Source organism: Melozone crissalis, unplaced genomic scaffold (assembly GCF_028551555.1).
Source record: "Melozone crissalis strain CALT ecotype California unplaced genomic scaffold, PUWL_Pcris_2 ptg000021l_1, whole genome shotgun sequence".
Taxonomy (NCBI): domain Eukaryota; kingdom Metazoa; phylum Chordata; class Aves; order Passeriformes; family Passerellidae; genus Melozone; species Melozone crissalis.
The window spans coordinates 4,127,528-4,199,616 of NW_026535799.1; the positions used below are offsets into that span (position 1 = coordinate 4,127,528).

Below are 72,089 nucleotides of genomic sequence, written 5' to 3' on the forward strand. Positions count from 1 at the left end.
GAATGAATCCCACTGAGGTCCATCCCGAAAACATGGTCCTCATGACTCCTTGGAGGAGAGAATTGGAGGCCAGATGGCACAAAAACCTCTCAGAAGCCTCACTGAGGAAAGGAAATTCCAAAGCACCTTAAAAACCATTATTACCTCAAAGTATTAATGAGTTCCACTGAGTGTCAATACAAAGCTCTCAAGGGACTCGTTAAAGCAGAGAACTGAGGCCATGATTGCACAAATCTCTCACGGAGTCTCTATCAAAAGGGAGACACCAAGTACCTTAAAATAACTGAAGTACCTTGAAGCATTAATGAGCCCCACTGAGGGTTGTTACTGACAAAGCCTCTCCATGGACTAATTACAGCAGATAATTGGAGGCCATGATTGCACAAAGCTCTCAGAGACTGCAAGGCCAAAGCAAAACCCAAAGTCCTTTGAAAAACCTGCAGTCCCTGCAGGGAGCATTCAGGAGCCCTCAGCACCATTGCTGAGCAAGGCTCCCCAGGGACTCCTTCCAGCAGATTCTTGAGGCCGCTGGGATGTGAGCTAGGGGAGGATGCTGAGGGCAGGACAAGGGGCTGACAGTGCCCAGCCTGGATGGGGCTGTGCCCGGAAGCCCCAGTGCCTCAGGACAAGGTGTCTCCTCACAGCCCTTGGTGGCACAGACCCTGCTGTGCCCGTGGGCAGCAAGACTTGGCTTCTCTTTGTCCCCAGCTGTCCTCAGTGCCTCCAGTTTTCTGCTCCGCCTGGGGCCTGGGGACACTTTCTCAGTCATGTCCCTCAGTGAGAGCCATTAAAAGTCAAAGAAACTTTGGAGTTGGATTCTGACTTGGAGTTCTGGAAAAGTTTCTTCAGCTCCCTCTCAGGGACTGATATTCAGGGCCTCAGCACAAAGCCCCAGAGGCTCATTATAGTCTTTGTGCTGTGTCTGTGCTGCTGAGCTGGGCTGGGCTCCTGGCCCAGAGGCAGCTCCTGGCAAGGACAGCACTGCAGAGAGACAGCTCTGCCCAGGAGCAGCTCCTGGGCACAGCCCAGCAGGGCTGGGGCACTGCCTGCAGCCACCCCAGGCACAGCACAGAGGCACAGAGAGCTTCAATCAGGCAGGGCTGGGAAGGGGCTGAGAAGTGCCTGGGGCAGAATCACTGCCAGCCTTGGCACAGGAACCTCTGGCTGCAGGACAATGCAGCTGCAGCTCCTGGAGTGATTTCCTACAGCTGGAACATCCCAATGCCTACAGACTCTGTGAGTACATCTCTGAGTATTTGTGATGCAGGGAGGTGAAATGCTCATGAAGCTCTGATATGCTGACGGCTTCTGTTCAGTCCCAGAATATTTCTAAGAGAAGGATTTTGATAAAAATGAGGACATTTCCTAAGACTTTGTCTTCAGATTCCTTATACTGGAGAATGACATGGAGGGGGGGATAAATATTAAAGGACGATTATGAATTTTGCAAGTGCCTGAGACATCTGAACTGTTCTTTTTAGTGATCAATAGGTTCACAGGAGATCCCTGATGTGCCTTCAGCCACTCTGCCTATGGTCAGCAGCACCATCACCCTTGCTGGAGTCATCAGGCTGAGTCTGAGCTGTTCTTTCTCCAAGCTGCAAACAGAACCTGCCCCCAGCCAGTGCCCTGCAAACAGGCAGGGTTCTGTAGGGCCAGGGAGAGTGCACAGAGATTTGGGGTCTGTGAGAGCTGGCAGGGACAGATCAGGCACAGGGAAACACCTGCAGGAGGAAAATCTCCAGCAAGCAGAGAGAAGATCAGGCAATGAGAGAAAACAAACCCCAGCAATGCTGTGGCAGGGCAAGTTGAGAGATGTCCACAGGAGCCCCTCCAGTGCAGCCCCTCCCTCTGAACAAGCCCTCTCCCTCCTGTGCCCCAGCCAAGCCTCTGCCTCAGGGCCAAGGCTCCGAGGTGTGCAGCCCCTCCTGTGCAGGCAGAGCTGCAGCAGAGCCATGGAGCAGCTCTGCAGCCCTGGGCCCAGTTCCCTCTGCAGAGCACAGGGCTGGGAGCAGCTGCCCAGCCCTGGGGGCTCTGGAGGGGGCACCGCTGGCTCAGGGTGATGCTGTCTCCAGTGCCCGGCTCTGGGCAATGCTGTCAGTGCAGCCAGGGAAAGAGCTTCATCTTCCTTCATCCAATGCCAGCATAAGGACACTTGGAAGTCCCTCTGAGATTTCAGTCCAGGCTGGGAGCTTCAACCCAGCATGCAAACCTGTCCTAGATCATCTCTGAGTGATAAGATCCATGGGGAAAGGCAGAGGTGTTGTGACACTGAAAATGCTGCTGGGTTGGTGAAATGAGCAATGTGAGTCCTTGGCTACAAATGTGGAGCTGGGCTGTGATGGATCCATCTGCTCTCAGCAGTGCCTGGGGGTTTTTAAGAGAAACGTGGGACTGTGAATATCCTCCACCTGAGAAAAGTGAAAGCCCAGAGGAACTGCAAACAGAATGAAGTGACAGATCATCTGCCCCCAGTCTCCACTCATTATCTTGCCTCAGGGAAATCACTCTGTTCTACCAGAGGGCAGCAGAAATGCTGAGGGTTTCTGATATCCAAGAATACCAGGAAGTACATGGAAAGAGCTTAAAGAGAAAACATCAGAACTCTTCAACACAAGAGCATGTCTCTGTGTGTTACAAAGGAGGGTGTATGGGAAATTGCTTTGATTTTGGTTACTGGTATCTCCTCTAACCCTTCACTGTCCCTTTCTCCATGAACAGGTGCCCAAGTGCAGCCACAGCAAATGTCCAACAGCAGCTCCATCAGCCACTTCCTCCTGTTGCCATTGGCAGGCACAGGGCAGCTGCAGCTCCTGCACTTCTGCCTCTTGCTGGGCATCTCCCTGGCTGCCCTCCTGGGCAACGGCCTCATCATCAGCACCGTAGCCTGCGGCCACCACCTGCACACGCCCATGTTCTTCTTCCTGCTCAATCTGGTCCTCACTGACCTGGGCTCCATCTGCACCACTGTCCCCAAAGCCATGCACAATACCCTCTGGGACACCAGGACCATCTCCTACTCTGAATGTGCTGCTCAGTTCTTTTTCTTTTTGTTCTTTATCACAGCAGAGCTTTCATTTCTGACCCTCATGTGGTCCGACAGCTCTGTGTCCATCTGCCAAGCCCTGCACCACAGGACCCTCTGCCCCCTGGGCAGCAGAGCTTGTGCCCACATGGCAGCAGCTGCCTGGGCCAGTGCCTTTCTCAGTGCTCTCATGCACACGGCCAATACATTTTCCCTGCCCCTATGTCATGGCAATGCCCTGGGCCAGTTCTTGTGTGAGATCCCCCAGATCCTCAAGCTCTCCTGCTCACACTCCAGCCTCAGGGAACTTGGGCTCATCGTGCTTAGTCTTTGGTATTTGGTTGTTTTGTGTTCATTGTTTTCTCCTATGTGCAGATCTTCAGGGTCATGCTGAGCAGGGACAGCACAAAGCCTTTTCCACCTGCCTCCCTCCCCTGGCTGTACCTCTGTTTATCAGTACTACAGTATTTGCCTGTTGTTGCAGGCTCCCAGCCAGGTAATAATTAGCATTGACTCCATGATTGCAGAAGGCTGATTCATCGCTTTATTCTACTACATTATATCATATCATACTGTACTTATTAAGAAACTCATCCCCTTTCAGACAGTCCAATACAGCTTTGATCTAATTGATCAATCAATCCAAACACCATGCAGTGGCCAGGCAGAGCTGTCAGCAAAGGAAGGGCCCAGCCAGGTGGGGCAGCCAGGGGATGCTGACAGCCTGCAGGGACAGAGGCACAGGGCAGGGACACTGTGGGACAGCCTGGGCTGCACAGGACACAGGGATGGGCAGCAGCTCCAAGACATTCCTGCCAGAGCCACCTTGGGCAGCACTTTGGCCATGGCTGCTGGCCCTGGGGCCAGGAGGGGACAAGTGACCCTTGCAGGCCTGGGGCCTCATTGCCTCCTTGTCCCTGCTCAGCAGCCTGGCAGGGGCCACCCCATGCTCCTGCCCCTGGCATTGCACATCCCCACATGCCAGTGCCCATCCCGAGAAGAGCCCTGAGCAAGGAGGGAGGGACAGGATCTGCCTGGCCAGGGGCTGGGGCTCAGGCCTTGGCCCTTTGCATTCCTCAAACACATCCAGGTTTGCTCAGCACCAGAGACACCTTTCCCTTGCTTGTCCCCACCTGTCATCACTGCCTCCAGTGTTCTGCTCTAGCTGGAACCTGGGGACACTTTCTCACTTGTGTCCCTCACAGAGATCTATTTAAAGTCCAAGAAACTTCAGTGTTTCAATAGAACTGAGTTCTTGAGGGTTTTGTGACATCACTGAGGGGGTTGTGAAATCACAGAGCTGGCTGTGACATCACAGAGCAGGATATGAGGCTATAGAGTAGAGTCTGCCACCATAGAAGGTGGCTCTGTGGCATCAGAGAGTGGGTTGTGACATCACCCAGTGGCTGTGTTACATCATAGAGCAGGCTGTGACATCAGAGAACAGATTGTGACATCACAGGGTGACTTTGTGTCATCAGTCTTCTGTGATGTCACAGCACTGCTGTATGACATCACAAGGTGACATAGAGTTGGCTCTGTGACACAGCAGGAGGCTGTGTGACATCACAGATATAGCTGTGCGACATCACGGGGACAGTGTGACATCACAGGGCTGTGTGACATCACAGGGCTGTGTGACATCACAGAGATGGTTATGTGACATCGCATGTGCTATGTGACATCACAGGGGGCAGTGTGACATCACAGAGATGGCTGTGTGACATCACATGGTCAGTGTGACATCACAGGGTCAGTGTGACATCACGGGGGCTGTGTGAGGTCCCTGGGGAGGTCACTCTGCCCCAGCCCCCCCCTCAGTTCCCCCCAGAGCAGTCCAACCCTGCTCATGCACAGCGGGGTCCCTGTCTCCCCGGGTCCCCCCAGCCCCGCAGCCTCCCCCAGAGGATGTTCCACGAGATCGACCCCAGAGCCTGACACGGGGACAGGGGGCCGGGGCCCTGGGGCTGGGACAGGGACCCCCTGCCAGCGTCCCCGTGTCCCCCAGGGCCAGAGCCTGGGCTAGGGCTCCTTCACCCTGCTACCAACAAGGCCTTGAGAGCGCTGAAAAAATCCCCAGCAAGGGAGCAGCAAAAATCACATTTAATATTAAGGGACAGCAGCACAGAGTTCCTTGCCAAGACTCACTCTGCTCCTGACTGGACACTTCAGGCACACCAGGGAAACAAAGCAACAACAAAACCAAACAGAGTCCAGGTAATCAAACCAGAAATGAACTGAGAACTGTCCCTGTGTGTGTGACACAAAGACAGTGAGGGCAAGGATAAAATGAATACAGCCTAAAAGCTTAACAGAGCTCAAACTTAACAGGACTTAACTTGTACCTTAATGTTAACTGATACCTTCAAGTTCACAATTTAGCAAAAGAGCAGAGTGTAACAGCATTTAACTTAACTTAAACCTATGACTTTGCAATTTAACAGAGGAAAAACACTTTACAATATTTAACTTAGCTTATAACTTATATTAAAGGTAACAACTTAGTAACTAAGAACTACTCTTAGCAGCATTTAACTTCACTTACAGCTTGTGATTTAACCTTACCTACAAGCCTGACTGGCTCAGCTATGCAAGGCACTCACACCCCTCAGAGAGCAGCATTTCTGCCACATTTCTGCAGCACAGGCACTCCTGTGTGCACACAGACACAAAGAGTCAGTGCAAGGCACCTGTGAGAAATTCCCCTGAGGGCAGGCAATGCTCCCTGAGGATCCTTTGGCATCTCCCCAGCAAAGGGCAAAGGACTGAGCCTGGAGGAGTGGGGGGATAGGCCCAGGCTCTGTGGTTGTTCAGGATCCCCGAGTGCAGCAAACGGGAGAGTTCCTGGCTGGGAGAGGCCCCACTCAGAGAGAGTCGCTGGCCCAGGAGAGCTCCAAGGGCTCCTTTTGGAGCAGGGCCCCAAGAGAGGGGCTTCAGTCCCAGCAATGGTTCATCCTGGCTGCACTTGGCATCAACAGCTTTCTTTGGCAGGGTGAGAACAGGGATCTTGTGCCACTGAGGGAACAAAAACAGTTCCCAGGGCTGCTGCTAAAGGAACCAGGAGCTGGTTGGGCATGAGCAGTGCCTGGAGCAGACAGTGTTTGTGATGAGCTGCAGAGGAGTTGAGCCCAGGGGCTGTTGGCCAACGCCGAGGCCCAAGGAGCATTTCTCAGCTGGCAGGGTGGCCTCAGAAGGGGAAGGCGGGATAATTCACCCTCTCAGTGAGCTCCCAGTCGCTCCCAGTATTTCCACATCCGTGCTCCAAGTGCTGCTCCTAGCCCTGATCTGTGGGGATGGGAATGTCCCGCTCCCTTGCTGGGGCAGGGTCACACCTGAGCCAGGTGTGCAGGGCAGGACCTTGCCCTGACCCCAAGCACTGTCCCAGCTGCAGGATCTGCTTCTCATTGGCCTCTTCCTCCTGCGGCCCCAGCCCAGCTCGGTGCTGAACAAAGGGGCTGGGCCGGGGCCATCCCCCAGCAGGGGCTGCTCACCCCCTCTGCCCCCTCCCCAAATTCCCTCTGGGGCAGCAGAGCTGGGGCAGGAGCCCTGTGGGGAGGGACAAGGGGGTGACACTGGCATGGGGGGATCACACAGGGCCCCGGGGAATCCCCCCTCACTCCCATGGTGCCAGGAACACAAACCCCTCCATGGAGCCCCTGTCCCCCAGCAGCACCTTGTGCGCAGGGTCTGGGGGCAGCTCTGGGGGTCACGACTGCCCTAAAACCCCCTCCCAGCCCCACAGCCACTCCAGCTCCATCAAACCACCCCACAGATCCCTGCTGTCCCCCACACCCCGAACCACTCTGTGCAATAGAAATGGCCCCAAGATCCATCAAAACTCTTTCCCACCTCTGCCAAGACCCACCCAAGTTCTCTCCAAGCCACACAGCCCTTCCACAACTCCCAAAACTCTCCCACAGACCCCTCCAGAGCCCCCTTAACCCCTTCCCAGCACCACAAATGGAGCCAAGAGCCACCAAAACTCCTTCCAATCCTCTCAGGATCCCCTAAACTCCTTCCCAGCCCCCCCGTGGCACTGACCAGGAGATGTTTGTGGACAGGAACATCCACAGCTGGGAGCAGCTCAGGCACTTCAGCAGTGTTTTAGGCACTTCCATCCCTTTGGGCTCTTCCCAGAGGCCTAAAGATGTTAGAGGGAGGACTGCAGAGGGGGATGAGGGATGCCAAGAGTGGGATTTTGGGGACTGGCTGCTCCTCTTGCCTGAGTCCATCTCTAGAATTCACCAGGTGTCTGATGTCCATAAAAACCTCCAGACCACCAGGATTCAGCCACCCTCAAAAAAACCCAAACCACCAAAATTCAGCAAAAAAACACCCACCAAGGAGTTCCCCTCTCTGGTCTCCCTACTTTGCAGTTCAGGGGCTCCCTCCTGTCTGGGCTCCTGCAGCCCCAGTGTGTATTGGTGTCCCCTCTCTCTGGGCTGCTGGGGCAACTCCAGAGGTTCCTTCCCTGGGCTCCCCAGGTGAGTCAGAGGGGCCCAGGGGTGCTGCCTGTGCGGGGTCCCTGTTTCAGCACCCAGGGTACCCAAGGGTGAAAAACGCCAATCACTTGTTTTTAAAATTTTAAAAGTTTAATAATAATAAAATGGTTATAAAAATAGTAATATAATTAGAGCATTAGTAATTTGGACAATTAGGATTTAGGACAATATGAGACAACAAAAACAAAGAGTAACAGACGTCCAGGTACCTTTTTCTGGGCAGCATAAGCCCAAAAGAGGACACACATTAACCGAGGATTAACCCTTAAAAACAATAACCTGTTGCATATTCACACACCTCATACATGATGCATAAATTCCATTCAAACACGGGATTGTGTCTGGTCAGTGTCAGCTTCTTCCTCTGAATCCTGATGGCATCTTCAAGCCTGAGGGAGGCAGGAAGCAGTTAGTTTCCTCTGGTAAGAGAGCAATAAATTCTCTTTCTCTGAAAGATTTAGGTGTCCTGTGGCTGCCATCTTGCTGCGAGTACCTCATTCCTTTCTTTAAAAAATACCTCACATACACAGTTTCTATTTTAACATTATGTTATAACCTAAACTATATTTAACACACTTAAAAAATCAATTAAAAAATCAATACAGCATAACATCCTAACATAACACATAATATTCGTTTTAATATTTGCAAAGAGCCAATCATAAAATATGCATTCTTCACACCATGGGTGTCCCTTGTCCATGGTGCCACCATCTCCGGGCTCCTGGGCTCCCCCTTATCGGGGTGTCCGACACCGCAGGCTGCAGAGGCTCCCCCAACTCCGGGGCCCCCTCTCCGCTGTGCCAGCCCCCAGCCTGCCGGGCCCGGGCCATTCCCCCGTGGCTCCAGGCTGATGCTGCAGCGCCTGCCCCGGGCAGCCCGACCCCCCCCAGGGAGGGTCCCCCGCACCCCTGGCCCAGCGCTGGGGCTCTGCCGGCACCAAACACCAGGACCCCCAAAATTCTGCCGGGCCAGAGCCACCGAGGGGCGCCCAGCCCTTGGCCTGCTATAGATACAGATTGCAATATTGGCTTTGTGCAAATGTTAACATGGATTTTAGATGGGTGCTGTTAAAATAACTTTGTTATAAAGATACAGTTTTCATTTCTGTTGTTAATTATAAGCTTAGACATAATAGTGATGTAGTTGATATAAGTGTGCTTGTGTTACAGTGCCTGCTTGGATGGGATAACATCCAATGAACATGGGATGAGGACACCTGGTACAGATGTGCCAGCTATCAGCACTCATCCTCTGAAGGCAGTGTGGGCAGCAGCCAAAACTGAAGATGATAAGAAAGGACCAAAACCACAACCAAGGAATACACATGCCCTAAAAAGGTGGAACTGAGGAGGACCCATGCTAAACAGCTCTTGGAATATTTTCTTTGGGAAAAAAGAAAATATTGGAATATTTTTTCTTTGGGAAAAAAAGTTTACTATGCATAAGTGTCACAGATATCTTTTATGGAAAATCCTTTCCTTAGGATTTTTCCTCCTGAGAAGCTGACAGGCCTCAGGAACAAAATGTAAACATTGCTTATCTGCTGCTGTGGAACACAACAGGTGGATCTGTGATTGGTCTCATGTGGATGTTTCTAATTAATGGCCAATCACAGTCAGCTGGTTCAGACTCTGTCCGAGCCACAAACCTTTGTTATCATTCCTTCTTTTGCTATTCTTAGCTAGCCTTCTGATGAAATCCTTTCTTCTGTTCTTTTAGTATAGTTTTAATATAATATATATCATAAAATAATAAATCAAGCCTTCTGAAACATGGAGTCAGATCCTTGTCTCTTCCCTCATCCTTGGACCCCTGTGAACACAGTCACAGTCAGACTAAACAACAAGCTGCAGACTGAGCTCACAGATGCACATTTCACCTCAATCCAAATGGATTTCTCCTCTGGAAAATTCCCCCTCTGCCTCAGAGCCCTCTCCCCAGGCTGGGTCCCAGCCTGGCCTGAGCACTCGACGCCAGCAGTGGGAAAAGCTGCACTGCCAGAGGGATCGGGGGCTGGCCGGGCCTCAGAGTAATTCTAGAGCTAAAGCGTGAGAGACATCAGCACCGTTCAGATAATACATGCCAGCGCTCATCCCGGGCCCGGCCACCGCCTCCTCCTCCTCCATGGGAACCCAGGATCGATGCTTCCCCAGCCCCGCGGCTGCAGCCCGTGCCCGGTGTGTCTGTGCCCAAGGGCTCTGGGAGATGTTGAATTTTCATCTCTTTCTCTCACCTGCAGCTCTCCAGGCCGCCTGTCAGGATCCCCTCTGGGCACCAAGGCTTCTCCACGGGTCTCCCTCATTTGGCTGTTCCCTGTTCCTCAGCACTGCTGTGACCAAACCATGGGGAAAAACTTTCATTAAAGATGTGTATTTTTGAATTGGCTTCTGGCAAATATTCAAATGAATATCTTTTGTGTGGTGTGTTATAAAGTTATGCTGCATTAATTTTCTTAAATAGTGTGTTAAATATAGTTTTAGGTTATAACAAAGCAGCAAAATAGAAACTCTGCTATGTAGAATACTATTTTTTTAAAGAAAGGACTTGCACTGAGATAGGAGTCACAGGACACCTAAACCTTAGAGAGAAAGAGAATTTATTGCCCCATTATCAGGAGAAATGAACTTCTTCCCGCCTTACTCAGCCATCAGGATTCAGCCTGGCCTGAGCACTCGACGCCAGCAGTGGGAAAAGCTGCACTGCCAGAGGGATCGGGGGCTGGCCGGACCTCAGAGTAATTCTAGAGCTAAAGCGTGAGAGACATCAGCGCCGCTCAGATAATACATGCCAGCGCTCATCCCGGGCCCGGCCACCGCCTCCTCCTCCTCCTGCTGCTGGGGCCCTCTCAGCCGGGAGCCGCCGTTTCCAGCGCCCAGGGCCGCTCTCTGTGGCTGCAGCCGGGCCCCGCCACAGCAGCCCTTGGCCCGGCGCTGGAGCCGGTGCCGCTGCTGGCAGCAAAAACCTCCCCCCCGGGCAGAGCCGCCCCGGCCCGGCTCTTCCCGCGGCCCCGGCTCGGCGCCGCCGCCATCGCCCTCAGCGCCCTCGGCCCTCCGCCGCCTCGCCGAGCCCGGCCCGGAGCCCTGGGCCTCAGCGACCTTCGGGGCACCGACCGCTCGGGGCACCGCGGATCTGCCCGGCCCTGCACCAGCCCCGCTCGGGCACCGCGGATCTGCCCGGCCCTGCACCAGCCCCGGGCCGGTCCGCACCACGCACCCGCTGCCGCCGCCGCTCCGCTGCCAGGGACACGCGGCCGGAACGGGCAGGGCCGGGCTGGCAATGGGACCCGCCCGCAGCCGCCTCCGCCTGCCCCGGCACCAATCAGCGCCTTCCACCCACCGCAATGGGCATTTTGAATAACGCGCGGTTTCTGATTGGCTTTTGGCAGATATTCAAACGAATACTTGATGTGTTCCGTTAGAAAGTGATGCTGTATTAGTTTTCTTAAGTAGTGTGTTAAATCTAGTTGTAGGTTGTAACAAAATGTTAAAATAGAAACTATGCTATGTAAGATACTTTTTTTTTTTTTAAAGAAAGGACTCACACCAGTCAGCAGCCACAGGACACCTAAATCTTTCAGAGAAATAGAATTTATTGCTCTCTTATCAGAAGAAACGAACTTTTTCCCGCCTCACTCGGGAAGAAGCCGTCAGGATTCAAAGGAAGAAACTAACACTGACCAGACAGAATCCTGTGTTTGAATGGAATTTATGCATCATGTATGAGATGTGTGAATATGCAACAGGTTATTGTTTTTTAAGGGTTAATCCCTTGTTAACGTGTGTCCTTTATCAGGCTTATTTTGCCCAGAAAAGGTACCCGGACATGCATAACTCTTTGCTTCTATTGTCTCTTATTGTCCTAATCCAAATTGTCCAATTATTACTCTAATTATATTGCTATTTTTATAACCATTTTATTATCATTCAACTTTTTGAAATTTTAAAAACACGTGATTAGCGTTTTTCACACTTTTTAACACCAATTCTTACATTAAAAGCAGGCATAGCTTTATTTTATCGCTGGGATCACCCAGCCCCAGCTCTTTCACTCCCCAGCTGGTACCTGTGTCACAGGTGAGCAGGGAGATGATGCTGCCCTCAGGAGCTGGGGCCCAGCACCCAGGTGCAGGTGAGGTGCAGCAGTTCTTTTCAGGGATTCTGAAGGTGAAGGAAAAGGAAGTTTATTTTCTGACTCTAACATTTATAGGTTTTTAAAAGTGACCATGGATTGGAGGCTGAAAGTGCCACCTCTCCAATGACACTGGACAAACCAACAGTTTAATAAATTTCTTCTATAAAAGAATGCAAAACAAATCTCAGGAGCTCATTCCTTCCAGAAAGATTATTGATACTGCTCTAGAAGGCACCTGGGAACAGCATCTCAATCCTGCCCATGTTTTCCCAAAATCGCTCCCTGCAGCAGGAACAGCTGGGTGCAGTTGTCACTGCAGATGTTCAGGCACCCAAAGCAGCTGCAGCTGTTTGTCGGCAGCAGAGCAGATATTCCCTGTGCCATCACCTTTCCATAGGGATACAGAAGCTCTGGTTCTGGGGTATGTGATCCTGCCTGCTGAACTCCAGGGAAATCCACATTGCTCATTGGAAAACCCACCTGAACTTTTCTTTTAAATGTGATGGAGAAATGTCTCTGCATCCGGGGGCTACTGTGGTGCTAAATCACCTGAGGAGTGTTGGGGTGTGCAGGAACCCTACAAGTAAGGGATCAATAATCCCTGGACAGAAGCTGGCCTGCTCAGGAGAAATAATCCCTCGACAGAAGCAGGGTAACTCAGGATCAGTAATCCCTGAACAGGAGTTGGGCTGCTCAGGATCAGTAATCCTGGACAGGAGCTGGGTACCTCAGGATCAATAATCCCGGGACAGAGGTTGGGCTGCTCGGGATCAATAATCCCCACACAGAAGTTGGGCTGCTCAATCATCTGAGGAGTACTGAGGTGTGCAGGAACCCTACAGGTAAGGGATCAATAATCTGTGGAGAGAAATTGGGATGCTCGGGATCAATAATCCCTGGACAGAAGCTGGGCAGCTCAGGATAAATAATCCCTGGACCGATAATGGGCTGTTTAGAAGAAATAATGCCTGGACAGAAGCTGGGCTGCTCAGTTTTAATATAATATATGTCATAAAATAATAAATCAAGCCTCCTGAAACATGGAGTCAGATTTTCATCTCTTCCCTCATCCTTGGACCCCTGAGAACACAGTCACATACCTCCCTCTCAAATACATCTGCATGCAATTTCACAACAGGTTCATACATATTCATTCTACTGATTTCCTGTTACATTTCCTGTGAATTTTTCTTTATCAGAAAGAATTCCTGGGGTCATTTTGACCCTGCTTTCCACAGCAGCCTCTCTCTCTGTTTCAGAGTTCAAGGGCCCCCCCTTTATCTCTGTCTTGGGCTGCAGCAGTTTCTTAGAGCACAGGCTTTTGTCAGAACAGGCAGTCAGGCTGTCATAGACATCTCTCCTGAAAAATCCTTTCCTTAGGATTTTTCCTCCTGAGAGGCTGCGAGGCCTCAGCAACAAAATGTAAACATTGACATTATTTGCTGCTGTGGAATGCAACAGGTGGATCTGTGATTGGTCTCATGTGGTTGTTTCTAATTAATGGCCAATCACAGTCAGCTGGCTCAGACTCTCTGTCCCAGCCACAAACCTTTGTTATCATTCTTTCCTATTCTATTCTTAGCTAGCCTTCTCATGAAATCCTTTCTTCTGTTCTTTTAGTATAGTTTTAATGTAATATATATAATAAAATAATAAATCAAGCCTTCTGAAACATGGAGTCAGATGTTCGTCTCTTCCCCAATCCAAGAACCCCTGTGAGCACAGTCACAGTGAAGTTCTACCTGTCTGTTTTTGTAATCACCAGTCGTTTTAGTTAATTGCTCCTTTTGTATCGGGATGGCCCTCCCTGAGGCTAAATTGATGGCCCTTCTCTCCAAACAGTGAGAGGACGGAATATGGGGGGGGAGGGCATCAGAGAAAATGCAAAATAACCTCGGGACCAGCATGCCATGGGAAGCAACCTCACCAAACTTACCGAAAAAACCCCCAAAACAACAAGCCAATACAGAATTAAGAGATCAGAGTGATGTCTGGAGGTGAGGAACAAAGTACCCAGCCTGCAGAGATGCTGAGAACCTTTGCTGCCTCTCACCCTGAGCAAGGACCTCAGCTGCCAGGCTGTCACAGCCCAGCTGGGTGATGGCACAGCCGGGAGGGACAGAGGGGTCAGGGGTGTTATAAATAAAAAATCTGCCAATTTTTTGGGCAAAAAAGGGTTGCAGAGTGAACCAGTTATACCAGTTGCTGCCAAGGTGAAGTGTCGCAGACATCTTTTCATGAAAAATCCTTTCCTCAGGATTTTTCCTCCTGAGAAGCTTAGAGGCCTCAGGAACAACATGTAAACAATGATTATCTGTTGCTGTGGGATGCAACAGGTGCATCTGTGATTGGTCTCATGTGGTTGTTTCTAATTAATGGCCAATCACAGTCAGCTGGCTCAGACTCTGTCCGAGACACAAACCCTTGTTTTCTTTCTTTCCTATTCTATTCTTAGCTAGCCTTGTGAGGAAACATTGTCTTCTATCCTTTCAGTATAGTTTTAATGTAATATATATCATAAAATAAAAAATCAAGTCTTCTGAAACATGGAGTCAGATCCTCATCTCTTCCCTCATCCAAGAACCCCTGTGAACACCGTCACAGGTGGGACCCCCAGCTCTGCCCTTTAGTGGACAAAGCTGCACTTTCCTCCTCCTCCGAGTCACCCTGGGAGCAGTTTCGGACCCATCGAGCTTCCCAACCTTGAGCTGATCACTTTTAATAAAGGCATTAAAAAGGAGAAAAAGTCTCCTGCCCTGTTTATTTCACCCGGTGTCACCCACCTACCCAGCCCCAGGGGCCACACAGCGCCTGAGGCGTCCTCCTCCTGTGCCACCCGGTGTGCCACCCGGTCGGTGACATGGCCCGTGAAGTAGGGGGCGGCCACCTCACCGGTGGGGACACAGCATCAGCGTCACCACGTGTCGCCTTCTGATGCAAGGCGAGGCGACCTGGTTCTGAGGAAACGGCACGGCAACCCAAACTCTCCAGGGTCACTCGGGCCAAGAACACACGCTAGCACCAGTATGGCGGACGGTTCAAGACCTTTATTGTCCCGTCTCGTCGGGTTTTATACTGGGGGAGTTTTCTCTCTACGTCAGGGGGTCTTACTTTACTGTAATTGGTTAGTAAGGAGTCGAAAGTTACTAATGTTAGGGGGGACTACATTCTTGGGTGATCCCTTATCACTAGAAGTTAGGGGGAGAGGGATCCTGCTGCTTTCCGTGACATCGCGAGATTTTCCGAGCGCCTGACCCTATCTACTACATCTCCCCCCCTTTTTCTACAAATGAGCAAAGTAGTCATATACATAGGTACTGAGATGAGGCATGGGGTTGTTGACAAAGAAAGGGGTTTGGTAAACTTTAGTGGGAAATCTTGTGACTGGCAGTGTTCCCTGGTCGAATTCACAGCAGTGAATTGCTGACCTGTGAACAGGATGTTGGCCCGTTCTAGGCGCGTCTGAATGAATGAGACCAGCTTGTTCAGCAGGCATGGTCCGAAGGTGACAGCTAAAAGTAGCATTGCCAAAGGACCTATCATGGCAGAAATCAGAGTGGTTAGCCATGGTGATCGATTGAACCAGGACTCGAACCAGCCCTGTTGGGCCTCCCTGTCTTTCTGTCTCTGAGCCAGTCTGTTTCGGAGTTCTGCCATGGAGTCTCTCACGACTCCCATGTGGTCTGCATAGAAGCAGCACTCCTCTTTCAAGGCGGCACACAGACCCCCTTGCTGCATGAATAGGAGGTCTAGACCTCGCCTGTTCTGCAAGACCACTTCTGAGAGTGAGGAGACTGACTTCTCTAGAAAGGAGATGGATTTCTCGATCCTCTGCAGGTCCTCGTCGATTGTTGCCTGCAGCTGTGACAGTCCTTGGCGCTGGGTCGCTAGGGCTGAGACTCCTGTGGCCGTTCCGGCTGCTCCTTGGCCCAGCAGCATTGCGATAGTTATACCTGTTACTATTTCTTTTTTGTGGAGCCGGCTGGGTTCCTTGAAAAGGTGATATACTTCTTTGTCTGCGTGGTACAGGACCCTAGGAACAATCAGAACTTGGACACAAAAGTCGTTAGAGTCATCGAATTTGGCAAGGAACACACAAGGACTCACTCCTGATCGCTGGCAAACCCACATCCCATATGCGGATGGCACTGCCCATTTATTGTTTTTCCCGTTGGGTCTGACTACTTTGGTGCAGACGTTGCCTTTCTGCCTAGTTAGGGTTGCATTGCCAAAGCATCTGCCCTGGCCTGTGACCTGGCTCAGGGTGATTCCTTTGCGGGGGGTGTCCCATCTACATTGGTTGGGTGCATCTGCTGTGGAGTAACTGAAGGGAGTGTTTAGAGCAACTCTTTCGTAAAAGGGAGGTTGGACATTGTAACAAAGCCAGCAGGATTCAGTTAGGTTAGGGTTAGATTCGTTCAGGGATAGGAAGGTAGCTTCTAACATACGAAGGATTGGGTCTGAGTCTGACTCGGCTGAACGGCCTATCTGAAAGGCTTCTACATGGCCGGTCGGGATATCAGCGACCCTTGTGGGCAAGGCTTTGGGGCGGGTCGCGTTTCTCCCTTTCGGCACGCTTTTAATCACTTTGTTGGGTCCGACCACTCGGGATGCCGACGGTTGGAGCCTAATAATTCGCACGTTCACTCTCTCTTTTGACCCTTGAAGGACTACTGTCCACGTTCTGCCTGTTGCCCAGCTAGGGTGATGTGGCACGAAGGATGGGGTGTTTGGTGCGGTGATTTCCTTGAGCCCTTTGTCACTACGAAGGTATTGCATGACCCACCTGAATGGCCGATGGGGGTAGTGGTCTGGGCTGACTTGCCCTCTGGCAACAAGCCCCAACAGCAAAATCACACAGAGACACCATTGATGCTTGGGTCTCACCCGCGCGGGTCCTTCGGGCGCTGCCCGGCGGCCTGGTAGTCTGCCGCCTTCCTCTGGAATGGGGATGTACGCGTCATGAGGACGTCCCACGAGCAGGTCCTGCAAACAGAAACTCGCAACTCTCATCAGTCTCATTCTGCTCGTTATGGAGGTCCGGTTTAATTGACCCAAGTGGACACCACTTAGTTTGCCGTCCTCTTTGACAGCTGCGTACCCTCTCCCCGTGAGCATCAACCTCCAGCCCCGTTCCCATTCGCCTAGCTCGTTTCTAATTACCACCTGTGGGCCCCCTGCTCCTGTTTCTGCTCCCAGGCCTTCTGATCCCCCCTTTTTCATTTGCTCCAGTCGCTCCAGCTGCCTCTGGCCCTGCTGGTACAGCTCCTCAGCCCTCAATGCCCGCTCCTCTACATTCTGCTCCATCTGTTTCGCAATGCCCTGCTGGGCTCTCATCAGCCCCTGTTTCCTCTGGCGCTCCAGCTCCTCCTGGGCCTCCATGCCCTTTTCCCGCTCCATTTCCATCATCTCGTTCAGGCGCTTCTCTTCCTCTGCCAGTTCCTCGAGGATCATCTGCTTCTCCAGGACTTGCTTGTCCCAGATCATGTTGCACTTGGCACTGAGGAACAGCGCGTTCAGTTCCCGCACATCTTCCTCTTCCTCCAGCTTCATCCTTGTTGCTCGCTGTGGCAGCTTCTGCTTCCCCTGCTGCAGCTCTTCATCCACGTCTCTCCCACGGTCCCTCTCGTCCTCCAGCTCTGCCTTTCTCTGCTCCTCGATCTGGGCCTTTTTCAGGGCTTCCTGCAACGTCCAGACGCCTTTCGCTGCGGCGTCCGCTTTGTCGTTGCCGATCTGGAGGTGGCTGTTGATGTGAATGACTGACACGGTGCCCTGTTGCGAGGAGGGTGCTTCTTCCAGCATCAGGGCTGCTGCTGATGTTGGCACTCCTGGTCCCTTTTTTGTGTGAGGTGTTAAAGCCACCAGCTGGGTGCTTTTCCACGCCCGGGACTGCCCTCCCACTCCGTTCACTGGGGGGACTTCTTTGAATTGCCAACGTCCGGGCCAATGTGCTTGGGGAATGATCGTGCAGTCTGATCCCGTGTCTGCCCAGAACTGAAACCCTATGACGTGGGGATCTTGACTGCCATAAAGGCGGCATGTCCCCCACACCATCAGGGGTTCCTTCCCTATTTTCATGGCCAGGGCCACCCAGGGACCCCCCTCTGGGGGCAATGAGGAGGAATCTAACGCTGCCTGAAGTCTGTCCACAAACTGAGTGAAGCTCTCACTTTCACTCTGTCTTATGGTAGACCACGGGGCAGGTTTAGCCACTACTTTGGAAGCAGAACGAATGGCCTCTCGGGCAGCCCGGGTGGTTGTCATAACTTCATGGGCCCTTAATCCCTCAGCCTGGGCCTGGGGGGTGATCATCGTGGGGTCTCTACCCACCAATCTCTGTATACTGGAGCCGTGCAGTGGATGGTCAGGTCCCATTATCTGGGCTAGCTCCTTTGTGCATTGGTCCTCCCACTCTTGTTTAAAAACAATCATCCCCGCGCCATTGAAAATCATCCTACACGTCTGTTTGATGTCAAAGGGAAGCATGTCATCCCCTCCAAAAACCCCATCTATGAGCGTGTTAACCATGGCAGAATTAATTCCCTTGTCTGCAATCGCTTTAATAATTGCCTGTACCTCTTTTGGATTCACTGGAGAATAGGTCCTTCTTTGGTTTTCGCCTGCCCCCCCCACACGGACAGGAAACACTAGCTTGGCTGAAGGGGTGTACTCGGCGCAGGCTATCTTTATTTTTCGCCAATCTGTAAGAGGGGTCCGGTCTTTCTCTGATAATCCCTTCACCCATGCGGGAGCACTGTGACTAGAGATCTTGTATGCTGCTGCTCTCCCTCTGTTAAGGCTAGTATCCGAACTGGAGCTCCCCGACTCCCTCTCGGACTCGTCCCGGCTCGAGTCTGAGTCGGAGTCGGAAGTGGAATGGTCGAGCACTTCCGGGCTGCTCTGCCTTTTTCTCGGGCTCCGACCCCGCCCCCTCCTGCGGGGGGCGGACCGTTCCCTCCCCCTGGGGTCTCCCCGCCTCCTGCTGGGGGAGGTCCTTGCCTTATACGGGCTTAATTTGAATAGAGCGCTCTGATTGGTCTCACCCCTCACCGCGGGGACCGCCCCCCCTCCCCGCTCTCCCGCGCATGCGATGTTAAGCGGGCTGATCCCACTTCCGCCCTTTGTCCCCTCTTCTCTTCCGCCCTGACCACGCGGCCGGCCGCCATCTTCGAGCCCATACGGCAGCGGAGAGATGTTATCGATCCGGGCGGTTTCTGACCGTCCCGCCGCTTCCCGCGCCTCCTCCGTCAGCCCCCTCCAAAAACACTGCGCCCGTTGCTCTGCCTCCTGTGCTGGGTCAGCGATCGGCGGGGGGGGAATGGGTAGAGGAGCCGCGGTTTTGTCGGGAGGCTCCGGCGGGGGGCTGGGATCTGGCGGGCTTCGCGGGGGGGTTGGGGGGTCTCCCGGGGGTTTTGGGCTCGGGCTCGAGGGGAGGTGGGATGCGCCTAGCCCCCGCACATCCCCATCTGCAATCTGATCGCTTTCCGGGGTGGTCTGTGTCGGTGCCCCCACCCCTAGCTGCGGAGTGGCTATTAAGTAGCTTCTGGCAGCTTTCCAGGTTTCTTCCTCTTGTCGAGCTTTTTGCAGAGCCCGGATGACTCTGCCCCACGATTTTAGGGCTTTCCCCGAGCCTGAACACATGGTATCCTCGGCCAGGGTTTTCGTACAGTTATCCCACACCTCTGGGTGTAAAATACCCACGGGGCTCTGTATAGCCCCCAGCTTAATCAATCTCGACAATGCGAGAGTCACATCTTTAAGCTTACAATCTATTCCCCATTGTGTGCACACTTCACTTACGACCTTTGAGACTGCTTCCATGATTCGAGGGCGTCCCCTCCGCTGCACAAGGCCAGCTGTGCAGCCGCCGTCCTCTGTCCAGGCGATCCCCGTTCCCCGGGCACTGGTTCGATCCCGGGTTTCCGGCACCACTTGTCGCCTTCTGATGCAAGGCGAGGCGACCTGGTTCTGAGGAAACGGCACGGCAACCCAAACTCTCCAGGGTCACTCGGGCCAAGAACACACGCTAGCACCAGTATGGCGGACGGTTCAAGACCTTTATTGTCCCGTCTCGTCGGGTTTTATACTGGGGGAGTTTTCTCTCTACGTCAGGGGGTCTTACTTTACTGTAATTGGTTAGTAAGGAGTCGAAAGTTACTAATGTTAGGGGGGACTACATTCTTGGGTGATCCCTTATCACTAGAAGTTAGGGGGAGAGGGATCCTGCTGCTTTCCGTGACATCGCGAGATTTTCCGAGCGCCTGACCCTATCTACTACAACCACGATGGGTGGTGACCCCTGAATTGAGGGAAGAGGACTGGAAATTGTGTCCTGACCACTGCCAAAATTGTGTGTTGAACCCCAAAATCAGATCCTGATTTCCCAAACTGGGTGCTCAAAACTTCTAAATTGGTTTTGGCCTCAAACTGGCCTTGCAACCCCCCATCAGGTCCTGTCCCCCTCCCCAGTCATGTCCAAACCCACAAATCAGATCCCAAATCCCCTCAAAGGGGTCCTGTTATGTCCAAACCCTCCACATTGGATCCCAAATCCCCTCAAATTGATCCTGACCATTCCCAAAATTGCGTGTCGAGCCCCAAAACTGGATCCTGATTCCCCAAACCCGGTGCTCAAAACCTCTAAATTGGGTCCTGACCCCTCAAATTGGTTTCTGACCTCGCTCAAATCAGATTCTGCCTCCCCCAAATTAGGTCCTGGCCCCTCAAATTGGCCTTGCAACCCCCCACGGCATCCTGTCCCCCTCCAGTTATGTCCAAAAAGCCTCAAAATCAGATCCCAAAGAGTCTCAAAGGGGTCCTGTTATGTCCAAATCAGATCCCAAAGCTCCTCAAAGGGGTCCTGCTATGTCCAAATCCTCCAAATCAGATCCCAAAGCCCCTCAAAGGGGTCCTGCCCCCCCGGTCAGGGTCCCCCCGTACCAAGAGCAGAAGCCGACATCAGTTCCCCACCAGCGTCCATCGCCCGCGCTCAGGGCCCAGCAGGGCCAGGAGCGGGCGAATGGGGGGAGACAGTATCGGGGACACGGGGACCGGTGGGTTCTGCTGTGGCCGGTGGGTCTCGGTCTGTCCTGCTGGCTCCCGGTCCTGCTCCCGGTTCTTCCCGCCGGTGGTTCCGGGCAGTGCCGGGGGCCCGTGCGGGCCCCGGTGCTGCTCGCAGCGTGTCCCGGTCCGGACCGTGTCGCCCTCGGACGGCCCCGGTGTGGTCCCGATGCCGCCCCAGTCCCTTCCCGGCAGCCGCCGCCGTTTCCCGGAACGCACGCGCGGGAATCCCGGCCTGACACGCCCACGCCTGAAATAGCGTCTGTGATTGGTCAAAGCGGTGGTGACATCATCGGTTGCCAGGCAGAGGGGGCTGGAGTGGGTTGGGAGGCGAAGGAGACGGTGCCCGGAGGGGGCGGGGTCTGGGCGGGAGGAGGCGGGGTCTGGGCGGGGATTGGGCGGGGCAGGGCGGGGAGAGGGCGGGGCAGAGCGGGATGGGCGGGGGCTCGAAAGCGAAACCTTAACGGAGCTTTTGGGAGCTGAGCTGAGAGCACTGGTGTGGACTGGGGAGTGCCCCAGGCTGGACTGGGAGCCCTGGTGTGAACTGGTGAGTGCCCCAAGCTGGACTGGAGACATTGATGTGGACTGGAGACATTGATGTGGACTGGGGAGCTGAGAGGGCTGAACTGGGAGCACCGTAGTCTAGACTGGGAGCACTGGTGTGGACTGTGGAGAGCCCCAGGCTCGACTGGGAGCACTGCTGGGGACTGGTGAGTGCCCTAAGCTGGACTGGAAACATTGATATGGACTAGAGAATGCCCCAGGCTTGACTAGGAAGTGCTCCAGGCTGAACTGGGAGCACTGGTGTGGACTGGCAAGTGCCCCGAGCTGGACTGGGACCACTGGTGTGGACTGGAGAGTGCCCCAGGCTGAATTTGGAGCACTGGTGTGGACTGCTGAGCTCAGGGGTCTGAACTGGGAGCACTGGTGTGGACTGCTGAGCTCAGGGGGCCAGACTGGGAGCACTGTAGTCTAGACTGAGAGCACTGGTGTGCACAGGAGAGCGCCCCAGTCCTAACTGGTTTTAACTGGTGTCTCCACAGGCTGTTGCTCATTCCCCGTGAGCCCCACAGAGAGCACTGTCCGTACCGGTCCCACCATGGCGCTGCCACCCGCCACTCTCCTGCCCGGTGTGCTGCTGGTGGCCGACGCCCTGGCACTGGTGTTACTGGTGCCGCTGGTGCCGCTGCTGGCGCCGCTGGGCGTGCTGGGCGTGTGGCTCGAGGCTGCCCTGCGCTTGCCCATCCTGGCCGCGGCCACCCGGCTGCCAGCCCCTCGCCGTCCTTCCGGAGCCACCGCGGCCGCCGTCACGGCCGCCGCCACTCCCGCGGTGTTCGGAACCTTCCGGAGCCTCCTGGGGCCGCCCGGGGCCGGCCCGGGGCTGTTGGCGGCCGCGGCGCCCGCCTGGCTCGGGGTCACCCACGCCACTGCCGCCCTGGCCGTGCTGGCTTGGGCCGCGCCCCCGGCCCCCGGCAGCGTCCCCGAGACCCCCGGAGGCGTCCCCAAGGCTCCCGACAGCGTCCCCGAGACCCCCAGAGGCATCCCCAAGGCTCCTGGCAGCGTCCGGCGCGCTCTGGCACTGACCTGGGAGCAGAGGAACGTCCTTGGAGCTGCTGTCCTCTGCCTTGTGCTGGCTGTTCTTGGTGGGTGACTGTCTTGGTTTAGGGCAAATTTGGGAGAAAACCTCCAAAAGGGGCCCCTCCAGAAAGCAAACCCACACAGCCCGTCCCCAAACCAGTTCAGGAAAGATTCCTCAGAGAGAAGTGGAAAGAACCTGTTTATTTAACAGGCAAAGCACACAAAATGAACGATACCAGATGACAACACTCTTTCACCACTCTGAAAAAGATGACAAATTCACAAAGTCTCTCTTGGGGGTGGTCGCTCTGTTCTCAGTCCCTCTGGTCCTGGGGCAGCTGCTGCAGCCACAAAGTGCAAACTCTCGGTGTTCCCAGGTCCCGGTCTGGAGCAGGCTCAAGTAGGTCCAAAAAAGGGAAAGGAGAAACAGTCCAGGGAAAAATTCGGACTGCTTAGGTAAACTAAATAATGAGCGGAAACAAAAGCAAGAGCGAAGCAGGAGCAAAGAAGAAGCAAGAGAAAAGCAAAAAGCCAAGCAAAAAGCAAAAGCAGCACCATGTACTGCCCGGTGTCTGTGTCCCGCCAGCCGTGGGGGAGCAGCTGATAACAAAACCAAAGCAAAACTTTCACTCTTCAGAGCCAGCCTTGAAGGCACAGAACATGATATCCAGCATAAACAGAACACACAGATGGGGATACAAACATCCTAACGTCACCTTAGGACGTTGACATGTGGTGACAGGCGTTGACACCCCCAATTTGGGCTCTGCAGCCCCAAATTGGGAACCCCCCAATCTGGGATACCCCACCAAATTGGATGCTGGCACCTTAAAATTGAGTGTTGAGCTCCTAAATAGGCGATGACCACCCTAAAATAGAGTGGTGACCCTCCTAAATTGTGAGTTGACCCCTTCAGTTGGGTGCTGACCCTGCAAAAATGGGGTGCTCACTTTCCAAAATGGGTTCTGACCCTGCAAACTTGACTGTTGGTCCCCCAAAATTGGGTGCTGACCATCAAACTAATGGTCTGATGCCCAAATATGGATGTTGACCTCTAAGACCTGGGATCTTAAGGTCCTGATCTCCTATGTTTAGGTTCTGATCCATAAAATTGTGTGCTGAACCCCTCCAAAATTGGTACTGACACTTTAAATTGGGTGTAAAATCCCTAAATTTTTCACGAAACCCCCCAAATTGGGTCCTGACTTCTCTAAATTGTCTCCTGCCCAAATTGTGTCCCGCCTTTCCAAAATTAAATCCCCGCTCCCCAGACCAGATCCTGCCCCCCACAAATCAGGGTCCCCCTGTGTCAGTGGTCTCACCCGTGGTGTCGCAGCCTCGGTGACACCCAGGGGAGATGGCGGGGCCGTACACCACCGGGAAGGTGCTGGATGCCATCGGGAGTGGGGACGGAGTCACCGCTGGAGCTGTCGGGATGGTGGCGGCTGCTGGAGCCACAAGGTGGGTTGGAGCATTCCCAGGGCCTGTCCCCGTGTCCCCAACGTCCCCGATGTCACCGTGTCCCTGTGTCCCCACAGTGTGCTGTTTTCTGGCTGCCGGGGGTCTCTCTTCATGCTGTTGATGGCGCGTCTCCATCAGAGCCTGAGCCTGCGGCCTTTTTCTCACCTGGTGCACCAAGACTTGGACTTCTTCCAGGGAACACCAGTAGGTAACGGGGTACGGCCCAGCCCAATCCCACCTGACCCATCCCACCTGTTCCATCCCATCCCAGCTAGTCTGTCACCCCAGTCCCATCCCCACCATCCCATTGATCCCATCCCATCCCATCCCATCCCATCCCATTGATCCCATCCCATTGATCCCATCCCATTCATCCCATTCCATTCATCCCATCCCATCCCATTGATTCCATCCCATCCCATCCCATCCCATCCCATCCCATCCCATCCCATCCCATTCCCACCATCCCATCCCATTGATCCCATCCCATCCCATCCCATCCCATCCCATTGATCCCATCCCATTGATCCCATCCCATCCCATCCCATCCCATTCCATTCTATTCCCACCATCCCATCCCATTGATCCCATCCCATCCCATCCCATCCCATCCCATCCCATCTGTCTGTTATCCCATCCCACGACTCCATCCCCATCATTCCCATTCCCACCATCCCATCCAATTCCATCCTATGCCATCTTCCTGGCTTCATTCGACTCCAGTGTTCCATCCTGTCCCCATCCCACTTTCCCATTCTAGCCACTGTTCTGTCCCCATTATTCTCACTCCCGTGCCTCCACCCTGTTCGTATCTCCAGCTGCCTCACACCATCCCATCACCCCATCCCACCATTTCCTTTCCCACCATCCCATTTCCCCTGTCCCGCCCCATTCCACCCTGACCATCTCCACAGCCATTCCCATCATCCCATCCCACTGCTCCCCATTACATCATTCCCATCCCAAATGGGATCATCCATGATGGGATCATGGTCTCACCCACCACGATCCCAACCTCTTTTCCCACCCTGCAGCTGAGCTCCTGGCTCAGTTTTCCATGGAAGTGCCACGGGTGTGCAGGGCAGCACCGAGTGGAGCCAACCAGCTGCTGCGGAGCCTGGTGATGTCCCTGGTGGTGGGGGGGTTCATGGTGGGGCTGGCACCGGGGCTGGCACTGCTGGCACTGCTGGAGGTGCCCCTTGGAATCGCCACCCGCCGCATCCAGAGCACCCGCAAACAGGTCAGGAGTAGGAGGGAAAGAGTGGGAGGGGACTGAAGAAAGGTGGGAATGGTGAAGCTGGGATGGAGGCTAGGGGAATGGGATGGTGGGGATGGGATGGGATGGGATGGGATGGGATGGGATGGAGAATGGAAAGGAGGACGATGGAGGTGGAAATGGTGGGATGAAAGGGGATGAAGACGAGGGGAATGCGATGATGGGGATGGGATGGAGAATGGAAAGGAGGACGATAAATGGTGGGATGAAAGGGGATAAAGACCAGGGGAGTGAGATGGTGGGAGTGCTGACATGAGGATAGAACAAAATGGTCGAGATGGGACTGGTGTGGATGAGAAGGATGAGATAAGGTGGTGGGTATGGAATGAGACAGTGGGGATGGGGATGGTGGGATTAGGAGAATGGATGGGAATGGTGAGGGTGAGAGAGAAGGGCGTGGGATGGCGGGAATGCAATAGTGGGGATGCAGTGGGTGTGGTGGGATGGGATGTGGATGGTGGGCCAGGAAGGTGACCTGGGAAAGTTGGAGATCCCCTGTTGCTGCCACAGGCCCTTCAGCGATCCATGCTGGAAGCATCTGCCCGCACAGCCGCAGGGGTGCAGGAATCTGTTGCCGCCATCGAGACCATCCGAACCTTTTCAGCAGAGGAGGAGGAGGAGGAGCAGCACAGATGTAACCTGGCCAAGGAGCTGAGGCTCAAGGAGCAGATAGAGCTGGAGCTGGCAATCTTCGTCCTTGTCTACAGGGTCAGGGGGGACTGGGAATGGGAACAGCAGAGAATGGGGGATGCCAGGATCAGGGATGAGGACAATGGGAATGAGAACACTGGGACCAGGAATGGGAAACCAGCAGCTGAGATGGGGGCACTCAGAGTACAATGGGGACACCAGGAATGGGGACAACAGAACAGGGACATTGGGTTCAGGAACAGGCATGGCAGGAATGGGAAGGGTGACATTAGAAGCAGGATGGGGACACTGGGATAAAGGTTGGGAACATCAGTGTGGTGGTGTTTGCAGGTCCCCAGGATGAGAAAAGAGACAAAATTCTTGACTTCATGTTTCAGAAAGCTGATTTATTATTTTATGATATATTAAAAGAAAATTATATACTAAAGAAAGAGAAAGGAGACATTAGAAAGCTAGAAAGGAATGAATAATAAAATCTTGTGACTCACCAGAGAGTCTGACACAGCTGGACCTGTGATTGGTCATCAAGTAAAAACAACCACATGAGACCAATCAAAGATGCACCTGCTTCATTCCACAGCAGCAGATCATTATTGTTTACATTTAGTTTCTGAGGCCTCTCAGCTTCTCAGGAGAAAAATCCTGGTGAAAAGATTTTTCAGAAAATATGTCTGTGACACATCAGGATCAGGAATAGGGACATCAAGAGTGAGATGGAGACACCAGAACTGGAATGAGGACACCAGGAACAGAGATGAGGCCACCAGGAACAGAGATAAAGACACAAAGGAGTCGGATGGGGACAGGCAGAATGGGGAGACCAAGAGTGGGTTGGGGGCAGATGGAATGGGGACACCAGGAGTGGGTTGGGGGCAGCAATATCCCTGTCCCACCTACAGGTGATCAAACTGGCCATCCGGGTCATGGTGCTCTTCAGGAGCCACCAGCAGCTCCGTGACGGATCCATCACTCCTGGGGTCCTCGTCACCTTCCTGCTGTACCAGGACAGAGTTGGTAGCCATATCCAGGTGATCCCATGGAATGCACATGTTTGTCCATCCGACTGTGCTTCTGTCCATCCCGGTGCCACCCCCTTCCTTCTCCCCAGGTGCTGCTCTATGGCTTCAATGAATTCCTGACCAACGCAGCTGCTGGACAGAGGATCTGGGAATACCTGGATCGGTCGGGGGGACGCGGGAGCCTCCCGAGCTTCAGGGCCATGTCACTTTTCAGAAGGTCTCCTTCACATATCCTGGAAATCCAGAGCACCCTGTGCTGAAGGTGGGTCTGGGGGGAGGTGGGGTTTCCCAGGGGTGGGAATTTTGGCATCACCTGCTGTCACAATCCATCCTTACGAACAGGTTTCTTGATAGTTCATGGATTGATCTCAGGGTGCAAAAAAACCAACACGGCACAGGAGGTTTGCAGTAATAAAACAAATGCAGCTTTATTGAATGACCACAACAAAATGCAATAGAGGGATTAAGGGAGAGAAAAAGATAGAGATAGAAAAGAGAGAGAGAGAAGGAGAGGGATATAGCTACCAAATGCAGAGACGAAATCCTTTGGTCCAGTCCAGTCGAGGATCCGCCTGTTACGTCGGGGAGATCTCAGGGTTGCAGTCCATCTGGACCCCAATTATACTCTTTTTTTGATGGGGGAAGGGGAATGGATTTTGCAACCGAGTCAAAGGTAGTTTATTGTATCTTCGGGGAGGAAAGAATAATGTTTGGAAAAGGGGTACACACAGTCCATGTTCAGCAGTGTGGGCGTGAGCCATTGTTTTCATGGTCCACTGCTCACACCTGCAACATCCATCTTGCTTTGGTTAGCTTGCCTCCTCCACACACCTCTCCCAGGTTGGGGGTCTCAGTCCCAGTCCTTGGAAAGAGTGTGGGGGGCCTTTTCACATGGGGGTTTCATGTCTTGGTCTTTGATGGAGAGGCTTCTTACATCTCAGTCCGTCTGTCACGGCAGTTGTAAGACGAGTGAGGGGTCTTTGTGGGGGACCACCCAAAACTCAGGAGAAGTCCAGCCAGGCAAAGAGGGGACAGCTTCCAAGGCTACTGTTGCAAAAAGGCAAGGTGCCCCCTTCTTCTTCTCATTGGGCTCAGTGTAGCATATAGTAAATACACCTGTGGACAACAGCTTAACAATGCTCTCAGGTCTCGGGGCCTTGTTGACATGTGACTTTCTCCTTCAGAACCAGAGATTTTAGACAGTGGGGACTCTTCAGTGGTCCCCCAATGATGATGGTGAGGCAGATGAGGAATATTTCAGACAGACTCTCACACCTGTCCCCATCCCACAGGATGTGAGCTTTGAGGTGCGCTCTGGGGAGGTGACGGCGCTGGCGGGGCCCAATGGCAGCGGGAAGAGCACGGCCGTGGCGCTGCTGGAGCGGCTGCGGGATCCTGGCAGCGGGACGGTGCTGCTGGATGGGATCCCGCTGCCAGAGTATGAACACCAGTACCTGCACCGCAAGGTGGGACAGCAGAGACACTGGGAACACTGGGCATGGAATGGGGAAAATGGGGACAGGGGTCAGGGGACAATTGTGATGGTGTTCACAGGGGTTTTTGGATGAGGGAAGAGACAAGGATTTGACTCCATGCTTCAGAAGGCTTGATTTATTATTTTATGATATACATATTACATTAAAAGTATACTAAAGGAACAGAAGAAAGGATTTCATCAGAAGGCTAGCTAAGAATAGAATAGGAAAGAATGATAACAAAGGCTTGTGGCTTGGCTCTCTGTCTGCACCAGCTGGGTTGTGATTTGCCATTAATTACAAACATCCAACATGGGCCCATCACAGATGCACCTGTTGCATTCCACAGTAGCAGATAATCAATGTTTACATTTTGTTCCTGAGGCCTGTCAGCTTCTCAGGAGGAAAAATCCTAAGGAAAGGATTTTCCATAAAAGATGTCTGCAACAAACAGTGAAATGGAACTGGGACCACAGGAGCATGGGAGCAGAAATGGGGATACTGGGAAGAGGATGGGGACATAAGGAATAGGGTGGGGACAACAAGAAATGGGATAGGAACATTGGGAAATGGGATGGGGATGACAGGAATGGGGATGGGAAAAGTGGGAAGTCAGGGGTGGGGACACTGGGGACACAGATGGGGAGAATGGGATCAGGGATGGACACTATGGGGACACCAAGGTGGGATGGGGTCATGGAACAGGGGTGGGGACACCAGGAGCCAAGACAGCATCCTAGGGCTTGGGGCTGGGGCAGGTGGTGCTGGTGGAGCAGGATCCCATCCTGTTTTCTGGAACGATCCGTGAGAACATCCTGCTGGGGCTGGAGCACTGCAAAGAGTCAGAGCTGCGGGAGGCCGCCACTGCTGCTGGAGCCATGGAGTTCATCCAGGGGCTGGAGCAGGGCTGGGACACTGGTGAGAGCCAGGGGGATGGATGGTGCACCCCTGGGGCACATCCCCCTGATCCCAGGATCCTCTGGCAGCGATGGGAGAGCGGAGTGGGTGGCACATGGTGGGGTGTGCGGGGGATCCCTGAGGTCACATCCCACTGATCCCATGGGATTGCTCACACAGTAGTGAGGGAGTGTGGGGGGTAGGGGAAAGGGGGGGAACCTCTCGTGCTGGGATCCCACTGATCCCAGGGTCCCCCCGCAGAGGTGGGGGAGTGTGGGGGGTGGGAGAAGAGGGGAGAACTCCAGGGCTGCACCCCACTGATCCCCTGTGGTCGCTCCCACAGAGGTGGGGGAGCACGGGGGCCGGCTGGCGGCGGGGGAGCGGCACCATGTGGCCCTGGCCCGGGCTCTGCTCTGGCGTCCGGCCGTGCTCATCCTCGACGAGGCGCTGGATGATGGATATGATGGAGCAGTGAGTGGGGTGGGATGGAGGGGGTTGGTGTGGATAGGGGTGCAGTTGGTGAAAATGGGGTATGATGGGATGGCTGGAATGGGATGGTGGGATGAGGTGGTGGCAATAAGGGATAATGATTGGCATGGAGTGGGAATGATGTGATGAAGACAGGATTGGATGGGGTGGTGTGAGTCAACGAGGTGGAGAAATAGGACAGGATAGTAGGATGGGATAGAGACCAGGGGTGTAGGATGGCAGGAAAGTAGAATCAAAAGATGAAGACAAGGAGATACGATAGGGTGGGGTGGGATGGGGTGGGAATGAAGGGGATGGGAATGCTGGGATGAGGACAGAGATGGAGTGCAATGGGAAGGGTTGGAGTGGTAGGAGTAGGATGGGATGGGACAGTGGGAATGGGGATAGTGTGGGCAGGATGGCATAGTGGGCATGGGGATGGGATGGAGAACAGGGAGATGGGATGGTAAGAACAGGATGATAGGATTAGGGTGGGACTGAGAGGGGGGTGGGATTGGTTGGTCGGGACTGGGTGGGATCAGGTGGGACAGGGTAGGACTGAGTTGGATGGGCTGGCATGAGGGTTCTCTGATTGGATGGTTTGGCATGAGCGTTCTCTGAGCTGGATGGGTTGGGATGAGCGTTCTCTGAGCTGGATGGGTTGGGATGAGAGTTCTCTGAGCTGGATGGGTTGGGATGAGCGTTCTCTGAGCTGGATGGGTTGGGATGAGTGTTCTCCTAGCTGGATGGGTTGAGATGAGGGTTCTCTGAGCTGGATGGGTTGGGATGGGAGTTCTCTGAGCTGGATGGTTTGGGATGAGCTGGATGGGTTGGGATGAGTGTTCTCTGAGCTGGATGGGTTGGGATGAGCATTCTCTGAGCTGGATGGGTTGGGATGAGCTGGATGGGTTGGGATGAGCGTTCTCTGAGCTGGATGGGTTGGGATGAGTGTTCTCCTAGCTGGATGGGTTGGGATGAGCTGGATGGGTTGGGATGAGAGCATTCTCTGGCTGCAGGCACAGCGCTGGGTGCACACTGGGCTGGCCAAGACCGTGCTGGTCGTGTCCCACCGGCCACGGGTGCTGGACAGGGCCGATCGCCTGGTGCTGCTGGAGCGCGGGGCCGTGATGGAGACGGGAACACCAGCGGAGCTGCGGGAACGCCGCGGCGCCTACAGCCGCCTGCTCCTTGGAGGAGGCAGCACCGGGCAGCCCGAGGGCCCCGGGATGGGCAGCGAGAAGGGGGCTGTATCTGGCAGGGAATAAAAGGGAATCAGCCCCAGTGTCCCCATTCCCGGTGTTTGTGTCACCAGCCAGCTCCTGGTGTCCCCAGTCACAGTGTCCTGTGAATCCCTTCTCCCCACATCCTCAGAATCCCAACTCCCTGTGTCCCCCATGTCCCCACTGTGTCCCCCAGGTCTGCCCATTCCCTGGATATGTGTGTATCCCCTGTATCCACCACGTTCCCATGATCCCTGGTCCCCATGTCTGCTCCTGGACATGGGGCACAGGGTGGGAAATCAATCCCAAGGAATGGATCTGGGCATGGGTGTCACGTCCTCATCTCACTCCTGCTGTGCTCACTCCAAGCTCCTGGTGTCCCCAGTCCTTTCCCAGTGTCCCCATCCCCAGTGTCTTTATCCCAGTTCCCAATGTCCCCTTTTCTATTCCTCATTCCCTGAGAGGAAGTGCTGGGCACTGGAGGATGGGACGGAGATTTATTGCCCAAACCAGGGTATTTATACATGAGAAATAAAACATTTTGAACAACTGTAATTCTTGTGTTTAAAACACGGGAAAACAGGAAGTCAGTCCGTTGGGAAGGGCTGCTGTGTGATGAGTGGGAACAGCAGGATGAGCTCTGCCAGCAATTTGTGGCTTTCTGCAGGGAGAGGGAAGGGGTTGGACCTGCACCATGGATCATTCAGCTGGTGATGAGAGTAAGAGTTGGTGTCACCCTGTCTCTGTCACCATGGGTTGGATCTGGCTGAAGAGCCCACAGAGAGCAAGGATCCCACCAGATCCTACTGCATCCCTTGTACCTCAATCCTGCTCCACCAACACCACCTGATCTGTTTTGGAATCCCCTCAATCCTGTTCTGGAATCCCACTCCAATGCTGCCCCATCCATCCCACCTGATCCTGCTCTGGAATCCAGCCCAGATACACTTTAGAATTCTACCTGATCCTGATCTGGAATCATGCCCTGGTCTGGAATCCTGCCCTATATCCCTTCTGGAATCCCGCACAGATTCCCCTCCGTACCTGTGGTCACGCAATTGGTTTCTTTGCCTGTTCTGCAGAATAAGAGGATCCATGAGATTCCAGCATGGATCACACACCAGGATTCACCTGCATGGAGGTGATCCAGAGCTGGATCTGCCTCTGTGTTAGGTGACATGTGGAGGGTGAGGGGCACAGGAGACAGACACCACTCACCCTGATGTTTGTGTGGCAAGAGAGGGTTTTGTTTTCCACTGCCTCCTTTATATAGAGCATTTGAAAGGCCTGGTCTGGATGCTGTCACTGGTTTGAACTCCGCACCCCTTTGGGTCCTGAGCCACTGAGATGCCTGCAGGCTTATGAGAGATCAAATTGGCCAAAGCTCTTGTCACTGAGCCCAGGGGCTGGCAAGGTGACACCAACATCTCACCCTTTCTTTTCTATAAATTTTGATTTGCATTATAGCTGCAGCATTTATGTCCAGGAACTGCTAGGGGAGAGCTCAGGTAAATATGCCCCAGGCATTAGGCTTATAGGTTACAGATTGCAACTTATTTGTAAAAACAACAAACCATTTAAGCCTTGAAGAAAATAAAACAGTCTGTAAGAACAAGAATCATTCAACCCTTATTAAAGAAAGAAAAGCAAACACAAAAACTAGGAAACAATCTGTAGACAAGGAAAACAGTTTGTAAACAGGGGAATAATTTGTAAACAGATGAATCTTTATGTGAACTGCAGTCCCAGATTTCCATGAGGTTGTCACCAATCACTGATCACACGGCTCTGTGTCTGCTGAGGGTTTATCAGGAGGTGCTGTCAGGATGCAGTGTAGGCTGGATGCTTCTGGCAGGTACCCAATGTGTCCCACTGTCTGTTGGAACACATGAATGTCCCCAAGCCCAGGTAATGAGATCCCAGGGACCCCCCCATCTATTGGTAAGGAGGTCTCGTGCCATTCCCTTTGATTTGGGCAGCTGAACATCACACGATTGCATTGATAAGAAGTGATTTAGCATAACTGGCTTCTGGGATTTTCCTAAGACTGTTAAGTGAGTTAATGTGTATAGAGCTTTAGCTATTCTACTCTGTGGGGTCTCACCACATACCTCCCTTTTGTTTATTAACTATACCTTTTCAGGCACCATGTGCTCTTTCCACTATTGCTTGTCCAGCTGGTAAATGAGGGATGCTGGTTTGGTGTGATACACCCCAGAGCTGTAGAAATTGCCTGGTTTCCTGGGAAGTGTAGCAGGCCCTTTATCAGTTTTGATGGTTTGAGGAATGCCCAAGGCTGCAAAAGCTGATTGCCAGTGTACCATGGCACCCAGTCCCCTTTCCCCTGTGTGTACTGTAGCCCATATTGCTGAGGAAAAGGTGCCAATTGAGACACAGGTGTGTTTTAAACGGCCAAAATCAGGGATGTGTGTGACATCAATTTGCCAGATTTGCAAAGCACACAGTCCATGAGGGTTCACTCTTATCTGCAATGGTGCAGCGTGACCTTGACAGCACAGATGCTAACAATATTACAAACCTCTGTGTTTGACAGCTGAAATTGCTGTTGTTAAGCTCAAGCATCTTGGTGGAAAAAACTGTGCAATGCCTTTGTTTGTGGAAGCACATCTGGCTGTGGTGCTGAATGGGTACCAGAAAAAGGTACCCGGACCATCTGTAACTCTTTATTTTTATTGTCTCATATTGTCCTAAATCCTAATTGTCCAAATTTTTATTACTCTAGTAATATTGCTATTTTTATAACCATTTTATTACTATTAAACTTCTAAAATTTTGAAAAACAAGTGATTGGCGTTTTTCATGCAGTGTCTGACACAACATCCCACGGACAGGGAGGTCACAGGATGTAAAAAACGCCAATCCTGTCACTGCTGTGTCCCGGCGCTGCACCGAGGACATCCCCCAGCATGATGGCCATGTCATCCCCAAGGGTATGACAGGGTGTCCCCAGTGTCACCACCCACCCTCATCTGCTGTCCCTAAAGTGGCCATTCCCATCCCACCAGGGGTCATCTGCCTGATGAGCATCTATGGGACCCACCACAGCCCAGACCTCTGGCCCGAGCCTGAGGTAGGGCCACCCTATGAGGTGTCCCTTGAGGAAGCAAAGGGAGTCGACCACATCCTAACTGATCAGCATCGAACTCCAATTTATTGATCTAGCTTACACTCTTTTATAGTGGTGTTAATTAAGCTTATACATATTACAAAACCCGAGCACATCATTGGTTGCAGATTACACACCAACCCCTCTTTGTTGCCAATACCTGTGGTTTTCTTGTTGAGACTAATACTTGTTTTTCTCATCCTGTTATTGACTTGTTATTAACTGTTCTCAAGGCCTCCATGTTTTCCACCATGTTTTTTCTCATCACTTCCTCAAGGACATGGTGTTTACTGTTGTTAAGGGAAAAGCCTGAGAACTTGCTGCATACAGCTGCCTTTTATTTTTTAACCAGCTGTATATGTTCATGGCCTTTTTTCCTTCAAGCCACGTCTGAGCAAAATTCTCCAACAAATTCTCCGTTTTTCTTTTTTGCACAAGGAGGTTAGTCTGCCAGGTTTTTTCTATCATTCTACTGACCATATTTTGAATATAATTAAAAATACAAGGTAAAATAAGCAGAAGCATTAAAAGCACATCTAATATCTCTACAGCATATGTCACAAGGTTCCTCAGCCACGGTCCAAGCAATGGCTTTTACCCCAAAGGGTTAAAACCACCCCCAACTGAGCCATAATGTCTTCCTTATCAGGCATTGCACAGTAGGTGGTAATTGGACTACTGAAAAGGAAAGCTGTTAGCTGTTTTTCATTCATGCGAACCCAGAGAGGAGGCGAACGGCTAGGGCTAGTAATGCTGGAATCGACTCCAGTGTCCAACAAGCCTGAAAATGATCCTTTCTGTCCTTGAAATTCCACTTCCACCCTTTTCTTGGGTCTCTCAGAAAGGTTCAAAGCCAGTAAGGTAAGTCCTCTGGTGGATTCAAAACCATTTTCCCCCCTCTCTTGTCCTTTCATAGTCTGTAGTCCCTTAGTCATTTGGCTCAAGTGGCACCAGCTGAGCAATTCTCAGTCCTTTGTTAATTTGGAGTGGTGGGAAAAGAGTATGCACCATAACATATAGTCCACATCAATGATGCCAGGCAAAACAAATAATCCCAACGCAGATGATCTTCCGAAAAGCAAAGCACCCACTGCGTGACCCTGTATAACAATAGGTCCGTGAATCCCTGTCGGGATCTTCCGTGGGTGCAGGGTCATCAGCATAACTTCTACGGCGGCTGCCGGTTCCAAGCCGAGGCTCCCTGTGGTGTCGGGTTGGAGACAGGAGAGGGTGCTGATGCTGCAGTGACGACTTCTGTTGGTGCATGGTCACTGCGGTTCTGGCACCAACTAGGTGTTGAAGGCAGTGCTGCTGACGTTTGAAGAGGTCCAAGAGCAGATAACACCTGATTTTGAGAGGTCTTTGCCTGTTCTTGTAAGCCTAGCCCTAACTGTGCTATGCATTCATTTACAAGCCCTTGCCAATGAGCATTGAATAACAATTGCTGAGGCTGAGTAAAGATCAATTTATCTATCTCATGACAATCATTCACCAAAAGAAGAAGACTGGCATCAAAAATATAATCTAACATCTGTTTGGCTGGCTCACTTTTCACTCCAAACTGACTAACAGTAGACCTCAGCTGAGACAGCAATTTCCAATCAAGAGCTGTAATAGTAGCCTGCATGGCCCCTCCCTCTTGCGGATTGAATACAACAGAACAAGCCAGCTGGGTAGCAGCGCTGATAAGCTCCCCATCCCCCTTTTTAATAGCGTCTCTGGCAAGCGCAGCCCAGGCCAATCTCCGCTCCCTTGCAATAGCCCCCGCTAGGTCATTTTCCGCCCCAGGGATCGGCTCATTGATTTTCGGGAGATTATCGGGTGGTCTTGGCCATAGTTCGTGTTGTTCAGGGGGTGTGGAAGCCTCAGAAGCGCTCTGTGTAGCCTGGCTTAAAGCAGAAGAGGGCGGCGAAGCAGGTAATAAGACCGTCCTCATTGCAGGGGCTACTGGTAATCCCCTATCCTGATCGTATCCCCTGTCCTGGTCGTAATCTTTATTACACCCATCAGCGGCGCTAGCCTGCTGGGCAGCCTCTTTCTCAGCCTGAAACTGCAGTAATTCATTGCGAATGACCTGCCATAATTTACCTAACTTCTTGGCAGTTTTATCGCCCTCTAAAGTAGCCTCCCATAATAAATCACGGAATTTACGTCACTCCGTTAACTCGTGAACTGTATGGGGGTTAATAAAAATTCCCCTATCGTAGCCATAAACCAAAAGCCCTGGTAAATCCTTTTGCAAATCTATCCCCTTAACCTGCCTTTTTTGTAAAAAGGCAGTAAATAAATCATATGCTGCTTGCCTTTTCATACCTAAAATCGTCAGCGCTGTTGCAGCCTCTTCAAGGTCCGTGCAGCACGTATCAGTCGGGCTCGCCTGTACGACACCCAAGGCACGAGGCGTCTCAGCTTCTTTTTTATCCGCTTTTTTTTTCTGTTCTCCGCGTTTTCTGCCGTCCCGGCTGCTTCTCAGGACCTGAGCGTGTCTTCACTCCTCCGTGGTGCGTTGCTGTATCATGATCGGGTGTCACCATTTGAGGAAGCGAAGGGAGTCGACCACATCCTAATTGATCAGCATCGAACTCCGATTTATTGATCTAGCTTACACTCTTTTATAGTGGTGTTAATTAAGCTTATACATATTACAAAACCCGAGCTCATCATTGGTTGTAGATTAGACACCAACCCCTCTTTGTTGCCGATACCTGTGGTTTTCTTGTTGAGACTAATACTTGTTTTTCTCATCCTGTTATTGACTTGTTATTAACTGTTCTCAAGGCCTCCATGTGTCCCTGCCACCACAGTGGTGACAGCTGTGTCCCCTCAGTGTGACTGTGTCGGTGTCACCCCAGGTGTTCAATCCTCTGAGACTGTCTGGAGAACAGTAAGGGACAGTCCCCGCCGTCCTTCATCCCCTTCTCTGCTGGCCCCAGGTATGTGCTGGAGTGGGGACAGGAGTGTCCCCACGTGCCACCCCTGTCCCTGGCTGGGTTCACAGTGGGATGACAGTGACAGTGGGGACGTGGTGGCAGGAACTGCATCGGGCAGAGCTTTGCCATGGCTGAGATGAAGGTGGTAGTGGCATTGACACCGTCCCAGTTGGTGCTGCGGAGGGACAACGTGAGGTCACCCCCGCGCCGCCAGCCCGAGCTGATCCTGCATGCCAAGGACGGGCTCTGGCTGCTGCTGGAGCCACTGGTGGGAGTGGCCTGAGTGACACAGGTCACCAGGACATGGGGACATCCCACAAGGTGGGTGTCACAGCCAGGGGAAGAGCAGGGAATAAATGGTAGCATGAAAGGGACAGTATCATGGTGGTGGTGGGGATGTGTTGTCCTTGGCCATGGGACACCTCATGGCATGGACATGTCAACCCATGGACTTGTCCCCTAGGCCACTTGTGTCGCCATCCATGGCCATGTCCCCCATGTCCTCATCCATGGCCATAGAGCCCCACGTCGCCATCTCTATCTGTGACACCCCCTCATGCCCAATATCGCCATCCACAGCCATGTTCACACCCATGTCCTTGTCCCCATCCCCATCCCCAACATGTCCCCACCCATGTCCCACAATGTCACCATCCGTGTGATATTTAAATGTCTTTATATTTACCCCAATGTTGGGTGAAGGGCAAAGAAAAATGAGAGAAAATAAAGGCCAAAATAAAAGCATTTACGTGTCCATGCTGGCTGAGGATCCATGTGCTTGGGTGGGTAGAAATGACCTGTTTTAAGAGGGATTTCCACTCCATTGTCTCCAAAATTCTGGTTTTTTGCCCCAGTCCATCACCATTTGGCTGTGGAAGATGCTGGTGGGCCAGAGAGAATTAGAATCATGGAATGATTCAGGTTGGAAAAGACCTCCAACACCATTTGGAATTCCTGGATGCCACCCGAAGCAATGATTGGATGCCAAAGGTCAGACTTTTTGGTGTCAAAAGTAAAAAAAATGTCCTGTCCCCTATGAAATTCTGATGTCAGTTTGCATCCCAATGGATTTTTCTCCGGCTGTGTCCAAGTGCCCAAGGGAAGCCAGGAAGATGTGGAGACCACCAGCCAGGTGTCTTCCCAACATGGATCACCAGGACCATGGATGACCAAGTCTCTGCCCAGCGAGGGTCACTGTGGACCATCCAGTGGGGGTCCCCAACGGGGGATGGAGTTGAAGCAGCGCTCAAAGCTCTTCCTGTCACTGTAGGACACAAAACAACACGAGCGCACACACTGCTGCTCTCAAGGGGGAGAAAAGGGAAGTTTATTTTCTGACTCCAACATTTATAGTTTTCTAAAAGTGACTGGATTGGAGGGTGAAAGTGCCACCTCTCCAATGACACTGGACAAACCAACAGTCCATCAAATTTTTCTTCTTCTAAAAAAGAATGCAAAACAATAAGTTATTTACAGAAAGTGTGTGAGAAAGTTTGCTACAAGAATGTAAACATCAGAAGGCTTAGAAAATCATAAAAAATCAAGGTGACACTCTTCCTGCACACAGGGCACTTATAGGGCATCCCTTACTGCTGCCTCCCTTGGTGTTGGGTCACAGCAGAGTTCTGGGAGAAGCTCTTCCCACACTTAGGACACTGTCAGGGCCTCTCTCCAGTGTGGATCTGCTGGTGGGTGACAAAGGTGGAGTTTTTCTTCAAGCCCTTCCTGCAGTCAGGGCAGCAGAAGGGCCTCTATTCTGTGTGAATCTGCTGATGCTTGAGGAGACAGTATTGGCTCTGAAAAACCTCTCCCCACACTCAGAACACTCATAGGGCCTGTCCCCAGCGCAGATCCTCTGGTGGGCAATCAGGCTGGAGTTCTAGCCGAAGCTCTTCCCACATTCTCCACACTTGTAAGGCCTCTCCCTGGAGTGGATCCTCTGGTACAGAATCAGCCCACTGCTCCTTCTGAAGCTTTTCCCACATTCCCTGCACTTGTAGGGCCTCTCCCCAGTGTGGATCCTCTGGTGGGCATTCAGATGGCAGCTCTGCCTGAAGCTTTTCCTACATTCCCTGCACTTGTAGGGCCTCTCCCCAGTGTGGATCCTCTGGTGCATAATCAGGCTGGAGTTCTCGATGAAGCTCTTCCCACACACTGAGCACGTGTAGGGGCATTCCCCAGTGTGCACTGTCTGGTGGATGATCAGGCGAGAGCTGTCACGGAAGCCCTTCCCACATTCTCCACACACAAAGGGTCGTATCCCAGTGTGGATCATCTGGTGGAGTTTCAGGCTGGAGCTCCTCCTGAAGCCTTTCCCACATTCTCCACATTGATAGGGCCGTTCATTGGTGTGGATCCTCTGGTGGATGATCAGGTGGGAGCTGAACCTGAAGCTCTTCCCACATTCCCCACACTCATGGGGCGTTCCCCGGTGTGCATCCTCTAGTGGATGATCAGGTGGTAGCTCGTGGGGAAACTCTTCCCACATTCCAAGCACTGGTGGGGCTTCTTGCCATCATCAAGCTGCTCATAGACCACCACCTCAGAGCTCTGGCCAGAGCTCCACCTGCCTTCCTGGCACAGGCTGGGTCCTTCCTCCTCAGAGCATCCTGGGCTGGGTTTGCAGCCCCTCCTCCTGTGGGATCTCCAGGGCTTTTCCTCCCCATTGCACTCCTGTGCCCTGCAGCCACTCAAAGTGGCCTCTGCCACGATGTTCTGCCATGGGGATTTGCCCTCCCTGGTCTCCATCCTCAGCTCCTGCTCTGGGGGAGGAAGGACAAGGAGAGGATGAGATTTGCATCTGTGCCACAGGGAAGGGGAAGGAGATCCCCCCAGTGCATCCCTGGCTGGACAGCATCAGCAGCATCAGTCCTGCAGCCGGGGGCCGTGTTGGGCGGGGAGATGGAGCAGGAGAGAGGGGGAAAGGGGAAGCAATGTCCTCCTCACCTGCCTGGGTGTCCTGGGGCATCTTCGGCTTCCTCGCAGCCTTCTTCTCTATCCAGATAAGGTTTGGGAATGGGAAATCCTGGTTTGCGGAAAAAACAAGATGGGAGTGCATTGCCTTCGAAGGTCCCACTGATCAAGTCCATCTCTAGAAGTCACCGGGTGGCCAGAAATATCTCCAAAATCAAGGAGTCCAAAAACCTCTCCCAGGAGTTCCCTGTTTCCAGTGTCCTCACTTTGGGGTTATGGGGTCCCTATTCTCAGAGCTGCTGGGGGGCCCATGGGTCCTGGGAATTCCCTCTCTCCTGGGTCCTGCTTACACAGCCTGAGGGTCTTTTGTGGGTCCCAGGGATAATGGGCAAATTTATGATGCTCATATCCCCATTTGTCTGAAATAAGCTTTGCACCTTTAAGGCTGGTTCTGAGAACAAAGATGGAGGAAGAAGAAGCATGGAGTTTGTTTTCAGAACCTCTCTCACTCCTCCACATTCCGGCTCCTCTGTTGTCTGTGGACAGACAGACAGCGGGACAGAGCCCTCCTTTGCTTTTAGTTAGTTTTAGCTAGCAGAGGAAGAGAAGTTCCCTGGACTGTGGTTTTTGGTTTTCCTTTACTTTGGACCTGTCTAAACCTGCTCTGTACTGAACACCCAGAAGAGCACCAGGTGCTCACACCTGTGCCCCACCGGGGCTGGGCCACGGCATTTCCAGCACCAGAGAGACTCATAAGAGACTCATAAGAGACTGATAAGAGACTGAGCAAGCCAAGCTACAGCCCATGGAGGGACTTTGTGAGTTCGTCATCTCTTTTGGAGAAGCAAGCAGTTTTATTGTTTAATACTGTTAATTTTTGGGGTTGGTGAGTGCTTTGCCTATTAAATAAATAGTTTTTTCCACTTCTCTCAAAGGAAATACTTTTCCAGAATCAGTTGGATGAGGGGCCGCTTGACTTTGGTCTTCTACAGGAAACACCTTTAGAGGTTTTTCTCCCAAAACTGCCCTAAACCAGGACATTGGCTTTGAAGGTCCCACTGGCCAAGTCCATCTCTAGAAGTCACTGGGTGTCTGGTGGCCAGAAATACCTCCAAAAACCAGGAATTCCAAAAACACTCTTCTAGGAGTTGCCCATTTCCAGTGTCCTGACTTTGAGGTTATGTGGGTCTCTCTTCTCAGAGCTCTGCTCTGGGGGGTCTCGGGCATTCCCCCCTCTCCCAGGTCCTGCTCAGGCATGCTGAGGGGGTTTTGGAGGTCTCAGAGCCCATCCTCCCCTGATTCTGTGGAAATTGTTTTTGTGATTCATGTCAATCGGCAATGGAATCAGCAAATCCTTCTATCCGCTGTGTCCAAAAGAGACACAAAGAAAAGTTTTGAAACTTTATGACCAAATAGCCAAACAAAGCATCAAAATCAAAGAAGTATAGTAGAGCAAAACAGATGAGGTAGCAAGATGACTGATGCTTAGAATAAAATAGAGGAAGTTGGGGCAAAGCTAAGAGATATTGCAAAAAAGCAATTAAAATCTTATGTATAATAAAAAACTTGATGCACTTGACAAAATCATGTAGCAGACATCAGTCTAAGACCTCCCTCCAGACAACCACAACAAGGATAGAAATCAATGACCACCTGGAAAGATTATGAAATTGGTGCTCTCAGCTTTTTGATATTTGCTAATTTGGACTAACCAAGCACATTGGAAAATGCTCTGTAGGCTTAAAAACAGTATATATACTTTACCAAACTGTGTGTGCTGTGAGTGAAGCAGTGACTCTCCGGCCACCCAGCGCTGCTTGCTTGCATTAAAATAAAAGGTATAGAAGTAAAATTTGGATTGGCTATTGAAATTTTATATCAGGTGTTCCAGGGTCCCCTTTCTCCAGCATCCCTCCACTCCAGGCACTCAGCGCTTCCCCTGCTCCCCTTTGCACTCCTAAGAGATCCAAAAATATCCCCTCATCAAATGAATTAAAAACACCTCTCTCAGCGACACTGAAACATATTTGGGACTCGACTCCTGTGAAAAACGCCAATCACTTCTTTTTAAAATTTTAAAAGTTTAATAGTAATAAAATGATTACAAAAATAGTAATACAACTTGAGTAATAATAATTTGGACAATTTGAATTAGGACAATACGAGACAACAAACAGAAAGAGTTATGGACGTCCGGGTACCTTTTTCTGGGCAGCACAAGCCCAGAAAAGGACTCCCGCTAATAAAGGATTAACCCTTAAAAACAATAGCACGTTGCATATTCATACACCTCATACATGATGCATAAATTCCATTCAAACACAGGATTCTGTCTGGTCACCATCAACTTCTTCCTTCCAATCCTAACAGCCCCTTCGAGGCAAGATTCTGGCTGGTCAGTGTCAGCTTCTTCCTTCTAATCCTAACAGTGCCTTAGAGGCAGGAAGAAGTCCATTTCTTCTGGTAAGAGAGCAATAAATTCTTTTCTCTGAAAGATTTAGGTGTCCTGTGGCTGCTATCTGGTGCGAGTGCCTCATTCCTTTCTTTAATAAAACCCCACTAACATAGTTCTTATTTTAACTACAAGAGTTACCTTTTAATTACAAGACTACATTTATTATTAAAATGTTAATACAGCACTATTAATCAATACATCAAAATACATATGGTAAATGTGAAAAATGCATGCATTTTATGATTGGCTTTTCGCAAATATTAACATGAATATTATATGTGTTGTGTTAGAAAGTAATGCTGTATTAATTCTCTTAAGTACCATGTTAAATATAGTTTTAGGTTATAAAAATTGTTAAAATAGAAACAATGCTATGTCGGATACTTTTTTAAAGAAAGGACTTGCAGCAAGATAGCAGCCACAGGACACCTACATTTTTCAGAGAAAGAGAATTTATTGCTCTCTTATCAGAAGAAACGAACTTCTTCCTGCCTCAAAGGGGCTGTTAGGATTAGAAGGAAGAAGTTAACCATGACCAGACAGAATCCTGTGCTTGAAAGGAATTTATGCATCATCTATGAGGTGTATGAATATGCAATGGGCTATTGTTTTTAAGGGTTAATCCTCTGTTAGCGGGATCCTTTTTCGGGCTCGTGCTGCCCAGAAAAAGGTACCCGGACATCCGTAACTCTTTGTATTTCTTGTCTCATATTGTCCTAATTGAAATTGTCCAAATTATTATTACTCTAAATGTCTTACTATTTTAAGAACCATTTTGTTACTTATAAACTTTTAAAATTTTAAAAACAAGTGATTGGCGTTTTTCACACACCATAAGCACACATACCTTTGGTTAAAACAATCCTTGTTTATTTCGAATACAATACCTGCTTGTAAGCCTTAAAACACAATACAGAGCTCCATTCTTAAGCTTTAACCTTCCTAATATCTTGCTAGATAAACTTTCTGCAGCTTAGAGACCTATTCAGACAAGCATTAATACACAGGCCAATGTTCTATTTGCCTTTGCTTTTTCTACAGTTTAAATAATTTTTCTGCTGACCAATCTCATGGCTGCTGCTTTAGCTCCAATCACAGTTCTGCTGTCTCTTGCAGCTTTCCCAAACCCCTCTGATTTTATGGATTCCCACAGTAAACATCTGCATAGAGCCATATAATATACACTTTTCACAACTCCGGAATCGGCAAGGTCCAAACCCCAGCAAAATCCCCCTCTCCCCCCCAAAAACCCTCCCGGAGCTGCCGCTTCCCCTCGGCGCTCACCTGCGGGACGCGGGGCAATGCGATGCTGCCGGGCCCAGCTGAGCTGCGGGCTCGCCGTGCAACCCCGCAATGCTCCTTCCCCGGCTGCTGCTCCTCCTCGGGCTGCTCCCTCCGTGCTGCTCCTGTTCCTGCTCCTCCCCTTCCCCTCTCCCTCCCCTTCCTCCCGCTCCAAGCCCGGATCCCCCTTTCGCACCCCCTCTGCCCCACGGCCGCAGCAGCGCCGGCTCTGGGGTGTTGGGGGACGTGAAACAGGAAAGCCTTACAAATATGATTGTCTGGCAAAAGATTTTGAGAATATGGAAACTATAAGCGAGATTGAAATGAAAGCAAGCTTTGAGATCCCTTAGTTACTGAACAACGGGAAAACAACGGTGTGGCCGCTGAAAGTAATCCCCTTTTGATGGAACAATTCCTTCTGCTTGCAGGCAGGTCCCAGCGTCAGAGCAGCCCCTACTGTAGGGGTCCAAAGAGGAGTTTTTAGGGTTTAAAATGTAGCACAGGATGGTAATGTAGTGATTCTTATAGGCGGTATGGAAATGCTATAGGATTTGTATATTGTACTAGATTGTTTAAGTGAGAATCAGAATGTTCAACACAGAAGAAGATTTATTGTAACGGGAACTTCACTCTCTTAGCTCTTACCTCTCTTACTCTTGCTCTTACCTCTTGTCTCAGCTCTTGCCTTTGATGCTCTTACCCCTTTTACTCTCTTACGCTTTTACTCTCTTACCCTGTCATCCTCTCTACCCCTCTCTTCTCTTGGGCCTGCTCTGAGCTGTGGCTGCAGCTCCAAGCAGGGCCCTGCACCCAGGCCCTTTGCAATAAACCCCAAATCCCGGCAGGGCCCTGCACCCAGGCCCTCTGCAATAAACCCCAAATGCCAGCAGGGCCCTGCACCCAGGCCCTTTGCAATAAACCCCAAGTTCCAGGACCTGGCTGCAGTGATCTCTCATCTCCGTCCGTCCTGACCGTGCCACCCCCATCAATCCTACACTGGGGCAGGGGGAGAAACCCTCAGAGCCCCCAGTGATGGGCAGGGGGCTCAGGGCTCGGGGATTAAGATGTAGTTTTCTTGTTATGTCTAGGCTCTGAAGCAGGGTTTGTCATTGTTGTGAAACCAAGATTTGTCAGGACCCAGGACATCCCTCTGGCTGTCTGGAGCAGCCAAGACCCGTGCCAGGGGGCTCAGAGACCCTGGCACAGAGCCCAAAATGCCCCTGTGGTTTTGATTATGACCCATGGAGCAAATTACCAATCTGGTATGAAGATCAGCAAGCCACAACACTTTAGGTAGCATATTAGTGAAGTTATTACGGGATGGAAAAGTAGATTTTAGGGTTTTTGGTATGGGGGTTCAGGAGGCAAGATGGAGGGAACTGGGTGTGTCCAGCTTTCTCTTTCTTCTTCTTGGCCTCCATCTTCTGCTGTGATGTTGGCACTTACAGATTGGTTTAGAGTAGAAGCTCACTGTCTAACGTAGGTGATAGGTAAGTAATTGTAAACATTGTATATGTAGTTTTTAGTATAAAGACATAACACTGCCCCGGGGGAGGCAGAGTGCCTGGAACTGTCCTGCTGGAGGGACCTCGGCAAAGCAGGAGAATATATTTTATAGATAAGATAAAATAAACATCCTTGAGACTGAGAAATGAAGAGCCCTGACTCCTTCTTCAAGCACCAGGCTGGGAAAAGAGACTTTGGAACTTTTCTCAGGGTCACTCTGACCAGCCAGAGATCCTGACAAAGATTAATCAAGGATTAATACTGAAATAGATGTTCTAATCTATCCTTGCACTTCTGCTGGTCCCTAGGAAGGCTGGTTGGTGATTTCTGTCTGTGTTCAAATATTTAAAGCAACAACAAATAGTCCCATACTTGATATTTCAGGTGAACAATTTAATGGCATCCTAACATTGTTTACACAATCTTATGCATATTTTACTCCTTGTGAAGCTGAAATTTTTTAAATACAAAAAATTCTACTGAAATTTTAGAAATTTTGAAACCATTTTAACATACAGAAAACAAAACAGTCTAAAAAGACCGGTCTAACAGCCATTAAAATGCAGGAAAAAGCAAGAGGACTTCAGGTAAAAGAATATTCATTTAACAGCTACATTTCTTCCACTAAGTATTTATGTGTTAAGAAAAACAGAGCAAATTTAAAAGAACAGAAGTTCTTTAAAACCAGAATTTCTAATGCCAGAAACAGCTTTGAAACAACTTTCTATGTAGTTCTGTTTATTTCAAAATTTAATATTTGGCCAATTTTTGTTACAACATTTTGAAGTATTAAACACACTCAGTATGACAGAAAAATGCAACAAAGCACTAACTCTGAGAGAAAAACAACCCTGCAAGCAATGCCAGGGCACTGGGTATTTCTGCATTTTAAGCAAAGAGCTTTACAGCAACTTTAGTTTTCCTTTTCCTGTCCATTTTGGAGAGCGTAGCCCAGCCCGCCTGGCGCATTCTCCTCATGGTTTTGAGTTTCAGAGCAGAGCCTGGAGATTTCACACTGCATGGAGCTGGGCTCTAGGAAGGAAAATAAAGCCATCCTTTAGTTTCTGTAAACAATCTGATTAACTGCTTGGTTTAATCTTAGGAAAGGCTAACATACCTTTTTTGGTGCTGTGGAGTGTAATTGTGAAGCTTGTGGATAATCTTTGTACAAATTTTTAAACGTTTCTTCTTCCGAGACTGTGCTCTAATAAATGAAAAGTTAAAAGTTAAATTAAAAGTTACTTAGTCACACTATATTAAAAATACTTTTTCTTTCCCCCTAAGGATATTAAACTCTGAAAAAGAAAAATTAAGATGTCATTATGAGGCAGTTCAATCAAACATTATAACAGTTCAATAAAAAGAATGTTAATTATGTACATGCAATGACAATTCCAGAAAGAACCAACAAATTAAAAATATACAGATAAATATTGGCTTGAATGTGGAAGCCTAAACTCTTTATTTCCATTCTCAGCCCCAGCAGTGAGCACAAAGAGCTGCTCAGCCCATGATTTGTTCTCTGGCTCTTACCAGGAGGTCAGTGTGCTCAGAGCTGTCTGACTGAGTGTCCAGCTGCACAAGCACTTTCTGCTTTTTCCTGCTGCTCTGCCCTGCAGGCAGGTTTGTGCTTCTTCCACTCTGCATTTTATCCACTGGAGGACTCTTTATAACATATGTCTGGGAAAGAAAATGTTTCTAGTTTTAGATTATATTTTATGGGCTAAGTGTGGAATCTAAAGCCAAACACAGGACCCAGTTTACAGTCTGAGTGCCCAAGAATTCACCTGACAGAAATGGTGGAAATCTGATCTTTCCATCCAACATGGAGCAAAGACCCAAACAAAGTGGGTAGGGGTGGAAATATAATATTTTATATCATTTTTGTTGCCAAATGAGGAGAATGAAGGGGAAGCTATGGAAGAGCTGAGTTTCATGGTACATTGTATTTAAGTTCTCCATGCTTATCTGCAGAAATTCAGGCTATTCTGAACTGTAGCCACTGCATTGGACTCTATCAAACATCAAAGAAAATGGGAACAAACAAAACTGCAGGAAAAGGCTTTCAGAGAAAGATTGATAGCTACATCAAGATTGGTGTTATTTAAAATAGTCTTTTCACTAGAAGTTAAACTGAGAAGCATTGAATGGTCCAGTGCAGTCCTTTTTTTGACAGATAACATCAAAATGGTGCTGGATTCCATTGTTCCAATATGAAAACCACAAGTGAACTCCTGGCAGGGAAGAAGGGTGAGTTCTGCAGTCAGGACTACTTTGATACTTGGACCATTCTTACAGCTGTATCAGCTTTTTTCTCTTCCATAGAGGAAAAGTGCCTTTACAAATGGACACTTTTAAGACTAAGTAAAACAATTCTAGAGACAGAAAAAAATCAACAACTGAGCAAGAAAAATTACACACTGGGAGCCCTTCCAGAAACTGCTGGCTAATATCTCCATGGAATGGTGTGACCCTTTAAAATCCCTTCTTGTCCCAGGGGGGAAAAAAATCATCTACAGAGAAGTAAGAAATACAGGCAGAAAAATGCAACAAGAAAAATTCACGGTTAGGAGTTATAAAATATCAGTGTTGGACTGCCCAAGGAGCTTCCTGTACTTAAGGAGGCATTTTTAAATATTATTTTTATTTTTTTAATGTTAGGAATATAATTTGGAGACCTCCTATTTTTTACATGAATAGATTCACTGTATAGATCATAACAAGGTTTAGGAATCCCAGGAACATAAATTTTTACTTTCTATAATTTAAAATTTTAAGTCAAAAGCATTCCAATGTCTTTTGTTGAATGCAAATAAATTCTCATGGCACTTCAATTGATTCTACACATATAACACTACCAAATTCTAAAAGCAATTAAAAAGTTAAAGTTACCTTGCGCTTCTTTTCACTTTCAGGAATCTTACTGCCAGAGTGCTCTTTTACAAGATTCTCCTACAAAAGAGTTTTGTGACAGCAAGGAAATATTGATTTGAATTCAGTTGTTAAAAATCTTCTTGGTGTGATTACAGAGCACAGTCTATAATCACAGACTGTACAAAGTTCACACAAAAATATGACCAGATTTAGCACAACCTCAGCATTTAAAAGTCACTGAAAAATCCTACAGTTTAGGGAACTTTTTTGCTTAACTAGTTAAAATTAACTAAAATAAAGAAGAGTTTTGTTTTGTTGTTTGTTTATTTATATATAATCTATAATCACAGACTGTTACAAAGTTCACACAAATCTATGACCAGATTTAGCACAACCCCAGCATTCCAAAGTCACTGTTTTTCTGTTCAGTTTCATTTCTTACCCAACTCCTCCCACAGCACAAGCCCAGGCCACACCTCTCACCCCCACTGCTCAGTGAATAAAAAACTCCACCTTTTCTTCCATTTCTGCTCTCAGTTGTTCCTTAAGGGAGGACAGTTCCCTTTTCAAACATGACAGCTCATCTTCCTACCAACCATTAAATAAAGAACAGGGTTAACTATGCACAGCCCAGAAAAAGGAAAACAGTCCCAAGTGAGACAGTAATTAACAGGGACACTCATTAGATACACAAGATAATTCTATTTGCTTTTCAGCCCTATACTTGAAGCTTTGCTTTAGCTTGTTTAAAAAAGACTGAAGCACTGTAAGAAACAGGTACTTGATCAGAAGTGTTCAAGGTAATACTTTAAAACCCTTGGGAGAAGAGGGGTGAGGGGGCACAATCTAAATATTTAAAACAAAAGTTTCCTATTCAAAGTGGGGAGTCAGAACATTACATACTATCTGGAAGAGCAGACACAAGCACTCTGCCACTCCAATTTATTTTTAGAAACATTTTGAGTTTTTAGCGCCCAGAATAAGATCTGTTGCAGCAGGTTGGGTGGGACTGCTACTGGTAAAAATTCAAACCACACTGGAAAAGTTCCCAGAGAACTGTCTCTGGTGGGAAAGACCCTAGAGCACAGCAGGAAAAGGAACTCTCTAAGCAAACTGAAAAAAGATTTTGAGAAGTCACAAACTGACTGAAGATCACATCTTTTGTCTCTCTGTGCTGTGGGTGGGCAAGAGGGAGGGATTGGGAAAAAAGGTGTTTTAAAGGTTTATTTTAATTCTCATTACTCACTTTTAATTCTATTAGTAATAATTTTTTGGATACCACTTAAGTTTGAATCTGCTTTACCCTCAAAGTGTTTTTCTCCTAATCTTTATCTCAACTTGAATTTTTCTTTCCCCTCCTCTGCTCAACTACAGCACAGAAAAATGAGTGAATGTTTTTTTTGTGTGTGCCTGCACTTAGCCAGTATAAAACCCCTACACAAGGACATCAGCCCCTTCACTGAATTACTGACCATTGGAAAGTGCTCCTTACCAGGGCTCATTCTGAGGAGAACTGCTTTTGCTGTTTCATTTTATATACTTTTAACTCTGCATCTTTTTCTTCAACCATTTTATCATATTCATTCTGTGGTAAAAAAACCAAACCAACAACAAACTCAAAACATGTGACTAAATGTTACAATTATAGAGTTATCCAGTCTTAAAACATCATTTTTCAAACCAGGCTCTTAAGATTCATAAAGAAAAGGTTCATTGATGCTTCTGCAGAAACTGTAAAACAGGAAATGCTCAATTCAAGTATTATTTGGTGGACTGGCAGAGAGTGCTTTATTTCTGTGCAGCAATATGTGCTCAGCACTAAGAGCCAGCTGGGCAATCTTTATTAATGTATCTGCTAAAGATATTGCAAAATAGAGGAATAGAAAGGTAAACTAAAATGTGTCAGGCTAAACTGCTGACAGTCACTAAGTAATCTCAGAGAAAGAACCAAACTGATACTGAAAAACATTCACATGGTATCAAAGGAAGCCTGAATTGAAAAAAATCTAAATATCCCAGAAGTTTAGATGAATGGAATTTATCTGCCCATAGGAATGTGTTCATAATCTTCAAATGAATGTGATTTTAGATGATGCAAAGTCCAGCATGTGTTCAGCTTCCTTTTCCCAGACTCAGGCCTGTTTCTGCTTTTGAAAGGTCATTAACGTGGTGTCACAAGTTATAAACATGGTATTGACATGGTATCACACATTGCAAACCACAGCAAGCAGGAAAATCTCTGACCTTGTGCTTTTCCATCAGTGCCATCATCTCAGTTATCTTGTGCTGACATCTGGCATTAGTTTCTCTCTGTATCATTGCAGTTTCATCACAAAGCAACGTCATATTTTCTACCTGTCAGTAATGAATTGCATTTCATTCATCAACATAACAATACATTTCTTTTAAATCTTAATTTCTTCTTCCCCCTGTGGGTGCAAAGTTTGCAGTCCCACTTGGGCTTTATTTGCTTTTAAGATCCCTTTCAAATCCCTCATCTTTTCTGCAGATTGTTAAAATGGGCAAGATCAAAGGTACAGCCATGGCAGGCAAGCTCACTGCAAACCAAAATGCCATTTCAAGCACTCTGTCCTAACATTTCTTAGCATTGCCATAAAAAAAGTGTGGGCAGAAAAATTCTAATGTGGGAGAAGTTATAATCTAATTTAACTGTGCTGACTTTATACCAAAGGTGGAATTTCTTTGAACTACATCTTGAAAGAAAGAAGTTTTAACGGAGTTCTTTTTTTCAAAGACACATTCAAATACTTCAACTTCAGCACCTAATGTACTAAAGCTTTGCTCACAAGGATTCACAACAAGTTCCATTTATGTTGAAAAGACTGAAATATGAGCAAGGATCCTGCCAATAAAGCTTCATAAAAACATTTTAAATTTAAAAAAATAAATTGCATAAAAATTAACACCTCTCACCTCTTCACAAAGCTTATTTTCATTTACTTTTCTTGTTTCTATGTCTTTTTGATAGATGTCAACTTCTTCCTTATGTTGCTTGTTCATATTTTCCATCTCTAACTGCAATTTATTCACCTTTGGAGAAAGCAGAATTGCTGCTGTTATTTGTTTAGGAATTACTATGTTAATGATTTTTTCTTACCTCTTATTTTTGAGCACAAACACTGTTACTTTTCAGGTATATGATTCAAGTGTTTCCTATTTAAAGTTCAGCTTTTTTTTTAATAAAGAGTTGAACTTTTGCCTGAAGTGAGTTAGAAAATACTCAAAGGAACAATGGCAACAGCAGAGTGGGGAAGACTGCCCTAAGCAGTCACCTTAAATGCTGTGAATGCCTTGGAAAAAAACCAAATACAGATGGAGATTTTATTCCCTCTCTTGTAAATCTGTATCAGATTTTCACAGGTTTTATGGTACATTTTCCTCTCAGCTGTGCATTTTGATTACAGTTTTTCCCTTTTAAGTTTATCATATGAATATCCTCAAAAAAGTCCACTTTTCTTCAAGTGCATTACCCAAAGCTGGACACAATATTCCCATCAGAGGGATTGCCACTGCAGAACACATTTAAAGAGCAGCCTAAAAAGAGTAATATGTTTATATATATATATATATTTCTTTTAAATGCTTTTCTGTTACAATGAGGTTGCTGAGCCCTGTTCAGTCCACTATCAACAAAAGAAAAAAAAGGAACAGATTGGAAACATCATTAATTGCAATGTGAATCCATCTCTTAAATGTCCAATAGTCAGTGCCCAATGATTACAAATGGAAGCATCTTCTAAAAACTATGAGCTCATTCCTGCAAAGTCTGTATTCCAGATCCAAAAACCAGTTCAGAATGTATTTAACAAGTATTATCATTATTTACACTGGAAGTTAAAAACACTCACCTCATCTTCTACGTGATGTTATTTAAACCGACCTTCCCTTCATAAGTATTGCTTTTCTTGCTTTCTGCAGTCATTTTCTTTTTCAGCACCTTATTCTGTTGAAATAAAACAAAACAAACACTGTACCTTAATAAGTTCCTAGAATTATGTCATGGTTTAACTGCATCAAGAAATTCCAGCTTTCATCAGGCAAATAACTCTCTGTTGTGCAGCTCAGGTTCCAGAATAATTCTTAAAACAAATGAACGTTCAGCTAATTTCTGTGATAATTACTGTTTCTTCATGACCTTAAGAAAGGCTCCTCCTGAGCAGCAGCAGGGAATAACAAATGAGGTGCAGAATGGGAATTAAAACTAAGATGCTGCTGGCAGAAGGTGTGAAGATGTCATGACCAAAAATACAAGTTATTTATTTTTACAGTGAAGTTACTACAGTTTGTGCCAGTGTAGAATTTTTTTATCCTAGTGGAACTGAGATACTCATACAAGTACATAAATAACACTATGCACTAAATGAAAAAGAGTAGAAGTTTATTAAAGATATTATTTTTGCAATTGTTTTTTTCAAATTAAGGCTCATTTAACAAATCAAGTGATCCCTAAGATGACTTCCTAATTTGCTCAGGGTTAGGATAAGAAAGGAGAATTTTTAAATTACATAGGTGTATCTAAAGACATCACAGCAGACACAAACCTGCTGAAAAGGCAACCCAAAGTATGATGTGTTTATGTATTTGTGAAATTAAAATCTCTACACACCTCTTGCTGCAACTCTTCAATGCATTTGGTTTTATTTTCCACCTGTTTCTTTAAATTATTCATCTGAAAGAGATATTTCAGACATGAATTAGTAAGTTCTTCAAATGACTCCCTATGTGAGCAACTCCTGAAAATGTTCTCAAACCTGCACTTGCACCAGTCTGGTTTGTTCCAATGGGACTGAAACACCAGCTGACATGTTAGAGTAATCAGAGTTTTAGCCATAAAGTACCACAAGACGTTAATTTATAGCAGTGAACCAGTTCCTTAGTGGTTATAGAGTTAAGAAGGAAGAAGAAAAAAAAAACAAAACCAGGATCTTCACAATTTAAAAAATGCACTTGTATGAAGTTCCCTACATCCATGAAAAAATGAATTTTCCCAGTTATTTTCTAGAATCTTCAATGGCTTTTCCTTTCTTGAAATTTAATTTTCAATACTCTTAACCTGAAATTGCAATTGTAGATCTTTGACTTTTACAATGAAATTCTGAAATCCATTCTAAAGCTAAAAACCCCAGGTTGCTTTGAACCAATAGAAAGAAAGTAAAAATGCTTGAATGTATTTAAGCTAAAACTCACACTACATATAAAAAGCTAATCCAGAGCCCATCCATCACTGAGTGGGTATATGAAAAAACAGAAAAGCAGGTTCTCTGTTTGTCTGAAAACAAACAAATCTTTAAGATGTTTCACTCTTTTAGAGTGAACATCCCAGTGACTGTGCTTGTCTTTTGAAATACCAGGGCTCACATGTGGACACACCATGGCACAGCTGGCAGCAGCTGGGAAAGAAGAAACCTCTGGCAGAGATCACATCCCCCAGGCAGAGACTTGCAGAAAAAACCCCACCAAAGATTTTACATTGAATGCTGTCCTACAGGTTCTGTAAGATATTTTCATGACACAGGACATACATTTTCTTCTCTTTCATCCAGTGTACTTTTCATCTCTTCACCTGTCTTTGCCATTTTCTCCTTCAAAGACTCCAGTTCATTTCTAAGTGCCAAATTAACAAGCATTAGTAAATATTTACTTAATGTCTTTAACTTATTTTCAGTACTTCTAACAAACCCATATTTTATTTTCTAAAAAGAGCTGCTAATGTTGATGGGAACTTCATAAGCTGCTCAATGAAAATGTTCTTAAAATGCAGCCACACGCCCAGTAAGTCAATATGTGAACTGTCCATACTTCTTTTAAGTAGGAAAAGATGTTCCAGGAACCCAAGGAAGATACATCCTGACCTGGACTATTGCAATGCAGCTGTGAAACGTGGGAGCTGCCTGTCTGTTGAACTGGGGATACAGAGAGTAACTCTGATCCAGTTTTGCCTTGTCACATTTAATCCATAACCTTCAGCTTCCATTTGAATTTCCTTCACACCTGAGATGTCTAATGCAAAACAAGACAGCTCCTACTATGGAATACAAAATGATGGCAAACATTGTTCCTGCAGCAATTGGTATTTCTAATCTGAGAAAATTTCTACTTGGCCAACAGCAATTCTGAATAGTTTCTGTTTAGCTATGTAATCTAGAAAAACATTAATCAAAAAATCCCAGAAAGCAGCATTTGAACACAACTATTTGAGTCTACTTCCTTTAACAATATAAGTTATTAATATTTGTTTTCGCTTGCCTTAGCTGGCTATTTGCCTCTTCTAGGATTTCAACTAACTGCTTTGTGTTTTCTTCTTTTTTCTTACTATCCTAAATAAAGACCCATGTGTCAGCAAAGAAATAAAATTCAAAGTGACTTCTTAAACAATTCAAAGACATCCAAAGCACACTGACCTGCCTTGTTCAGAAGTGTAAATACTCTTCCTTTCCAACTCAAACACAAAAAATAGCTCAGGTACTCTACAGACCCAAATCATGTTGCAGCTCATCGTCTAATTTGTAAAACTGAGTAATTTGTCAAATTGAGTATTGTCCTTTGAAGGAAGCTGGAAGTTTACAACTTGCCTCTTGTTGTTCTTGCAGCTTCTGGAGTTCTGCAGCCACAGCATTTTCCTCTTGTGCTGTTTGTTCTTTCTCTAGTGAAAGCTTACTGAGATACACTGTTAGTTGTTCATTCTTTAACCTAATTTCAAACAAATGGCCAAGAGGAATAAGAAGATGCATTTTGAAATTTCCTTTTAAATTAAACATGCCCATTATCAAGTGTTATTCCATGCTGAAAGAAGTCCTGGCCTTTATCTACAAATATAAGCTTTGCAGCAGAGTCAGAGAGATGTAAAAAGGTGACAGAAGGAAAGAGAATCAGTCAACTTTTATATAAACATAATGGTTAGCGAAGGTGATGTAGTTCAAAGCAAGATTAACAATGAATTCAGAAACTTCCTCTTCCTGTTAAATAAGTCAGAGAGATATGGAACAACTACATATGCCATAGAATACATACAAATAGAGAAAATGGAATTTAGAAATGTAAGTATATAATTAATGTCACATATATGGTTCAAAAATTTCATTAGAAAACAATCATAGTTCATTTCACTGTGGATTAAAGCAACTTCTATATTACACCAAAACTAATTCAATATTATATTTTCAAAATGGTCATACCCCTCTTGTTCAAGATCTGTTTTCAGAGTCACAAGCTGCTTTAAATAATCTTGTTCCTTGTCAGCTGTACTTGTCAGCTGTGCTTTCAAATCCTGGAATTCTTTCTGCAAAATGAAAAGGAAGAGTTCTGAGTATCCATGTGCAAACTCCAACTGCTGGAGGTTATCAGACATGAGCTAAGAGCACAAGGCTTTCAGAAGAACCAAACAACATCCATGTCATGGATTATCCAGATTGGATCTTTCCAATCTCTGCTGGGATCTGGAAGTGGTGTGAGATAGTGAACTGCGACACCAGTGCTGTTCATGTCTGTCCCCTGCTGTGAGTTTCATTACCTGGGCTGCAAAATTAGGGTGGGACCCTGCTCTGGGTGCTGTTTCTTATGTATAAACTTGTATCCAAGTCATGATGTGTAACTTCACTATTTCTAAAAACATGTTACTATTGCCTTGCTTCAGACCTCTCTCATTTGGAGAGCATTTTCATTTCTCTCTCCACATTTTTCTCTCTCTGCATATTTTCTACAGTAGCCTCAAGATTCTTCTTCAGTAAAAGTCCTTCAATTTGCCCATTTTAGAAAATGAGTGAAACTCAGTTCAGAACACTCAATGCACAGATTATAACAACAAGCAGACACAGTAAAATGCACACCTGATTTCACACTCTCTTAACTTTAGTTGATATGGATTCTCGTTAGGTTTGTAAATTTAAATCATAATGAAAATAAACCTCTGTTAAGAGTGTATTTCATATAGCTTAGACTTCTGTGACAGAAAATGGGCCTGTGTCACAGCACAGCAGGGTTCACAGAGGGAGTGGCATTTATATCCAGAGGGAATGGCATTTGAATGGGCATGAACAAAGAAGGAAATAACCAAAAACCTTGAGAAGGAAAACCAAAAGCACAGGAGACAAGAAAAACCAAAAGCACAGGAGACAAGAAAAAACAGAGGCAATAAAGAAGTTCTTCAAAGAAAACACTGAAATTGTGTGTGAGAAAGTTTAGTAGAAATGTTAAGGTTGACTAGATGGAGTTTATTTATGGCATTTAAGACACAAAGCAAGAGGAATTTCATATGAAGAGCAAATGCCATGAGATTAATAAAATGAATATTTACCAGAGTTTCTGACAGCTCTTCAAGTTGCACCTCTTTATCACATTTTACTTTAGTCATCTCTTCTACAGCACATGGAATGTAAAATTAATGGAACAGGAATAATTTTTCATATTTGGCAGGCAGTATAAAACATTTCCCCTTTTGCAATACCCAGTTCTCAAAACTTGTTGGATTAAGTTAAGAAACTGAAAAGCTCATTTATGACTTAATCTAAATGTAGACTTGAAAAAATGATTCAGACATTAGTAAATCTATATCTGAAGAGAAACTAAATATTTATCTTAAATAAAATTTAGAGCCTATTATGTTGTCCACAATTATAACTTCAAATAAACCATGGACTGTAAGACTGGAGTATTCTCCAAGTACTGATGCACCTGCATTGTTCCAGAAAAAAAAATCTGAACTGCTGAAGGTATCAGATGGATATGCTGAGAAAGGAAACCGGTTGTTACTAACTTCCAGATGGTTTCTATGTGCACATCCACAATTCTGGTATTTTTTGCAAGTTCTCAACAGCAAGGCAGAGCTCTTACTCTGGGGACTAAGGAGCACATCCCTAGAAACCACAGGGTATCAAATTGATGATATTTAAAGACAACCCCTGCCAGCATCATTCCACTTCCAGCATGAGGAGGGTCACAGAAACCTCCATGGGAGGGTTTTATCTCTGCTGCACAAGTCACTCCTGGCACCTGCAGTGCTGCTGCTCTGAGCTGCAAACCAAAATTACCTCCAGAGGAATTCATGCATGAATGGTCTGACTATTGGAGCTGTGCACAGCACTGCCCTTTGGCTGCTGCCAGCACCAATGACCCCCAAAGAAAAGGGATCAGCTGAGTAAAAATAAATCCAGGCATTCCTGACAGGTACAGGTACTGTAAAATCATTTCCCAACTACCAGAGACAGTCCATTTCCAGACAACAGCAGAAAACATTTTTATTACTGCCTAGCTCATTTTCTGCCTTTGTACAAGCCTTACCCAGTTCAGCAGATTTATTCTGGAGCTCCAAGGTAAGCAGCTTTGAATCATCTTCAGATTTCTTTAATCTAAGAAAATGGTAAATTAAAAATCCCAAATATGGAGTACAAAGCACTGCATTTGAAACTTACAGGACAATAAGACAAAGTCTTACCACAAGCACTTTATGAATATTTACCTTTCAACAGGCAGATGAGATATCTGCCTGCAACACATATCAAATTTCACTTTTACAACCTCAGAACAGCAGACATAAAAGTAAACAAATATATACCTACCGAAATCTGTATTTCTTAAAGACAGAATTATGAAAGTTGGAGGGGGCATACATTTACTTTTTATACAGCATGAACTATCACAAACAAAAAAAAATACATTAAATACTCTGCATTTAGACCACTGTGGGAAAAAAACCTCCAAATTTCAGCTTCATTTCCAATTATTCTTGGTTTTGTCATAGACTGCAACCTGTAAGATCACTCTTGGAATTTAAACTCTTTAATTTACCTATTTTGCTCTTCTTGCAGCAAGCTGTTCAAATTGGCAACAGAAGTCTCAAACTCCTCTGTCAGGGCTGCAAGCAAAGCCTTCATTTTTTTACATTCTTCCTCCTGCTCTTCCTTTTCTCCAGTAACCTGAATTAATGTTTTCACTGTAGTATGGAATTCAGTTTCCAAGTTCTTTTGAATAACCTTCAAAACATGATATCATTTCTAAACATGTTTTGCAACAAACAGCTACAGCTGTTTCATGTCTAAAGTATCCATAATTATTTATGCAAATACTCATCTAGTCTATTTCTACTGTAAAACTATAAGCAAGAGGTACCTCTGCCTTTTGCAATGAAATTTTAGCCTCTTCCAGCTCTGCCCTCAAATGTTCTTTACTGCCCTGGGATTCCTTTAACATTTCTTCCTTATGTACTAAACAAAAAAAGATGTTTATATTTTAAAAATAGAATATTTACTAAAAAATGCTGACAAAAATGGAAAAGTACATACATTTAAAGAATTTAACAAAAACCAACAGTACTGACATCAAATACTATAAAATAATACATAAAATTTGAATACAGATGGCTTAAAAATGCTGAAAATCAAGTTCTGAAAAGTAAGTTTCCTCAGTGACACCTGCCTGACTAAATTTGCAAAACTGAAGCAACCCTTTTTTCCCCTTGCAATTTTCAAAAGCTCTCACTGTTTGACTCACCCTAAAAACTGCCCTGCCAGTCCTGCTCCCACATGAGCAGCTCCTGTTCCAAACAAAAATAAGGCCTTCAAGGCCCCAAAATTCTGCTGCCAACCAGCAACAGAATAAGACTATCATGGCCCTGTTTCCTGTGCTTCTATAAACAATTACATATAATAAATAAACAATCATAAACAATTACATTTAAATTCAATAAACAATTACATTTAAACACAGTAGGCAGAACTCTTACATTTTGCTTCCATTAAGTCAGCAATCTTATTTTGTGACGTCTGCAGCTGAGCCTTGATGTCTTTTATGACATCATCTTTTTCATCTCTCTGTATGGTAAGAGCTGAAATCTAGAAAAATGCAAGAAATATCATCATGAAGTCTGGAAAAGGGACAGATATTAATTTTCATTTGTACCCAGGTATGATAAGCAGACATTTTGCTGTCATTCAAGTTAATTAGATAGATAGATAGATAGATAGATAGATAGATATAGATAGATAGAGATAGATATAGATAGATAGACAGACAGATAGAAAATATTTGCTAGATATAATCTTAGCTAAATATTGATCAAGTCACATTACTCTAAACAAAAAAGTTCTCAATTCAAAATCAAACCATGAATTCCAGTAGACTAAACGTACTGAAACATCACTAAACCCAGAAAGACTTCTTGGCTCTTGCATTGCCCCTTTAGTCCCAAATAAAGCTCTACATATTGGATGGAAAATGAGCAAACCTGCTTTTCCTTTTGACTGACTTCCAGTTTGCATTCCTTTTCAAACTTATCCACTTTTTCTGCTTCTTCTTTTACTTTGGAGATACAGTAACATCCATAGTTAACATTCTAGCTGAAATATACTCCAAGTTCAATACAACTTCCAGTTTAAGATTGCTTGGAATTGTACAGCTGTACCATTTGTTTCCCAAGAGTAATTGCTGAGGCAATGTTTGATTTTATAATCAAAATACAAACAGAAAAGAGCATGTGAAAATGAAACAGGAACATAGCAGGCTATACATACAGGGAGAGAGCATTTAGCTAAAGTTTCTGTAGCTATACACTAGTGCATTATCATTTAATTAAACAAACTATGGGAAATAAGTATTGATCTCTAGAATGTACTGCACAGAAAAAACTTCAATTTTGAGTGACTGTTTGAAAAATAAAGTTCCAGATTTGGCCCAGTGGAACAGCAACAGAAGGGGCCAGGCAGTGACCAAAGGCAGCATGAATAAAAGAAGGGTCCCAGTGTCTCAGTGTGAGCTGCTCACCATTCCAGCACTTCACATCCTGCTGCCCTGACACTGCATGTGTAACACAAGCTATGAAGTACTAAACTGAGTAACTGAGCCAGCTGCATAAACTCAATAAACAGAATTCTCACATTTGAAACTCATTTCCCATCTGTCGTTCTCTGCTTGCACATGAAGCTCTTCAAATGCCACTGTCATTCTCTAAAAACAAAATTTAATATTTGAAGTTCAATACTGGAAACCCTGGAACTTCTCAAGGGGCTGCTGCCCGCCTCAGCCATTCTGAGGAACCAGCAGGGAGGTGAAACAGAGCCCAAAGAGAAGCCAGAAGCTGTGGCAGTGACCCAGCACTAAGCACACATCACACAGATCACAGGGATCTACATCCCACACACTGCTGCACCTTCTCCATTGAATGTGTTTGATAGAACACAAAAATAATTCTTGAAAAGGGATTGAAAACCCAACTTCCTGCTCACACATGACATGATACTTACACATGATGGATACAAACAGTATCCCAACAAAAACATGGAACTCAGCTCAGCTCACATAACTCACATTCCTTTCATCAAGTTTGGTCACTTACTTCTATGTTGCAGTGAAGTTCCTCATACAATTGTATTGTTGCTTCCTTTTCCTGTTCATCTATCAAAGCAAGAACATATGAGAAAGTTTTTCTTTTGAACAAGAATGCCAGCTGTCCAAGTCATTGTATTTAATCATCATAATGAATTAAAAAAGGAATTATCAGCTCCATTCTTATTAAATAAGTCATTATGAAACATTGTGCAAAAGTTACAAAATCTAGGGAAAATGTGTATTTCATTGAAACATTAAGCAAGCTCAGCTTTTAAATTTCCTTCCTAAGATATTTTTTTTCTGTGACAAGTGTAATTCTGGATCAGTTTATGTGACCATATTAATTATTATAGTATCAATGCTGTTGAATAATAATGTATCAAACCTGTTAGTATTTATAAACTGTAATCTAGGGTTTAGCACTGAATTTCTTCCTATCCGCAGATACCTATAACCACAGAGCTGTCATTATAAAATTGCAACACTCCATGTCCATATTTTCCTTCTTTCCTTTCACTTTTGTAATTGATACTATTTTTTCCTAAGAAAACAATTAAAAAGAGAACAGTAAAAGAAACAGCTATCAAAAAAGAACAGTACAACTATATACAAGTGTTTCTAGAATTAAGGCTAAAAAGAAACAGACACTTAAGTATCCAGGATCAAGTTAGTAAAATTCTAATTATTATAATAACGATTCTAAATTGCATATGAAGTAGGATTTCCAATCAAGAACATATTTTAAAACCTCAAGGCTTTAAACGTCATGAAGTTATCCAGCTGTCTTGGCTTGTTCAGTTTCATGAGAAGAATTCCAGTTACTCATTATACCTTGGGGTTAAGACCTTTTTTCCCCACAAAAGTGTGATGGCTGAAAACAGGAAATGTCAGCTCTGGAAATTTGTTCCAGAGTGCTGGGGATTTAGAGTAGATTCTACTGCCTAAAACCAGGCATGAAGTGTCACTTCTTATGTCTGAATATATTCCCAGAGTGTGGCTGGGACTGCAAAGCTTCAATGGGCTGAGCAGCCTTGAGGAGCCCTGCCCTGCTCTGCAGTGGCTGCCAGTGCCAGTCGGGGCTGTGGGCACTGCCTCAAACCTGGAGCACTGTTTGGGCACCCAAAGAGCTCCCAGGCTGGCAACCTTGCAGCAAACAATCTCACTGCCTTCAAAAGCCCTCTGCATTCAGCATTACAAACCACAAATCTGTTAGACCTGGGGCTTCACTTCCAATTTTGTGAGCCACTTAAAATTCACTTCTCATTCTGAGAGCCACATCCAGTCAATCTCAACTGGGGAACTTCTCTGAACAGCACAAGAAATTTCTTCTTCTTTCTTCTGTTTGTGAATTTAGAGCAAGCCAGAAGCACTTTTACTTTGATAAATAAAAACTAAAAAAGCATTTACATTTGCTGGTCTTCTCTGTGAAGCGAGTGCAAGTTTCTTTGAGCAGATTACACAGATGCCTCGAAGCAGCAGCTCTAAGGGAGGGAAAAATATCATGTTTGCACAGGAGTGCACAGTGCTTTGTGTACCTAAGGAGTAACAATGGAAATGACCTTCAAAATTTAACAGCTACATAAAACTGCCCACATGGAAACTGATTATTTCCACCACAAAAATATATACTTGGTTCTATTACTTACTCTTTCAAGAGATCTTTATTTTCACATATCTCATCTTCCAGTTTCAAATGAAGTTTTTCATTTTCAAACTGATTTCATAGGGAACAAATGCAAAAAGACACTGTTATTGAAAAATCTATTAGAAATGCACTTTGGCTTCTCAAATTCCTCATGAAAAAGTAATTTGGGGCATCAGTAGACAGAAGTCTGTTTTATCTGGTATTACATGCTGAGTCATCTTTTGCATGAAAGATGCAATTATTAATGAACAATAATTTACCAGCAAAAGAGACACTTACAGGTATATTCTTCATACCCACCCTCACACAGGACAGGTGCCTGCAACTTCTCAAAATAATCATTTTCTCAAGGCACAAACCAAACTGCAACAGTCTTTAATATTTAACTGTATCAATAATAGTGTCAGACTGAATCAGGAAGCACTGAACTTCATCTATTCAATGTACACTATACAATCCTGGCCTGCAGTTCTTGAATGGCTTTATTCTGTGCTTCAATAATCTTTCTATTCTCTTGGAGTTTTCTTTCTTTCTGGTTTAGTTCTGATTCCACAGTCAGTTTCCACTGCTTGATCTTCTCAGCCTCTTTGTAGAGTTTTGAGAACAATTCATTCATTGTTTCTGGATTCTATTAAAACAGGTTCCACAATTTAATCTCAAATACTATCTAATTAAGACTGTTGTAGTTAACATATTTATCTCTTAGAAAAATCACAAGAGTAACATTTTTTCCACAGATGGTGATATAACCTTAGATATGATCAGGAGCCCAAGTTTAAATCTTTCTGCATCCTCTATGTATGTAGCAAAAGGCATTACAGAGCACATAGGAGAAACAAATAACATGAAATATCCCAAACCCCCTTCAGACATCACCAAATCGATGGGCTTAAAGACATGGATAACTGCAGTCCAGCAAAATCAATAAAAGTTTTGCCAGAATTATCAGTGAAGACAAAATTCCTTCTAGCAGGTTCTTCACCCCATTTCTGTCCTCTCCTTCTGACAGACACTGCTGAGTTAAGTAAAGGCAGCTTCAGAGACTTTGCCCAGGAGTACCTGTGATATTGCCATGAACACACACGAATCACAGAATCACAGAATAATGAGGTTGGAAGAGACCTCTCAGATCATCGAGTCCAACCTATGCCCTAACACCTCAACCATAGCACCAAGTGCCATGTCCAGTCTTTTTTTAAACACATCCAGAGATGGTGATTCTACCACCTCCCTGGGAAGAGCATTCCAGTGCTTTATTATTCTTTTGGTGAAAATTTTTTTCCTAATATCCAACCTATCCCTCCCCTGATGTAGCTGGAGACTGTGTCCTCTGGTTCTGTCAGTGCTGTCCTGTGGAAGAGACCGACCCCACCTGGCTCCAACCTCCCTGCAGGAAGCTGTAGAGAGCAATAAGGTCACCCCTGAGCCTCCTCTTCTCCAGGCTAAACAGCCCCAGCTCCTTCAAACGTTCCTCACAGGGCTTGTGTTCCAAATCCCTCAGCAGCCTTGCTGCCCTCCTCTGGATGTGCTCCAGCATCTCAACGTCCTTCCTAAACTGAGGGGCCAGAGCTGGACACAGCACTCAAGGTGCAGCCTCAGCAGTGCCCAGTACAGGGGCAGAATGAGCTCCCTGCTCCTGCTGGCCACACCATTCCTGACCCAGGCCAGGAGCCATTGGCCTTCTTGGCCACCAGGGCACACTGCTGGCTCATGTTCAACCGGCTGTCACCAGCACCCCCAGGGCCCTTTCTGCCTGAGCACTGTCCAGACACACTGTCCCCAGCTTGGAACGTTGTAGGGGATTTTTGTGGCCCAAATATGGAACTCAGCACTTGGACTGATTCAACTTCATGCTGCTGGACTCTGCCCATCCATCCAACTGATCTAAGTCTCTCTGCAGAGCCCTCCTTCCTTCCAAGAGATCAACACAAGCTCCCAGCTTAGTGTCCTCTGCAAATTTACTGATGAAGGACTCGATGCCCTCATCCATGTCATCTATAAAAATATGAAACAGAACTGGTCCCAGTACAGCCCTGAGGGACAGCACTGGTGCCTGGCTGCCAGCTGGATGCAGCACCATTCACCATCACTCTCTGGGCCCATCCAGCCAGTTCTGAGCCCAGCACAGAGTGCTCCTGTCCCAGCCTTGCTGGAGCCCAGACACATAACACCCACAGCCTTTCCTGCATGCACCAGGTGGTCACCTGATCACAGAAGGAGCCCAGGATGGTCAGACATGACCCACCCTTGGTAAAGCCCTGCTGGCTGGGTCTGATAGCCTGGCCATGCTGTGAGTGCTGTGTGATAGCACTCAGTGTGAACTGCTCCATTATCTCACCTGCTACTGAGGCCAGGCTGAGTGGCCTGGAATGACCAGGATCCTCCTTCCTACCTTTTTTGTATATGGGTGTCACACTGGCCAGTGTCCAATCACCTGGAACCTCACAGTGAGCCACAACTCCTCATAAATGATGGAGAGAGGCTTGGCAAGCTCATCTGCCAGCTCCCTTATCACCCTGGCATGGATCCCATCTGGACCCAGGGATTTATAAATATCCAAGTGTCCCAGCAGTTCTCTGCTCACACACAGAGCAGGAAGGAAAACTACCACCCTTGTGCCCTTAGGACACCTTGAAAGTGCCCTACAAGCAGGGCTGTCCCAGTGGTCGAGGCAGGGAGAGCAACACACGAGCCCCAAGGGCCCTCTGGTTCACTTACAACAGCCCCAAACACCATCCTTGTTCTGGCTGCACCACAGTTTTGTTACAGTCCTGATGGTACTTTAATAGCTTAGGATTAAAAAAGGCTAAAAAGTTGTCAGGGATCTGAAAATCAGCAGGGAGGCCACAAGAAATGTGTTTTATTTTGTGGTAGCAAACAGTGTTTTGTAGCTGCAAAGTACAGAAGCTATTGCAAAAAAAATGAGCTGTACTGAGTTGTGCTAAAGCAGAGATCTGCTGGTAAAGACATTGTGAAAAGAATCCAGTGCTTGAGGAAACCACTGAATTCATTGTTTTACAGATAAAATAAAGCCAGACAAGGCAATTAGGATAATCTACTTCAGTTTTCCAAAGAATACTCTGACTTCAACCCTTCTGCCCCTCAACAGAATATTCAGAAGCAGTTCCACAAGGATACTTAAGTGTTTAAATCTTATTCTAATTAAAGCTCTTAGACTACACAGGCACTTCAAATAAAGAAAAAACAACAATATTGCAATCACCCTAATTTTTAAAGATTTGTTTCTAAGCATGTTCACTAAATCACAAAAATCTCCTCTAAGTGATTCAGCTTTCAACAGGAGACAGAAAACATTATTCCCTTTTGACTACTCCCTTTAGCCCTGAAATATCTACTGAATAATGCTTTAGGCACTGTTTGGGAACAAATTCAAAAGACCCCAAGGAATGAGATGTGCAGAGTTGATACTTAGCTGACCTCTTCATCTACTTCAGAGCAAAGTTTCACTTCCTGTGAAATTGTATCTGAAACATGAAGAGATTTTGATCAATGTATTTCTAAAAAAAGTAACAGTGAAACTGTATTTAACAGTTACAGGTATGAAACTGTGAGACAGCTCATGAAAACTAAAACTTGACAATATATAAAAACCTAAAGAAGGTGCATGGCAAATATTCCAATCGTACCTGAATCAGTGATTTCGCCACGGCTCGACACATGAAATGGCAGCTTAAAGTCATCATCTGAGCATCTCTTAAAACCCTGCACAAATTTAAAAATTAGTTTCTTATGGGTAGATTTGCAAAGAAAGAATTATAAAATCCAGGAAAAAAAATCCCTACAGTTGATGTGAAAATAGAATTTGTCATTGATAAAACAGCTGCCTACAATTTTCAAAGCCCAAGGTATTGGTAAAGGCTTTGGAACTCACTTCTTACTTCCCAGTGGTTTATCAAACTGTTGGTGTCCTGCAGTTTGATTTACAGACTGTGGCCAAAGGGGAGCTTTCAATGCAGGGAACTCAGCAGCTCCTGCCTGCTGTGCCCAATGCAAGGGGCAGGTGTGTGTGTGCTCCAGTCCGGGGCAAGGGGCAGGTGTGTGTGTGCTCCAGCTCGGGGCTCTGCCGGGGCACTCCCCGGGCCCAGCACTGTCCCCGTGTCCCCGGGGAAGGGCCCCTGCGCTTTCCCCCCGTCCCCTCCTCAGCCGCGGCCTCCAGAGCAGCGCAGCCCGAGGGGGCGGCAGGGGGGCGGGGGGGTGGTATGGGCCGCCCTCAGCGGCCCCGCGGCCGAGCGCTCACCTGGGATCTACCCGCAGACACCTGCCCAGCGCTCAGGCGCGGCGGCATGAACAATTTAAAGCGGTTTTCCTTCTCCATGGCTCCGATAAAAGGGCGGCCGGGGCGGCCCCGGCTCCCGGCGGCCGCTGAGGGCGGGCGCGAAGGGCGGGAAGCGCCAGCGGCCCCTCAGCGCGGGAGAGCTCTGAGGGGAAGGGGGGGGTCCCGCCTGTGCAGGGAATAACTGGGGGAGCCCAGTCCTCCTGTGGGAAAAATGCGTATTTTATGATTGACTTTTCGCAAATATTAATCCAAATTACCCAAATTATTATTACTCTAATTATATTGCTGTTTTTATAACCATTTTATTACTTTAAAAATTTTAAAAAACAAGTGATTGGTGTTTTTCACATCCTGTAACCCCACCGTGTTGTAAACGGCTCCCCAAGAAACATCGGTACGTGGGGTATTGTGTGTTGGGCACTGTGTGAAAAACACCAATCACTTGTTTTTAAAATTCTCAAAGTTTAATAGTAATTAAATTGTTATAAAAAGAGTAATATAATTTGGCTAATAAAAATTTGGACAATTAAGTTTTAGGACAATACGAGACAATAAGAACAAAGAGTTATGGATGTCCAAGTACCTTTTCCTGGGCAAAATAAGCCCAAAAAAGGACACAGGTTAACAGAGGATTAACCCTTAAAAACAATAACCTGTTGCATATTCATACACCTCATACATGATGCATAAATTCCATTCAAACACAGGATTCTGTCTGGTCAGTGTCAGCTTCTCCCTCTGAATCCTGACAGCGCCTTCATGGCTGAGCAGGCAGGAAGAAGTTTGTTTGTTCTGATAAGAGAGCAATAAATTCTCTTTCTCTGAAAGATTTAGGTGTCCTATGGCTGCCATCTCGCTGCGAGTCCTCTCTTTAAAAAAGTATCTCACATAGCATGGTTTCTATTTTAACATTATGTTATACAATAAAGCTAGATTTAAGACACTACGTAAGAAAATTAGTACAGCATGACTTTCTAACACAACACATATAATATTCATGTTAATATTTGTGAAAAGCCAGTCATACAATATGCATTTTTCACACAGGTAATGCAGGCCCTGGAGGGATCTCCTGAAGCTGGCACAGCCCCAGCAGATGGCATGGGTGAGGAGGGGGCTGCTGGGGGGCAGTTTGGAATAACTTTGCTGTCCTAAGGTGACATTATGATGCTTGTATCCCCAGTTGTCTGTTCTGTTTATGCTGGATATTATGTTCTGTGCCTTCAAGGCTGGCTCTGAAGAGTGAAGTTTTGTTTTGGTTTTATTATCAGCTGCTCCCCCACGGCTGGTGGGACAAACAGACAGGGCAGTACATGATGCTGCTTTTGCTTTTTGCTTGGCTTTTTGCTTTGCTCTTGCTTCTGCTTTTTGCTTCCGCTCATTAGTTAGTTTCGCTAAGCAGTCTGAATTTTTCCCCTGACTGTTTCTCCTTTCCTGTTTTTGGAACCACTCAAACTTGCTCCGGACGGCGACCTGGGAACACTGAGAGTTTGCACTTTGTGGCTGCAGCAGCTGCCACAGCACCGGAGGGACTGATAACAGAGCGACCACCCCCAAGAGAGACTTTCTGAATTTGTCATGTTTTTCAGAGTGGTGAAAGAGTGGTGTCATCCAGTATTGTTCATTTTGTGTGCTAGGGGGTGCTTTGCCTGTTAAATAAACAGGTTCTTTCCACTTCTCTACAAGGAATCCTTCCCAACCCAGTTGGGGGGAGGCGCCGTGTGGGTTTTCTCCCAAATTTGGAGGGGCCCCTTTGGAGGTTTTCTCCCAAATTTGCCCTAAACCAGGACAAAATTTGGTGCCCAACACGTGGGGCTTGAGAGAGAGTTGAAAAAACCTGGGTCTGAGTGCATTTTGGTTGCCATTACTCTGTGTTGGTATAAAGCAGTTAATGGCCATGTTTTTTGAATTCATAATGTCTCTTGGGGTGAAGGCTTGCATGCATTTCTGGTCCCTAGGTGCAGAGGATCATTAACGGGACATCACGCCATGATCAATATGATCAAGTGAAACCAATTTATTACAAAAAGCAAGCCATCTTTATACTGTTCTCTATTGTTCACACCTCAAGCTAATACATGATTGGTTAAATCCTTTTTACGCATGCATTTTGATATTTCAGTTAATTTTAGTTAGTCTTTCTTCTTCATGCATCTCACTGCAGTTTTCTTGTCTGCCTTTGCATCCAGAACCATCTGCTGCTGAGCATGTTCTTCTTCTTTGATGTCCTTTGAGGGCATAGTGACCTTACTCAGTTTCTATGAAGGCTGGATTGTGCACATGTTGCATATGTCCATTGTCCTGCAAAAAACCCTCAACACTCCTCCCACTGCTTTCTGGTCATTCAAGTGCCCTTCAGCTGACTGGTTTCATGCTTTGAGCTTCAGGGAATTGCCCAATCTTTCTGAAGCTCAAATAAATATCATATTAGTCAACATCTTAATTGTTTTTATATCTCACAGAATTGCCTTTTCTTCTGTCTTTGTCTAAAGTACAGAAATCTCTGGGGGATGGTGGACATGTCAGATGGTGCTGGGACATCCCAGAGCACTTGGGCCTTGTCTCTGCACAGGAGAGCTCTTCATCCCCTTTCTCTCTTTTCCTTCTTCTGGGCATGAAGGGAGCTCCTGACTTCAGCATGTGACTCGTGTGTGCAAAGAGCAAATCTGGGCAGAATTGGGGCAGGGAGGGTTTTGGGAGACCTTGGGATCTGTGCTGGGCACAGAAGGTGTTTTCCATTGCTCTGAGGCTGTCTGCTGTGGAAAGTGGATTTAATATCCAGCAGAGGGATGACTTTTGCATTTGATGGAACTGTGCCTTCTCTTGGGTTTGTTGGCTTAAAAGATACAGAGAAGCACACACACAGCTAACAACTCCTGGATTCCAGCAGAGTTCAGATAGAAATTCCAAGAGGAGGTAGGGTCAAGATGTGTGCTTGCCTTGTGATCAGCCTTAAATACCCCTTGGACTTCCTGGGCCCTTCCCCCAGGTGGGACTTGGGGTCATTTGGTCCCTCAGGAGCTGGGCTGGGGCTGCAGAGGTGGCTGTGGAGCATTGCCTGTGCTGTGCCAGGGACTGGCAGCCACTGCTGGGCTGGGATAGAGGCTCTGGGGGGATTGGGGTCACAGCGCAGGGCAGGACTGGGCTTACAGGGCAGGGCAAGGCTGGACCTGCCCCTTCGTCCCTCACACACAAAATGTTTAGAGCCAACAATCTCCTCCAGTCTGTCACAACAGGGAATGCTGGAAGTGAAATCCCAATTGTGGCCATGGGCACCTGGATTAGAAGGACAGTTCTTCTCAATAGGAAGGAAAGCACAGAGCTCCAAGGTTTGGAAAGCAGGTGAGAGCCTCAGTAGGCCAAGGCCAGCCAGACTTGTCAGGAATGGCAGATTTGTTACAGGGCTTGCAAGGGTTTTTCAGGGTGAAAAGAGAGACGAGAATGTTGACCTCATGTTCAGAAGGCTTGATTTATTATTTTATGATATATATTACATTATTACCATACTAAAAGGAATAGAAGGAAAAGTTCTCAGAATGCTAGCTAAGCTAAGAATAGAAAAGGAATGAATAACAAAGATCTGTGTCTCAGCAGAGACAGAGACCCAGCTCTGCTGTGAGTGGTCAGTAAATCCAAACATCCACATGAGACCAATCACGGATCCACCTGTTGCACTCCACAGCAGCAGATAACCATTGTTTACATTTTGTTGCTGAGGCCACAGCTTCTCAGAAGGGAGAAAAATCCTAAAGAAAGGATTTTTATGAAAAGATGTCTGTGACATATCACCCTTTTTTATTTAAGTAAATTAGAATGAAAAGTGTCATTTTCTCTGCTGGGCACATGCAGAGGCAAGAACAAACACCTGACAGGTTATCTGTTGCCAATCAAAACCTCACTCAAGTGCTGATGTGGAATAAACAGGGAATTTCTTCACCTGTAGAACATACAATTCTATCAAATCACTAAAACAATCTTACAATATAAGAAAATGCAAAAAACAATGCAAAGAGAGTCCAAGTCCAAACAGCTGAGTTTCAGGAAAAAGTCCACGGACTGAAGATGTTCCTCTTGGACATATCTGAAAGTCCCTTTTGGTCCTGAAACAGGCTTGCTGCAGAAAAGTTCATCAATAGTTATAAATGTTCATTGACAGTCACAAAACAATTTCAAACAATTTTGAGACTTCTGGAATGTCCTCGCCACAGCCCTTTATGGAACACTTTTGGGCTGAAGCCAAGTTTTTGGCCCTTCAATGCTTCAGAGCTGCTGCCAGCTATTTCAATCCTTTTTATTTAATTAAATATATATTTTTTTAATCAGAAAAAGCAGCAGCAGACCAGCCAGAGAAAGGCCCTGGGGGGCCCTGGCCCATGGACGGACCAGGAACCCCAGATCTGGCCCACAAAAGGCAGGCCAGGACCGGTAGGGGAAAGCAAAACCCCCAAACCTATCAGGAGGCCGGGCAGTGGCCCAGGCCCAACCAGCCAGGCAGGCTCTGCATTCCCACAGGCCTGCACTCTGCTGCCAGTACAATGGCAGAACGGGTGGTGAGATGCTTCCTTTCCCCTAAATCACCAAGGCATGCCAGAAGTGAGGGAATAGAAGCAGCCCCAAGCGCCCTCATCTCGGGTCTAGGAATGTTTCTTCCCCACAGCAAGCAAGCCATGATCGCTTCCCTCTGTGCCCTCTGCCTCTGCAATGCAAATGCAACAGGTGTGTCTCCCATCTGCCTCACGGCACCACCCCCTCTGGGCTGGGGACCAAAGGCAGAACTCTCGGGACCCACCTGCCCCTCGCCGCTGGGGCGCACGATGGGCAGCAGAGATTCGCACCCCCCAAGGGAAAGCAACTGACCAACCACCCCCCAAACCACCGACAATGCTGATTTTGAATGCCGGCAGACGGGCTGCCCCCCCCCCCCCCCCCCCCCAGCTGTCGGGCCATGCCTCCTCCCCGGAAGGAGAGACTGACGCCCTCTTCCCCTGTCCCAGCTTCCCCCGCAGGGGCGGCCGCGGGACAGCGCGCGAAAGACTCAGGGGGGAAATCACGCTGGGTGTAGGAGCCGCCGTGGCAGCTGCTGCTGGGAGCGGCGGGACCGCAGGCTGCTCTGCCTCTGCGGGAGAGCCTGCCGGGCACGGCGCGGGGTCGGCAGCATCTTCTGCCGGCTCTGGGATCGGCTGCGGAGGCGGCAAGGGCGGAGAGGGGGCTGGTGGAGGCGGCGAGGCCGGTGAAGGGGCGGGCAGGACCACCTGGGGAGGCGGCTGCGGGGCGGGTCCCGGCGGTGCTCACGGGGCTGGCTGGGGCAGTGCTCGTGGTGCCGGCCGGGGTGGCGCTGCCCACTCTTCATCCCCTGGAGAGAGAGAAGCGGGGGGAGAAAGACCGCTCCATCTGACCATGCTCCGAAGATGCAGAGAAAAAACTTTGGCTCCGATTGAAACTTCCCCCCCCCGCCAGGATGCAGGGGGGCTGGGAAGGAGCGGATCGTCTCCCCCCTCCAGAGGGTCTTCTCCTGCTGGAGACGGGGGAAATGGGGCTTGCCCGTTGCAGTTAGCAATCCAGGGAAAAACAACTGCTCTCCGTTTCAAGATAGAAAAGAGTACACAGAAGACTGGGTAAACGCGGGGGTGTCCCCAAACCACGGTCCCAAATGAATTGGAAAAGGGATTCCATGCACTCCCATACAAACATATCAAGTGCATACAGCACATCCATGAAAAACCCAAAGAGCTTTGCCCATTGAAAAAACTCATGGAAATGTGTCTCCAACAGGCAAAATCCATCCTCTTCATCCCATTTGTGCCAGAGGGCAATAAGATTCTCCTCTGAAGGGGAGAATTGAACCTCGGCCCTGGTGGGAATGCCCCACCACTTTTGCAGCAATAACCTGTGAAGGTCAGGATCATCAGGAAGGGAAAAGCCAACAGTACCTTTTGAAAGAGTCCAGCATGCTCTG

The 72,089-nt window shown here is 47.6% G+C and overlaps 2 non-coding genes and 1 pseudogene across 2 annotated transcripts; 1 reads left to right on the plus strand and 2 right to left on the minus strand.

Moving 5' to 3' along the window:
- Positions 1 to 9,548: 9,548 nt before the first annotated feature.
- On the minus strand, positions 9,549 to 9,631 carry LOC128937723 (small nucleolar RNA SNORD45). Its single transcript, XR_008483074.1, has one exon. It is a non-coding gene; the product is annotated as a small nucleolar RNA SNORD45 (small nucleolar RNA).
- A 622-nt stretch (positions 9,632 to 10,253) lies between these two features.
- Positions 10,254 to 10,336, minus strand: LOC128937735 (small nucleolar RNA SNORD45). The gene has a single exon (XR_008483085.1). It is a non-coding gene; the product is annotated as a small nucleolar RNA SNORD45 (small nucleolar RNA).
- An 11,484-nt stretch (positions 10,337 to 21,820) lies between these two features.
- On the plus strand, positions 21,821 to 37,106 carry LOC128937680 (antigen peptide transporter 2-like; annotated as a pseudogene).
- Positions 37,107 to 72,089: the final 34,983 nt, after the last annotated feature.